The sequence below is a fragment of the Pinus tabuliformis genome, chromosome 2_1 (assembly GCF_031772625.1).
Source record: "Pinus tabuliformis cultivar Carrire ecotype Pingquan chromosome 2_1, CPIR1, whole genome shotgun sequence".
In the NCBI taxonomy this organism is placed as follows: Eukaryota; Viridiplantae; Streptophyta; class Pinopsida; order Pinales; family Pinaceae; genus Pinus; species Pinus tabuliformis.
Window position 1 is genome coordinate 86,493,585 of NC_142299.1, and position 72,089 is coordinate 86,565,673.

Here is a 72,089-nt window from a genome sequence, read left to right on the forward strand (position 1 = left end):
GAAGAGACATGGCGACTAAAGAGCAGAGCAACTTGGTTAAGAGCTGGTGACGAAAATACCAAGTTATTTCGACAGTACGCCAAAGGAAGGTGAAATATCAACACTATCTGGGCTCTAAGGGACCAAAATGGAAGAGAAGCCAACACCTTCGCATAGCTAGCAGATTTAGGGGTTCGACACTTCTTGAATATCTATAAGAACCCTAGAGTAGCAAACATAGCAGAAATACTCCAAGTTGCTGAAGCAATCCCTCTTTATGTCGAAGAAGAAGAAAAGGAGTCATTGAACTTGCCCATCACAATAGGGGAGTTGGAGGCCACCCTCAAAAGCCTGGGCAAAGACAAGAGTCCTGGACTGGATGGCTAGCCCATTGAATTCTATATCACTTTCTTTGAGCTCATTGGCCAAGACCTTCTGCCAGCCTTTGAAGGCTGTCGAATCTCAGGGAAAATGTCCGAAGCCTTCAACTCCACCTTCATAGCCCTCATTCCCAAAGTGGACAACCCACAATCCTTTGATGATTACAGACCTATCTACCTTTGTAACTGTATCTACAAGATCATCTCCAAAATAATCGCTCTCCGTATCAAACCCATTCTATCCAGGATGATCTCTAAGGAATAATTCACTTTCCTTAAACACCGCCACATCTAGGAGGTTATAGGAATTGCTCATGAATTGCTCCATTCCATAAAAATCACCTCAAAAAAAAACATCCATCCTTAAAATAGACTTGTCCAAAGCTTTTGACAAAGTAAACTGGACCTACCTATAGCTCATGCTCACACACATTGGTTTCCCCCACAAATTCATCAAGTGGATGGGGGGCTGCTTCATGGTGGTTTCTTTCAGTGTACTGATCAATGGTTCAGCTTCAAATTTCTTCCATGCAAAAAGGGGTGTCAGACAAGGCTGCCCTCTCTCCCCATTTCTTTTCCTTCTGATAATGGAAGGACTCAGCAGACTCATAACATCAGCAAGGAACAATGGCACTCTGGGAGGAGTGGAAATCAATGACAGGACCACCATTTCTCACCTTCTCTTTGTTGATGATATTCTAATTTTTCTAGATGGATCCTATAGGGATACCTCTAGTTTCAAGGCAATCTTAACTCTCTTTTGTAAAGCTACAGGAATAGAGCCGAACTATACAAAATCAACAATCATATTCAGCTCCTGCCTACGAAATGAACAAAGATTCGACTCCCAACATTTCAGCTTTGTGAGACAAGAGCTGGAAGATGGCCTAAAATACCTTGGATTCAGACTCAAGCCAAATGGATACCACATTGCAGACTGGGCATGGATGATAGCTAAGATTGAATCCTGTATCAACATCTAGCAACAGAGGTGGCTCTCTAGGGCAGGGAGACTCACCCTCATCAAATCAGTCCTCAAGGCCATACCGGTATATTGGATGTCTCTGACTTGGATCCCTAAAGGCATCCATCGCAGAATCAAATAGATCTGTTGCAGATTCCTTTGGAAGGGACATACAACCAGCAAAACTTTCGCTTGGGTCAAGTGGGAGAGGATAAAAAACCAAAGAAATGGGGAGGCTGGGGATTAAAGGAACCCCATGACTTTGCCAAGGCTTTGGGAGCAAAATTGGCCTGGAAAATTATCACCACTAATAGCCTCTAGAATGAAGTGATTTACAACAAGTACATCTATCGACAATCAACCACAGAATGGCTTCGTAGTACATATCACCACCATGTGGGGGTCTCTAATATCTGTAAGGCAGTGACACACCCTATCAATATCATCAAAACAGGACTGGCCTGGAAGGTGGGGAAGGGCTCACAAATCAGAATTGGGGCTGATGCCTGGGAAGGTAGTGGGAATGCCCACATATTACCATAGGAAATGAGATAGGAACTCAGCGTGGTCGGATACACACTCCTTGCTCACATCAAAGAGGAGGGGCAGGCTGAGACTCCCTACAGATAATGGCGGGCCTTTGAAAATCTAGGCATCAGAGAAAGATGGAGTATGGACTGGTCTTGTTTTGTGGGAGGCTTGGAAGAGGCAAATATCAAGATTACAACAAGAGAAGATAGGCTAATCTGGGCAAAGGCACCCAACGACAACTACACCACCAAAGCAGGGTTTGCAGCCATCATGGAAGCTCATGAAATCAGTCCACAATGCTGGTAGTGGAGATCTATATGGAAGATGAAAGCTCCCCACAAAGCGAGACTCCTCCTCTGGTCTATCCTTTTAAACAAAATCCCTTCATACCTCAACCTGACAGAAATAAAGCATTCACAGTCCTTCAATATGCAACCTCTGCAATATGGTGACGGAGGACACCGACCATCTATTTCTCCACTACCCTATCTCGGTGGATTTCTAGAACAAAATTATCACAGGACTAAATGTTCCTTGTAGATGGACTGACAATAACATAAAAGAGGCATGTGAAATATTGGTCTAATAATCCTACAAATTTTGTTAATGTTTACATTATCTAAAAATATTGAGAAATATTGGTCTAATATAAAATTCATGATTTCCATTATTCAAATTCCCCACTTACCTTCTCAAATTGAATATTAGGTAGGATATGGTCTCCTTCCATGATTTCAAAATATATGTATTCATTTCACATTACCCAATGTACCCTCACATTTACTAAGGAGAAGACATGGTCCTCTCCATGTAATTACATCTCACATTCCCCAATGTACCCTCACATTTACTTGGGAGAAGACATAGTCCTCTCCATCTTATTATCAAAATATATATATATATATATATATATATATATATATATATATTCATTTCACATTCCCCAATGTACCCTCACATTTACTTGGGAGAAGACATAGTCCTCTCCATTTAATTATCAATATATATATATTCACCTCACATTCCCAAATGTACTTTTCAGATTTACTTGGGAGAAGACATGATCCTTTCCCATTAAATTCTCAATTTTATATTCATGTCACATTTCCAAATGTACCCCTAGCTTACTTGGAAGAAGAGAAGTCAATTGTAAGGATGGAAGAGAAGTTAATGACATTAATGAGAGGTGGTTGAGATGGAGAAGGGAAGGAGGGTATAAAAAGGGAAGGGGGAAGGAAGAAAAGGGGGTTGGAGTCTTGCTTAGGATTGTGGGGGTTGGTTGTGATTGTTTGGCCTTGTCACCTTGGAAACCTGTGGAGGTTTCTTGGGTTTGAGAGGAGGAAAGTATCATTATCTAGTTTTGCACATTCTTCTTGAGGACACACTATATCTGGTTGGACTTGGGCACGGAGGGCTAGGGAACCTGTGGAGGTTTCCTGGACTAAGAATTTATTTCCTAGTTGGCTGGGAGGTAAATCCGGTTGGGTCGGTGAGAAGGAGCGTTCAACAGGAGCTATAAGACAAAGGTATCATCATCAACCGCCGGAACAGGTATTTTCCATGGACCACTCTTGTTAAGTTGATATCAATGGAATGCTCACCTTAATTTATGTTGCTTATGATAAAGTGATAAGATGTTAAATGTTTAAATCTATGTAAGAAGGTCAGCAAGTTCTTTTTTTTTTACTTTTAAAACAATAGGAAAATAGATCTGTTAGTGTATAATAGATTGAGACTCTAATAATAGGAATCAGGCCCCTACACTTGGTATCAGAGCCAGGTTCAAACACTGAGACCTATGAACCAATCCACTTCTATAATTTTTAGGTTGATGTTGGATTTTACTTAAAAAAAAAAAAAACCTGTAAAAACAGCTCGGTTTCGCACAAATTTATTTGAAGTCCATAGGATTGCGGAATTTTCGTGCCGTCCGTTAAAGCTTTCGGTTATTTTTTTAATGAAAGTCCAGTTGTTTTCTTTGTTTCCGTTGTTTCATTACCAAGATGCCTTATATATGTCTGGAAGCAGAGTTGGGAAGGGTGGCTGTCAAATTCTGGATTAATGTGTTTCAATTATACCCCATTTCTTTGCCAGCATAGGCTCAATGCCGATTGTTTCGATTCACTGGCGTCCAGAAACATTCGTTTAAGCACAATTGTAGGTTCTTTGCTATGGATCACTTGATTTATTCCTTAAATCTGTTTTGACTGTAAACTGGTACATTATCTGGTCGCCTCTACCTTTGACGACGATACTGCATCTATCATTGAAATTTCTACATGAATACATCAGGAGTTCATTGTTTTCTATTTTTTTAAATTTCCCATCAAACCCAGTTCCAAGAGTTCGAGTTTAACAATTTATTACTCGAATCTTCCTTCTCTCTCCTGTGCGTTTTAACTGTTGTATTTTTCTATCCTCAAACAAACCAACCCGTGTTTTTGTCTAATATCATATGTTTATAGATCGGAGTCCCCATTTTTACCAAATTATGCATCAAAATCTTTATTCGAATGTTTTTTTTGACTCAATTTACTTATACCTAGCCTGGTTTTAATCAACGCGTTTGTCCGTTGCCCCTGGTTTCAGAGAGTGTTGCTACTAGATTTGACTATTTTATTCAATTGTTCTTCTTCGAGACGCCATAAAAGCTTTAACTGGAAACACGTTATAGTGAATTTCATGGAGTCCGTTGCCCCTCGTTTCATACAGTGCTGCTACTAGATTTGACTATGTTATTGAATTTTTCTTCTTCGAGATCCCATAGAAGTTTTAACTGGAAGCATGTTACAGTCAGTTTCGGCGAGAACCATACACGTTCAAGTTTTCTTCGGCTTCGCGGGCTCAATAGAGGAACTTTTAAAACCGCATGTAGACTTGAAACGTGACGATGTCTTATTCAAGTCCCGTCTGAGTATTTGCCTTTTATACTTTCTCACCTTAATTATAATCTTGTTTGTTACTTTGCGGAGTGTTTCTTAATTCAAGTCCAACCTAAGCTTTTGCGCATATATATTTCCACCTTAAGCTAGTGTGTTGTTTTGAGGGTCTTTCTTTTTTCCCCTCTTTTGTCATAGTTTTTCTTTTTTAATATATATTCTCACCTTACTTGTAATGTTTTGTTGGTTACTGTGGCCTCCCTTCACATTTCAACTAATTAACTACACTACACTGTGCTTATGGGAGTAACTAACACTGTTTTTAGTTTGTTTTCCACGAGTGTGAATTACATATTTTTTTATATTACATTCATTTTATTATTCAAGAGTATTATTTTGTTAATATTTTGTTTTACACGAGTCTAAAAAACATACTTATTCAGCTTGAGAGGCTCCATAGATGAATTTTTTTAAACGGTTATTATAACATTTTAAACACGACGATGTCTGGTTCAAGTTCAATCTTAGTTTTACTCTATAGATTTTGTTGTCAATTTCACCTTACCTTTTAAGATTCATTGCTTAATCTGCAAAGCTTTTTTGGAATTTTAATCACATACAAATCATTTTTCTCGTAGGCTGCACGTGCCTCTCCTCATTTTGAACCAATTTCCTACAACACAGGGCATCCATGATTATCCTTGCGGGTGGTACTAATTGTTTGCTTGATATTCCTTTCATTTTATTATTCAGCATCGGTAATTTGTTTTAATGTTTTGTTTTACCACACGCCTAAAAATACGTACTTTTCTTACTCTTCCGTCTTCATCCTGCATGTAAATGACCATATATTGTCCACTGCCATACAGAGAACATGTAAATTTTGTTTTGCGTAGCAATTAGTGTATCCTTGCAATTGTTGGAGCATGCATCTGTATATTAACTTTGTACAACAATTCTGAAAGCATGTGCGATTCCAATTACTTCTGGGCAACTTGTTTGATCCAAATTCAATTCAATCCAAATTTACATTTTGCCTGCAAAGCTTGCACAGAACTTCCGCTAATTATGAATTTCTTCTTCAGTGGATATCATTGATTGTAGCTTACAGGAAGTCCTGGGCTTTATTCGTCAGCGTTCCTACGGATTCATCGGAGCACTATTTGTTTCCGCGATACCGTTGTGCTGTACCCTTCTAAAAGTTTCACTGTTCTCCATGCTTCCCCTCTTGAATTTTTTGTTCATTGTAAGCTCCTACTGTCATTCGATCATTATTTATTTTAACTATATGTCAACTGTTATCTCTTAATTAATGGGAACAATATGTGTTCTAAGCTTGTGGAAAAATGTCCTTACGGGTGGAATTAACTCTTGTTAACGCACTAATCAAAGGGCCAATTTATTATGGAGTTTCAAGATTCTTTTTTTCACCAGCGTAGAACATATATTGTTTTCTATGGGGCGTTTACCTCTATGAATTTATGACTTCAAGTTGTTAAGCTGTTAGACGTATTACAGGACACATTTTCCACAGCAAAACAAGTACCCAATTCTTCTGCGTTAGGAATAGTCTACCCTTGAAATTCTTGGAGCGTGCAAATGGATATCATCTTAACTTTGTCAGTCGCTATTCTTAGAGGTTACCCGATTTCAAATTTCTTCTCTACAGAACTCTTTAATCCAACCTGAGTTTACTATATTGCATGAAATGTTTTCCTCTAATTAATGGATTTCAGCTTCAGTGGATATTTAGTAAAGTTGTCTGGAAAATCCGCGTGGAACTTCCCCTGATTATTGAATTCTAACTTCAATGGATGTGGATTACTGTAGCTTACATGGTAGTTGGAGTTGGCTCAGTGGATGTGAAGCCTGGGCTGTTAGTGCTAGCATTCCTATGGATTCCTTCCACGATACTTGTACCCTCTCTAAAATGCTCACTGCTCTCCATGATTTGCCTCATAATTTGTTGTTCTATCACAAAGCTCCTAATATCATTAACCGTTTTTAGTACAGCTATATGTTGAGTACATGGTTGGCTTCTGAAATGTGTCCCTTTTGGGTTTTCTTTAATAGTAAAATAGTCCTTTCGGATGATAACCGTGACTTTGCGAAACAGCTCTTCAAAAGGATCTTCTGATTGATTTCTCATTTTCACCTTTTTCATAGATTAACTTCGAACATCTGCACTCAATTCATAAAACTGCAAAATTGCTAATAAACCTAAGTCACTGACATGGCAGCGACATATTAAGGGCAGAAGCAGTTAGTCTAGGTGCTTGAGTCCTTACTGTTCACAACCCTTAATCACAACCTAGGTCAGGAGGGCAACCCATATCAGTATCTCTCATATATTTTCCAGGAAATATGGATATTAGGAGAGATTTGTATCGTCAGTTCATCCAAAAATTCTGTGAAATATAATCCTACAGTTAGTAAATTTGTTACAGTCAAAGGTGGATTACATCTTATTCACCTTAGCAATGAAAGGATCTTTTTCCTGAGAACCGAGTAAAAAGGTTGGGCAACTAATGATTACAGAGCGAGGTCCCCTAACAGAACCACCCAACAGTGACTAGAGGTCTAGATGACTTCACAGGAATTTAGCCTGTTTAGGTGGCAGTGTTGTGAACTCAACCAGGAATGAAGGTATGGCTATTCTCAATTTCCAGACTACTCAAGCTTTCAAAATGATTCCATCACAATTGAAGGTCTGCCTCTGACATGAATTCAATTTCGTGACAGCCATATAGCATGCCAAAGGTTCCCTCTCTAATTTAGAATCAAAGTAAAAAGTTTAAACATATGTGGCTGTCAAGGTTTAAACTTTAAACCTCTTGAAAATGTCATGGTATAAACCCATTGTAGTTTTCATGACACCAACTTAGTTTCAAAAAAAAATCTGAAATCTAATTACCATAGCTTTACACTATCAATTAATATTTTATCCATAACAATATCAGGGAAAATTCACCCTATAAAATCAAGAACAAGACTGAAATGGAACCTGCAATGTCTTCATAATTTTCTGAGTGCTCTTATGGTATTTTTGCTTTAGATCCTGGGTTTTAAAGTCACCTTTATGATGCTTTTATGTTAGTACTCTGACTTACTTTCATAAGGGAGAAGGTGCTATGATTAATTTCTTAATCAAACTGATTGATCTTCCTAATATGACAATTTTAATATGAGAATGCTAAAAATACAATTGATCATTTTCCCACATAAGAGAAATAATTCCTATGCCATACCAGCAAAGAAATTGTTACAATTAGAACCAGAACTCAAAATCTGCAGGTGCTCACAAATAAGCACAAAAGCATCCACTAGCAAATAAAGAAGGGACCTTCTGGATCTAAGGAACAAAAAAGCAAAATCTCAAAAGAAAGAGAATGTAAAAAGCTATTTAGTGTCAACAACAGCTTGCCTAGACAGTCTGTCTGCCCCTTGAAAATTTAATGTGGTAGGTGACCAAACCAACGCAGGAGCATAGCCATATGCATTTGGAGTGGCTCAACCAATTCTCATAAAAATGGAAGCTGATCTGCCCAAGTGCATGTGATTATTTCTAGCATGTTCTCATGCATACAAGCCTTTGTTAGCGTGATAAACTAAATGTCGGTCAAATAATGCATTTGACGAAGTGTTGAAATTTCGGCATAGGTTGATTACAGATCTCCTTCATTTTGGATGGCAATTGCAATAATGTACATGAGTATGAATGCATACCAAATGTCAGCCCAAGGAGTTGATGGCTTTATGAATCAATCCTTCTCTTCCAAACTTTTCTTCGCAAAATAGTATCTAAATGCAATAATGTTGATCAATTGTAAATTCAACAGTGTTGATCCATTGTAAAAACGGCCAAGGTAACTTGTTTCTCCAACACCACAACTCTGTGCCTACTCTACTGTGCCATTAAAATCAATGTGCTCTAATAGGCAGCACTTTACCCCAGAAAATCTGATAGCCGGCTTCAATCTGCATACTCTCTGTACGCAACCTAAAGTTGTTAAGATTCTTTCATCTTGAGCATAGTTTGAATTGGCTAGTTGAGGCCCAAATTCAAGGTTACAGCCTTGCAGACTCAATGCTTTCTGGGTAAAGTGTTTGCCAACAACATTGCATCAGATCAGTGCTTCAAACCCAGAATATCAGCAATAGTGCAGATCACTATCACTTGGCAGAATAAAATGACAGAGCAGTCTTGAGCCTCTAAACTTTACTAACTCAAAATCAAAATCGTGGCCTAACTCGTTTCCATAACTGGCGAAATGGTTTTTAGTATCTGCTGGTTTATTTGTAATTAAAATTTCATATCATAGTATTTATCATCAGTTGTGATCTCTGTTTTAGAAACAGGTTTCAATTTTGTAGCTTGTTGGTAATAGGATGGAGATGTAGTCACAATTACTATGATGTTGTTTCCTAATGGCGGAAAAACTATTGTCTGACCCATATCCATTAGTCAGACATGCTCATGAAGATGTATAGTGTGGTAGCAAGTTCTGGTTTAATTGTCATGATCATCAATGGATACAGTGGTCATGGCAAAAAAAAAAAATTGGCCCAGAAACTTGCAGAAAGCATCACTTTAGACAAACGGAATTCAGAAGCTTATTCTTCAATGGACTTTATTTCCCTGCGTGGTCTGTGTCTGTTTATGACTACCTGCATAAATATCAGGTTACTGTATTTTAATCTTTTGTTGATGTCCATCCTCTGCCTCCGGAACGTCAATAATGTATGTTCTACTTATGGTGTTGTAGGGTGTTGTTCTCTACAGCCTGCTTGATCTGTATTGGTGTATGGTTTTGGACCCTTTACCTGATCTTCGTCGTATGCTTCAGAGCCTCTGATGATTTACTTTACACTGATGTCTGTGTAGATCCTTTCCCTCTTTCATCTGCTTATCCTTGCAGGTTATTGTTTCTGAGCCTTTAACTGAGATCCATCCATTGCTTCGGGGACAATGATGATGTACATTCTTCTCGATATGTAGATTGTTGCCATCTGCAATCTTCTTATCCTTATCAGGTTATAGTTTATGAGCCATTTTTTTGATATCCTTATCCTTTTGATGTGCAGTCCAATCACGAGTTTGTAACTTTGTGGAACGTTGCCCTCTGCAATATGCTTATCCTTTGCTGAAGAACTGCCGAGATTTAGAGTGGGAGCACAGTTCTATCCTTTTTCCTTGGCCTGTTATCAAGCTCAGGGGGCCACATTTGTTCCTCTTTATAGTCCCTTTTTGCAACTTTCTGACATGAGGGATATCAGTGATCATTCATATAGATAGTTCATTGCCTCCTTTTATGTTTAAGATTAAATCATATTGCAGTAGCGACTGTAAAGTGTGCCTTGTTAATGAAAGGGATTCAGACACAAACAATTTTCTAGTTTTCTAGAGCAGGAAGAAACTTAATATGCAAAATAGCACTCGGAAACTTGCACGTGATAGACCATAAAAGCTAAATAAAGAACCTGAGTACAGCCAAAGCTACATACAAATTGGATGGATATGTAGAGATTCATTGCCAAGCATTTTACTCTAGGCAACATTATTAGCTGATATAGTGTTTGGCCTCCCTAGTTAACGGATGGGACTTCATTCTGTTTCTGCTGTCAGGTCTATGTTGCTAGTAATAGTCCATGACAGAAAATAAATTGTTTCTTTGGGGCCCAATCGTGCTTTCCAGACTCTAGAGTCTCTCGGTTCTTCTTTCTCTAAGGGAATTGGAGCTAAAAGTAGTTCAATTTCTACTGAACTCTGTTAAGTGTTACTATCTATAAGAGCTTGCTCGCATTCTTGCAATTTTGAATATTATTGATTTTTATTGATTGTTTTTGACAAATTCTAGTTCAAACCTCCATCACCATGGGAGCAGTTGTCTTCCAGTTAATTAATCTCATCATTGGACAGTTCTTGCATGGTGACAATATCCTTACAAGATTATATTTATCTTCAAGTTGTTCTCCAAACAACCATCTTCAAGTGATTAACTGTCTTCATGTCATGAAAATAATTTGCTCTTTTGTTGGCTAGACTGAAACGACTACAGTTAGGGGATATCACCTAGGCTTGGACACATCTTCGGATCCGAGGAGTCTCCTGTAAATGGTATGTTATATTGACCCAATCATCTAAGGCCGATCTTCAAAGAAGTTAGGGAGTCTTTTATAGTTTTTCCAGCTTCTTTACATTTAAAGGCTCCCATATATAGCATGACTCGTTGACCCAACGCGCTTAGGCTCATCTCCAAAGAAGCTAGGAGTCCTTTGTGATTATCCCAGCGTCATTACATTTGAAGATTGTTTCCCTCGTACCTTCATGGCTTCAAAAGTGAGAAAGAGGCTTTATATTAAAACAGATCTTCAACATACTTCTACTACAAGTTGGTTCTATGTTGATGTTATGCCTGCATCAAATACTTTTTACAAACAGAGCTAGATTCTCCCTTTGACTAATAATAATAATAATAATAATAATAATAATAAAGGTCATGGCCAAGCCAAACACGAAATTGGTTTATGAGACCCCTTGTTTCTGGAACAAGGGATCCACCTCCTTGCAGTGATTTGACTACTAAAGTCTGTGGAGGTTTACCTTCTCTACTCCCCTCTAGATTTGAATCTATGACCTCTTACAAGGAAATACATGTTCTTAACCATTAAGCCCACCAAAGCCATTATAAGCTTTATCTTTGTACAAATTTTAATCTTAACATTGCATGCTTTCTGTAGATGAATGATTATAGAAATAAGCAGATGAGGTTGTTAAGCTTCTTGGAACCTATAAATGGAGACACCAGATCTGCAATATAGTGAGGATGTCACAACAAAGACCTAAATTTAGTTTATGGTTGTAATGCTCATGACTTCCGTTAACTAGCACGTGTCATTTAAATACCCTCTACTTTAAACATAGGGATATAGTATAGAGTGGTTTGAGTTACTACGAAGCCCAAAACATGCCAAGAGTTTTCCCTAAGTGATCTAGTACTATCCTTACCATTTGATAGTTTTTTTAAGGCATGGTTAATTGGTTAAAGTGTTCTTAATTGAATTGAACTTCTCCAAAAATCGATTTTCGCTAGAATGCATCAATCTAGCATGGTGAGATTCAATGTAATGGTTTCTTCTAATCCATACATATTAAGCCTAGTCTTGTAACTAAGTATGCTTTGTCATGTTGTTTGTTTATTAAGACAAAGAAATCTAGAAAGTAATCAAGAAATTAGTTAATAATGAATAGGCACAGGTAACAAGGAAAAACAATAAAACTAGCAGGCAAACAATCCAAAGAAAAAAGCGCTGACATGATGTAACCTAAGGTTGAGGAAAAGAGGATGCCAACAATTATTGCATGGTGCATAACAGATGGAGGCTTGACAAAGATGGTCTAGTGGGGTAGAATTTTCTAGTGAAAACATAGATTGAATACTATGGACTTGTGTAAGGCTTACTGTGATAGTTATTTTTAATGATCTTAAATTAAATGAGAATATCAATTCGTAGAGAATTTGGGATTTTACAATGGAAGCTTATTTAGTCAATAAAAGACCAGTGAAAATATTATGATACACTTTTACCCTTATTCTAGTGTTGAATAAAAATGTCTTGAAAAATATTGTGTCTCTAGTTTTGGATAAAAGGACCCTCAACTTTCTTCGCAACTTTTGTGGTCACTGGCCACTTATGAAAGGAGTAGGCATCTTTAGAAATGTGGTGTCATTTAGAGGGGAAATACCAATAGCAGCAAGGCAAAGGCAATTATTCCATTCGTTTAATTATTTCTCATTTGTCTAGTCATATTGTGAGCTGCAGTATATATCATGAAATTGTTTTGGTACTTGTAAACAATGATTAAATATATAATAAATTTGAACCTTTTGACATTTAGAGGACATTCTCTCAATTTACAAAAAAAATAAAGTATGAAAATCATGTTGGAAACAATTTTTGAAGTTTTGAGTCTTTTATTTTCAAGATTAACTAAATGGGTTTGGAAGATGAAAAACCATCAAATTGGAAGAGTGGGACTTTCATATTCACTAAGGTTTTGAAGAAATTATATGCATAAAACTTATACTAACACCTTCTAGTGGAATTGATAGTGCACTAATCCGTTGCTTGCCATTATTTTGGTTTGGTACCACCTTATAGGATATCTGGGTTCAAATGCTATTTTCCATGACGGATAGTTGAATCTATTTCAACTCTAATTGTTATTGAAGGGTTCCACAAGGATGTCACATGGGCATTTATGATGCCCCCTTTTAACGTAGATAGCCACCTATGTTAAAGTTCTATTTTGCAGTTCCATGTTGTTATTTATGAACATTATACACATTTGGTTGGACACGTGAAAATCAATTGATGGATTTGGTATTGATGATGGAAATGTTGGATGTATGACCAAATGTGTGACTTACTTGGTTACAATTTATCTAGTGCATGACTTGTCAGAGTTATTGTTGCATCGTATAGGCTTATATAGATATGATGACTTAGTGAAATTATGATTTATCTGATGTAAGATTTATTTCCAGTATGAACAACAAAAATTGACACGTGAACACTGGGCTTAATAAACATGATGTTTAAGATCATGTATCTATATCTATTTTGTGGTTGTATATATGCATGGATGAGAACTAAACTACAGGTTGGAAAGAACCGTATGATAACCAAGATCTACTATTCCATTGGGGAAGGTTGAGACGACCAATGAGGAAAGGTACGCTGTACATTGTTCTATTACATTTGGTATCTACTTGATATGCACTCTTATGACATGAGTAAAATGCAAATGACAGGTGGCAAGATGACCTGACTGGATTATTCGATGACAAGTCCAACCAACTCTGTAGTGTGGTTCGTGCTCTGAAGGAGGGGTGGAGGTATTTCCCACCGTGTATCCTCCGAAACCTAGAATCGTGGGGAGGACAGCTGAACGCTCCCCCTAGACGTGTGATGGCGATTGCCAGTTGCCTGTTGGGGAAGTTAGGTCGATGTATTCGACGCTCCACCATATCGGTTTTATTAGTGGTTAGTATGGTCGTTGCCACTGATAAAGCAGCGGAGGACGGATAGGGTGGGAATGGAAGTAGGCCAGGGTGGATAGGAGGATATAGACCAGTTGGAGACTCTTGATGGGAAGAAATGCCATTGTCGGACTTATCCAATTTTATTGCTATAACTCTCTCTGGTTGCTATGCTTTCAAACTCCTTGCATCATTCATTCTAACTTCGGGACGAAGTTCTCTGAAGGAGGGGTGTATGTAATGCCCCACTTAAATCTTATCCTACAAATTTTGTTAATGTTTACATTATCTAAAACTATTGAGAAATATTGGTCTAATATAAAATTCATGATTTCCATTATTCAAATTCCCCACTTACCTTCTCAAATTGAATATTAGGTAGGATATGGTCTCCTTCCATGATTTCAAAATATATGTATTCATTTCACATTACCCAATGTACCCTCACATTTACTAAGGAGAAGACATGGTCCTCTCCATGTAATTACATCTTACATTCCCCAATGTACCCTCACATTTACTTGGGAGAAGACATAGTCCTCTCCATCTTATTATCAATATATATATATATATATATATATATATATTTCACATTCCCCAATGTACCCTCACCTTTACTTGGGAGAAGACATAGTCCTCTCCATTTAATTATCAATATATATATATTCACCTCACATTCCCAAATGTACTTTTCATATTTACTTGGGAGAAGAAATGATCATTTCCCATTAAATTTTCAATTTTATATTCATGTCACATTTCCAAATGTACCCCTAGCTTACTTGGAAGAAGAGAAGTCAATTGTAAGGATGGAAGAGAAGTTAATGACATTAATGAGAGGTGTTTGAGATGGAGAAGGGAAGGAGGGTATAAAAAGGGAAGGGGGAAGGAAGAAAAGGGGGGTTGGAGTCTTGCTTAGGATTATGGGGGTTGGTTGTGATTGTTTGGCCTTGTCATGATTTTGGGAGACCTTGGAAACCTGTGGAGGTTTCTTGGGTATGAGAGGAGGAAAGTATCATTATCTAGTTTTTCACATTCTTCTTGAGGACACACTATATCTGGTTGGACTTGGGCACGGAGGGCTAGGGAACCTGTGGAGGTTTCCTGGTCTAGGAATTTATTTCCTAGTTGGCTGGGAGGTAAATCCGGTTGGGTCGGTGAGAAGGAGCGTTCAACAGGAGCTATAAGACAAAGGTATCATCATCAACCGCCGGAACAGGTATTTTCCATGGACCACTCTTGTTAAGTTGATATCAATGGAATGCTCACCTTAATTTATGTTGCTTATGATAAAGTGATAAGATGTTAAATGTTTAAATCTATGTAAGAAGGTCAGCAAGTTCTTTTTTTTTTTTTACTTTTAAAACAGTAGGAAAATAGATCTGTTAGTGTATAATAGATTAAGACTCTAATAATAGGAATCAGGGCCCTACAGGTTTGTAGCCATCATGGAAGCTCATGAAATCAGTCCACAATGCTGGTACTGGAGATCTATATGGAAGCTGAAAGCTCCCCACAAAGTGAGACTCCTCCTCTGGTCTATCCTTTTAAACAAAATCCCTTCAGACCTCAACCTGACAGAAACAGAGCATTCACAGGCCTTCAATATGCAACCTCTGCAATATGGTGACGGAGGACACCGACCATCTATTTCTCCACTACCCTATCTCAGTGGATTTCTAGAACAAAATTATCACAGGACTAAATGTTCCTTGTAGATGGACTGACAATAACATAAAAGAGGCATGGGAAATATGGTGGACCAAAACTGCCAACCAAAAACAAAAAAATATGCCTCCCATCATCTGCTAGGGCATCTGGATTATCAGGAACCACAAAATCTTCCAGGACAAGGACATTCTGGGAGCGGAAATATGCAACAACATCCTAGCCATCTACAATTCTATCCCCAAAGACCAAGCACCGTGACCTCCTTGGACAATAATCCTAGAAACTATAAACAAGGGCCAGACTTGGGCTTATTTTGATGGCTCAGCCAACCTTAGGGATGTGGCGGTGGTGCAGTCCTTCACCTATCAGAGTCAGTGAACTATAAAATAAAAGTGGGACTAGGGAGAGGCACAAACAACTTCGTTGAACTAAATACTCTCATACATCTACTCCTCTTTGCCAAGGAAAAACACTGCCAAAATATACAAATCTTTGGGGACTCACAGCTCATCATAAATTGGCTAAATGGGACCTATAACTGTCACGTGCACACACTCAGAGACCTGCTGCAAGAAGCTATTGTTTTAAAATCATAGTTTGAGTCCTTTGTTTGCTCTCATATTTAGAGGGAAAGGAATGAAGTCGCTGATCTTCTTTCCGAAGAGGTCACGCAGCTGATTAGAGGACAGTGGATAATCCAGGAATATAGGGACGGAGAATTTTTCCAGATCTACCATAGGCCTTACATTGACGAGGTGGCACATCTACAGGACTGATCGATACGATCATCCTAGAATATGTTTCACTGCTACTCCTGTTTTTGTTTATTTTGTTTATTTCCACAAAACTATGCAAAAAATAGAAATGTTTTTATTTTTTATCCTTCAAGTTTAATGAAGGAATATGTAAATATTTATGCTCAAACAACAAACTGCAACAAAATTGTTCCACCACCTGACAGTAGTGAAAGAATTACACAAATGTTGGCATAAAACTTGTAATTTTCTTAAAAAATTAATGGAAATTACGCTCTTTTGTTGGAAAAAAAATAAGAAGTGAAAAATGTGGTGGTTCTTTCATCATGATCCAAAAAGAATGTTGGACTAGGATAAGGATGACAAGCAAGAAAGTGAAGAAAAGAGAAATGAGTCTAATATTCGAGTCATGCAAATGGAATGACTCATGGGCTTAAGAAAGTGGTCATGGACAGCAAAGTGCTAGGTGAGCTATAAACTGGGGTAATACATGTGGGTGAAGCTCTATCAATCAACATGAACATTTACCATGTGTGTGTGGAGGATGATGGAAAATGTGGCTGAGATGGTGGACCTTAAGGTTGATTTCAAAGAAATTATGTCAATATATGCATAGTTTCTGAGGAAACCTATCATGCTTAGTGAAGAGCGATACCTTAACTATCAATTGGTTCTAAGGGACTGAGTTCATTGTGTAAGTTTCCAATAACCTACAACTCTGAATCCAATAACCCAAGTGAAACATTGTTACATAAAAACATGTATACTAGAAATACTGAAAAGGATGTATCCAAAAAAACATAAAGGTGTGCTTGATGGATACTCTAAATGTGAAATGGTCTTGAAAAAACTTTTGATGAATTGAAAGGAGTATACCATGGTGTAGATGAAGATGCTCTGATCTCAATTCTACTAATGGTTTTGTGAAAGGAGCTGGTAGGCTCTTATACGGATCTCTGGAAGAATGGAAAAAATGAAAAATATAACGGCCACCTCATTTTTACTTGTTAATGTAGATCTTGGTGTGGAGTCCATCATTCACTTCTTATCATTTTAGTTAGCTAGAGCACCCTTTCTTCGAGCGAGGAGAGCTAGGTTAGTCATCATAAAACCCCCTTTGTCAATTCAATAGTTCTAGGCTAGGTAGGTCATACAAGGTGGCATGTATGCTTTGTTTAGCATAAAAAACTTAGACCCTCATGGGTGACTGGCGGATAGTCACATGAGGCCACGTGGGTGAGGGAAAAATAGTCATGATGAGTTCATGACTAAAGAAGAAATAGTCACGACCATGGTGCAACTATTAGGGAAATAGGCACGAGAACCCCTATGAGGGGGCCTCGTGGAATAACATCCAACGGTTGTGACAAGGATGGTTCTGTGGTGAGAGAAGGAATAAAAGGATCTTCACGGGGTGGTTACTACCCATTCTTAGGCACAAACCACACTGGCTGGCTAGGGGTTAGTAAATTTTCTTAATAACCCCCTTTTAAGATCCCAGAGGATTTCCTACGCTTTGTGATTGGTAGATAGTATCCTATGAGGAAGGTATTCGATATTCGTGGGACTGATCTTGCATTCACCACATAGGTGGATGTATAATTTTTGACCGGATTAGTACCTCGGGCCTATATTGTTTGAGTGTACTGGCCAATTTTGTGGCGTTATTCCCTTTGAAAGAGGTGGCATTAGAATATAGTCCATTCTAGACCTGGTGACATGAGAAACAATGGTGATTATCATCTGTTTTTGTGGGACTTGGAACCGACACTATATCACTCGGGTTTATTTAGCAGTGTTGGATCAGGTATGAGTAGGTACCTTCTTCTATTGGGATATTTTTGTGCATCGTAAGATAATCATGCAATTGTCACAGTTGGTGCAATGTGAGGTCCACAACTTCCGCTTCGGGATACTTCGTAGAATATTGTATGAGTGGGTGGTGATGTTGTGTGTTGTCATACATGTGGACCTTGCTACACTGAGGGATCCATGGATCTTGTAGTGAGCTCCTTTGATGCCCCATGGTGGTGGAGGAGAGGTGCATCGGTATTAGACTGACATCATGTAGGGTTGGTTCATGTCCAACCCTCAATTGATTATGGAGTTCTCATATACAGGAATGGACTTTAGGGGTGATCCTAACATGGGGATTCCCCTAGGCAATGCTTGGGGACCCTTAGTTTCGTGAGCACATGTATTTATATTCTTTTACATTTTTTCATTTATGTGATACTTATGATGTTCCTTTCACTGACTTTGGATATGTTTCCTTTGAAGATATGGTTCCTCGTGGGCACCCCCAGGGTAGACTGGTAGGTCTAGATGGTGACCACATGCAGCCTCGAGTGGAAGATGTTGTAGCCGAGCAGCGACGACGTCGGGAGGGGGTCACAAAGGAGAGAACAACGTAGAGGGCACGCTTGGAGATAGGTGCCCCCTCGAGATGGGAGAGAGCAACAAGCCTCTAGGCAAAGATCGAGAGATTGTGGGCCTATGCAGAGGTTTCCCAATGGAGGGATCTAGATGTGTGTAGTGATTCACTAAGCTTTTGCTTGGGTTGTGTTGGGAGGCCAACCTACTCCCTTTTATTTTGGAAAAATAATGGGCCCCTACTAGAAAATTTTACTATTTCAATTGTTTTGTTGTTTTAATTTGATTGGATTAGTATTGGTTTGACCTCTACATCATTATTTTTAATGAAATTTTTATTTATATGATGAATTCAATGTTTGCTTTTAATGGGTTTTACACCATATCGCTTATTCTTTCATTCATTGGTAAAGTAAGGATTATTTCCATTAACTATTATGATCAATTTTAATATATTATCTCTCATAATAGCAGGAAAATGCTAAATTTTAATGGTTGCTATAGAATTAGAGATTCTATAGTAGCCCTAGTTGAGTTTATAATGCTAATAGGATGTTTTTCACAAATTATCATCATGATGGATCTTATGTTAATCCTTTTCTTTCAATATAGTAATGTGTGAGCCTACATGTTTTAATGGTTGAATCAATGGTAATAACCTAAGGTATATGTCTTATATATTATATATTAGTGGCGATGTATAGTTTGAAAACATTTCATTTATATAATTTAAACAATTGATTTATGTCATGACCACCTTGGATATGTATTGATTTAGTAGTCCATTGATCTCAAATTAAATGATGGATTCTCGATGATTTGTTTCATTTAAAACTATGGATTCACACTTATGACAAACAATGGTTCTTGGGGTGATGTGTTATGTTGATCGGGTTATGTCAATTACTCATTGGCTGACTTGGATTACTAGTCTTGTGTGTCAACCTATGGAGCTTAAAACTATCATACAGACTGTCATTTTACATTGATTATGCATCTCCCATATCCCAAGGTCATTGTGTCTTAGACTCAAGATTGTACTTGTTAGTTATCGAATTGATTATTGGGGTTTTTCGAGAGGGTTCTCCAAATAATACCATTTTTTCCCCTTACCATTATGTCTTGAAGGTTCTACAACTTAGGGATTTGATGTCTGGTCTATTGCATTTTTTCGAACTCTGTTTCACTCATTTTGTTAGCCGTTTCTCCAAAGCATGTCTCTTGTAGTGCGAACTAAGGTCAATGGGGTAGAAATTGTTGAAGAATATGGTGAATCTTAGCCTTATTTTGAGATGCTAGCTGGTAGGATTTTCTATTGTTGTTTTGGGGACACAATATCGAGGTTGTTAAAGCCTTTTCCTCCTCTTTTAATGGGAAGAAGGCCCATGTGGGAAACCCGGAGATAAACATCAACCTGGAGTTTGTAGGAGCAACCACTCACCTTCCTCTCAAAGACGAATGTTGGTTTAAGAATTCCACTATTTGAGATGTTCCATGGAGAAAAATCCTTGCCAGCAAGGGCTTTGACTACCATGTCAAATATATGTATGTCTCACCTTTAAAGCCAAAATGGCATGAATTGCTGAACTTAATTTGTCAGTATATAATCTGTGAAGGGTAGTATAACTGAGTGTTTATGTATCATATAAAGCTTTTGATGGTTTTCCTAGGCTGAAATTTAAACTTTCCCTACTATTTGGTAAGAGCCTAATGAAAATGTCTCAGGGCAATCAATCAAACCGTAATAACCCTAAAAGGTCCTTGGTTCACCACGGTTTGATTTTCATACTAGTGAAGAATCAATTAGTTCAATTTCATGGAAATTGGGACTTCTTTCTAGCTTGTAATGGTTATGATAAGCCCTTGCCATTTATCTTTTTTTAGTCCTCTCATATGACAACCCTTGACCCCTTTCTTATTAGTTTATTTCCATCACCCAGTGATGACTTTTGATATGATGAGTGTGATGGATCCATCTAGGCACCAGATTCACCTCTTTCCGATGATAGCGAGGTTGAAGTCTCAAAAATATTAACCTTCCTTCATGTTACCAGAAGTATGGATTTGAAACCATCCACATGGTCTCCTTGGCCCAAAGCAAAGTCTACCCAATATGTATAAGAACAGAAAATTGGTTGATCAAACAAAAATGGATAGACCATGATAAAAAGAAAGAAAATTCAAAGGAGAATTGATCGAACTAGAATAACTAGGCACAAAAGTCCCCCTGTAGAATACTTCTTTGTTGATTTGGAAGTTAATTATGAATCGTCACCAAAAAAGAATAAGCCCAAATCCCATGGAACTCCTCCTTATCACGACGAGGCTATCTATTGTAATGACTATTCCCTGGATACTTCTCATTCCCAATATTTATTGGAAACAACAATAAATGGTTACTATTCCTCATTTGGAATATCAGATCAACCGATTATTCTATGAAATCAATCAACTAAGAGCCTCATTCCAGGCAAAGAACAAATCCAAATATCAAAAGTCACCCAGTGTTGAGGGTAAAACCTAGTCAAAGGACACCCACATTGTTATTAAATCTTCAAGACTCAAAGCAACTATTTCTTCAAAATTAGAAGGATTATATGAAAATAAATAATGAATTTTATTTATTTGTAAGTGTTAAGTTCCTTAGGTATGCTTTCGTTTTAGTTGTTTTTCTATTTTGAATAAAAGGCGACTACAAAATCAAAGATTTTGTAGCAGCCTCATTTTAGTATTATGTTCAAATCATGTAATTTTAGTTTTCATTTGTGACAGGTCTTCCACATATGCAAGATAGTGATCTTGAACTTCATGACCTAGGATACTCTTGACCAGAATGTGCCTATTCTTAGCTACATATGAAAAATTGATTTTCCAACGATTTTATTTCAACTTTGTCATTCAACCAAGAGGTCTGAAAAGCAACAATTTTCATTTATTTTCGTAATTGGCCATTAAAAAACAAATTTAGTATTATTTTGACATCTATAGGTTGATGGCCTGTACATATATACCATTGATTTTGATGAAAAAATGGGGGAAGCTTTGGACAAAGAAATATTAGTTACATTGTTACTGCAGAATACTATTAATATAAGTTTATTTACTTGGTTGTTTTGAGTCTGGTTCTCTCGTTTTTTTCATATTCCATGGTCCTGTTTAATATCTTGTCTATCTCCTATTATTTATCTTTCGAGAATTAGAGGATAAATGCCACTTGTTTGATGGTTTGATTCCTTAAGCAAACGACTGTCTATATTGCATTTCTTTGTTAATAGGCATTACTTCGATTTTTTTATTGTTTGATGTGATTAGTATCCTTCTCCAATGACTCGTGTCCTTTGAAGTAAACATAGTTAATTTATGTTTGTATATGAGAATAAGGAATTTGTATTTTACAGTTACCTTTTCTTTCATTACTTACATTAAGAATTAGTTTTAATTTAATTTGTAGTTGCATGTAGAAATAGAATTTGATTTCATTTATGAATACCTTTTGTAAATTTAATCAATAGTTCATCTTTATTTTTGAGCCAGTTACGTTATGTTCCGATATCTTTTACTTTTCTATACGTTATGCATTATAGCCTGATTTATGTATTATAGTACTAATTTTCTGATTCTATAACAAAATGTTTGTATTATATTTATAGCTTTAATTCTAATTTATAAATTAAATATATAAATTAGAATTACATCTCATATCATAGTTTATTTAAGGTGCAACTTACAACCCTTTTCCTTTAATAGTCATATCAAGTTTAGGCTATTTGATTTTCACCATTTCCTTTCATAGTTAAATTGATCATCAGGTTGTAGTTTTATTTTAACCACAAGTTAGTATAGATTAGTTTTGTATTAATATAAGATAAATATAGTTTAGATTAGGATTATTTTTCCTCCGATTCAATTTTTTTTAAAAGGAAAGTATCAAAGGCCAATGGAGCCTATAAACCCGTCAAGGGTGGCCACACCAAATAGCTTAGGCTATTGTAGAGCCTTGGTCTAGGCTATTCTTCCCTTGTTGACTAAGGCACACAATGCTCACGTCAACAAGTTTCCCAAGGAAAGATGGGTGATGCTAGGAGAGGATGTCATTGAGAGGAAGATGACACCTAATATGCTATGGTGCCCTATTCTCCGGCGGGTGGCAGTTGTGGCAGCCATGGCGCCACCCATTTTGGGGACAGGGCAAGGGGAGGCAGGAGGGTCTCTAGTAGATTTTGTTGGGAGTGATGAGCCTTGGGCTTAGATGTTTACTTGATGTACTAGGGGAAGCACCTATTATGAGGATTCTCCCCTCATTTTTGGTAGATGATTCATCTTTTTGGCGATTTCCAGTTGATGTACATAAAACTATATTTTTTTATGATATGTACGAGATATACCATTTTTTGCAGATCTTACGATGTGTCTTTATGTATGATGCATTTATACATGTGATGTATTTGCATTTTATTGATGTGATGGTTCATTTTTATGTGCTTCATGTCTCAATGATTAATTGTTTGTAATACTTCCCAGTTTATGATTTGATTAGTGATGTGGTCAACAACATGATTTTGACTTCTCGGTATATCTGAAAATGTGATATGATCAAAATCACACGCTAATTGTTGTGCATGTAGGTATTTCCAAAAAAGGAAATGGTCACAAATGTTGAAGGTTATGTTCAACTACGATATGACAAGATGGGAATCAAGGAAAAAATGTAAATGATTGATCCTTACTGGGAAGAATTATCCAAAAGGCCTATGACGACATCATATTCTACTTGATTGTTAGTGGCTAACCCAATACAAATTATATTCTGATGGAGAATCACATAATCAAGAGATTATATCACTCAGGCTACCGTGGCAATATTTTGTGACCATCGAGAAGCACCATCAACAAATCTGTGGTGGTAAGCTATCAAATGATCCATCTGCGACAAAAGATTAGAGTATAGTTTAGAGTAAATTGATGATGAGGTGATCATAACAATAAATTAGGGTACATATTTACATCATAAGGCCAAACATATGGCTATGGATGGAATTTTTGGAGATAGAGCTTGTTGACAGGGTCTTTGAGACAAGTCCCATCAGGCTCTGCTAAGATGTAGGCGACTTTAAAAAGGAAACGTTTAACATTGTATGGTCCTTTCCACAAGGTTTTAAATTGTCTAGGTCCCAATGCTTCCTTGGTGATGTCATACCAAAGTACTAGATCCCTCTTGTTAAATGAGAGAGGGGTGACATGGTGATTAAAGGAGGATTTGGTACACTTTTTATGGGCTTTGTTGTGCTAGAGGGATTCATGTCAACTTTCATCAACATGTTCCAACTAGACGATCCTTTGCTCTAATGGTGAAATTTCTAGGAAAAGGTTGATTTCCATGTATATGGTAGGGATCACACACTTGATAGGGAGTATGCCTTTGACTATGTAAACTAGGTGAAAACGAGTGAATCTCGTGGATGCCTTAAATGAGCTACGGTATGCCCATAGGGCTGAGAAAAGCATGCTATGCCAATTTTATTTGTGCTTGTTCACATATCCTATAATATTGTCTTAGAGACATTTCTTATATATTATACCTTTTTATCACTCCAAAAATGTTCACCTAGCCTTTTCTTACTAGGTTGTGTTAGCACTCTGTAAATTCCCTAGGTTGAAGGAGGAATTCTAGAGGTAAAAAAATGACCTAGGCTTATAAATCCTCCTCCTTGTAGGCGGGGGTTGTCCCAGCCCCAAAAAATCTTTATATATAAAGATTTTTGGGGTTGGGACAACCCCCTCCCACAAGGAGGAGGCTTTATAAGCCTAGGGAATTTCACAAACCACTTCTAGGTTAGAATCTAGCCCTTCTAATCTAGAGAGGGCTCTCTCACTTAGGTTATAAAAAGAAATATGGTTTTAGGCTAGGTAATAAGCTCAACAATGTTTGACTTTTTAAATTTTTGTTGATGGGAAAAGTGGTAGATCCATTGGGCATGGAGTCATCACAAATCTGAATTTGTCCAGTGAGATGATGTAAAAGAGAGGGTTCCTTCACAGGGGTAAGGTAGGCAGCTTTGGTGCGGGCTTAGATCAAATTTTTGAAGGATTTGAATGTAGAAAAGGTGAAAAACTAACACAATAGATCATCAAATCATGGATGAATTCTAAAGTGTTGCTTTAGCTGAAAACATTAATAACTTAGAAAACTAAAATAGAGGATTCATTAAAGATGAATTTTGAATTAATCATTTGGTTTTCCAAGCAAGAAGATGTACATAAAAGAGATGTAGAAACATAAATAACTTACAAGATTAAAAGAGCACAAAACCACCAAATTTTTTACTCATGAATCCCTGCAATTTTCTCCTATGTATTTCATTCATTCACTGGCAACAACCTTCAAACATACATTGCACAAAGTCTTATCCGCTAATTCCAAACAAAAACCTTCTTACAATGCTTTTTGATATATTTATACATCATCAAAGATTCGATCTCCTATCCCAAGTGGTCGAATTCATTGACCAAAACCAACTTTCAACTAAATTCATAAAAAACTAGTGCATATACTCAAAAATAGGAACAATTTTCCTAATAACCAATACAAGGCTAAAACATCACTAATTTGAAATATTGTCCAATAATTATTATACACACCCCCTAAGATAATTTTTCCACTTATTTACATAATCTAAACCACTACTAGAGATCAAAAATTCGAAATTTGAATTGAGAAGAGTTGATTGTCCAAATTCACATTGTATTAGGCAGACTCACAATGCATTGAGGTGGCTTCCATTCTTTGTATGGTTGCGGCCCCTATCTATAAAAAAGAAGCAAATGGGTATGCTCCAAATATCCCTGTGATGGTGATGGTCCTCTTGAACCATATTCAAAATTCCTATATACACCCCTTTGACATGTACTCCATTTTCGCAGTGCGTCAGTATGTTTTTGCAGCGCCTCCAAAACTGAAACACATGGTGACTTTCCCTTAATATGAAATGTTGGAAACACCAAAATGAGTGTTGGAATATTTATAAAAATCCCTTATGACAACAAAAACCTTTCAACTTCATTATCCCATACTTTTCAAAATTTGTATATGGAAAGCACAACAAGCCCTTCACTGTTGTTTTGTTACTGTTATCAAAATTTTACTTTTTTGATCTCCTAAGCGAAAAACAAAGTTTTAGAGTTGGGTTAGGGTTCCCTGCTAGAGATCCACCTTAGTACTAGCCTCTATAAGTAAGTCCAACTTACCTCTCTTCCTCTTCCTTCCATCTTCTTTGACTTCAGTGAGACTTCTTTTCACCAACCTGAGTCTTCTTTTGAGGACTAAGTTTTGTACATATAAATTCTTTACTTGCATATGCAGAGGCAAGTTCCACTTCAGTTTATCCTCAGCTTTATTAAGTACTCATAAAAAAATCTCTACTTCTCTAAACAAGGCCCACTTGTCCCAATGATATTTCTCTGCAAGTTGATCCACTTGATATTGTATCCCTTTAAGTTGTTCTAGTAGCTTCTCAAATTCCTTTTGTTCATAAAAAACCACAGGTTGAAATATCTCCTTTTCCTACATATGTACCTTAGCAGCAGACCTAGTCCTAGGTCTTCTAGAATGTTCAACTGGCTCCTTCAGCTCCTCTACATCAATGACCATTTTACCTTTTCCTTTGGAACCATGTGCCAATGTCTCCTTGGGTGACTCTCCTCTTTTGGGATAGATAGTCTCTTGAGACACTTTATGCCTAAGCTCCATATCCTCTTGCTGCAAGTAATCTATTGTCACATGGGCCTTGTCCAACTGATTTTTTGACTCCTCAATTTTCTGGTCCTTCTTATCAATTTCCACTTCTCTTTGTGCGCTCTCTGATTCCATGATTTGAATTGGTGATGATGGAGGATCCACAGGTACTCTCTTGGGTGCAACTCTAGTTCTCAACACCCTTACCACCCTTTCTACCTCAAGGGATGTCACCTTCTCTACCTTAGGGGAAAAATGTAGCTTCTTAGCACTTTTCTTACCAACCAAATTTCTTTTAGTCAGAGGTTTCATGACTGAGCTTGCTGCTGCAGGTGAAGCTTCTTTAATCACAACTAAGGGAGTGTTTTTCTTGGTCCTTTGATTGTTTGAAGATTGAGTTGCCCATCCCAAAAAAACCAAGAACTCCTGCCATGAATGCTCTTTCTTCTCAAGTTTCTTCATTACTAGCAATTTAGTTAATGAGAAATGGAACAAACTTGCCTCAACTTGACTTCCTTTAGTTTGAACCCTATCAGCCATTTTATAGAAAATCCTAAACAGATAATAGGGAAGAATCAAAGGATTCTTGCCAGTAAAATGCAATAGGAGCCTAATGTGATAGTGATACACCCTTTTGAATCTCCCCTCATATGTGAAGTACCTTTGGATGACCTCCAACTCTTTTCCATGATGATCCTGTAAATATCTCTTGGGAACAGATGAACTATACCCTTTCCTATGTTTTGGATTGAAGAAGCCCTTGAAAGAAACCAAATCAATATCCATCCCTTGAACCATTCCTCTCCACTCAAAGGTATCTTAGTAGCCTTAGCTATTGAATGAGCTGAGACAAGAAAAGTCATACTTCCCACTTTTTCTTGTACACTATCAAAACCCCTAGCAAATTCCTTTGTCAATTGCAAATGATATCATTAAATTCTCTCACAGAATCTCATGCACCCTTATTGTTCAAAATCCATCCTAATGGCTAGATCTGAATTAATGATTGTGATGTCTTGTGGTTCAAAATGCACAATGTCTCCCCCTTTGTGTTTTTTGTCTTTTGGTGTTGTCATCATTTCACTTTTACAACAATGGATAGTTTGAGTTTATGAACAAATTATTTGAGCAATAATAGAGGAGTTATGGATTTTAAATCTTATGACAGTATCTTTAAAACACAATCAAACAATTCTACCAAGAAACACAACCCCAGACTTCCTCAGGAAAACCCTATATGACCCAGAATTTCGTAGTCATTGGCAAAAGAGAAAACTAGGGACAGTCGTAGTGCATAAACCAAAAACGCAACACTAGAACATTTGACCTCTAAACACCTTTGAGCATAAACTTTTTAAGGGAAAAAATCTTTGTTAAAGTCTTTAAAATAAGGCAACTATTTTCACGCAGAGGCTCTCATAGTGAAAAGGCAAATTGGAAATGAGAAAGAAGGAAAATGTATCACTATGTGGATTCACAGCAAGTTGGGATGAAAGCGCAGCACTGAGAAAGAAAAAATGCAACGAAATGCATAAAATAAGTGACAACAATTTTGTTCCTTTTACAAGCTCTAGACGATTTGCGTTGGATTTTAAATGTGATATTTGATTTTTATCTTGCCTAAAATTCAAAAGGAAAACCAAATTTGCACCTATGAGAGGATTTGGATGGTAAAGCTGCGAGAAATTTAACCCTGTGTGGATTTGCAGTGCCCCAGTCTCCCTTTCGCAGTGAAAGAATCAATCCTCTTGAGCTTTCTGATGTCGATAAAGAAAAGTGGAGTGCTGAGATGTAATAATTCAAGTTCAAATGAACACTCTGAATGGCTTGGAGCAAGAGTGATCTTGCTAATTATGATTTAGGGAGAAACATCATGAATGCACAACGTTTTTCCTGGATTCACATCGCATTGGGAATTTAAACCACTGTCGTCTGACCATTATCCTTTGTTGATCTCACATGCTATCCTTTTGAAATAACATCCTAACCAACGTAAGGATGCCTCCAAAACTTTGGTCATGATCGTTGCATGATTTCTTTGATGAAAACACTATTACCAAACTAAGATGGCCTACTAACTCTGATTTAAGATAGGACTAAAACACTCACACTAACTAAAGACTTGTGACATGATTTTTGTACCTTTTTACAAGTGACCATAGACCTTTCATGATTTCCCTTTGTAAGGAAAAATATCACTTTAGACATGGGCCTCTTAATCAAAATGACAAGACTTACATGATACCCAATCTAGACCTATACCTTTTAAACAATAATAATCAGTTGATTCATGAATAGTATTTACAATTTTGGCCTTCGATACATAGAAAGACTAATAAGACTAAGGTTCCTAGACATAGGAAACTAACAGGTTGATTGAAATACACCATGTAGGATGAATTTACCATGGTAAAACCCACTTTCACCATAAGAAATAATTTAGTAAACCATTTTTCTTAAATGATTTCTCATTAAAATCCAAAAAAACCCAAGAGAATAATTAAATAAATCATTATTTATTTAATGTTCTCTAGAAATAATTATTAAATAATTATTTGATAATTATTTCTTATCAATTTTGACTTAATCACCTTGGAATAATTAAATAAATCATTACTTATTTATTATTCTGTATTTATTCCATATTTCCCTTTTGAGATAATTGTTAAATCATTATTTAATAGTTATTTCAAATTTGTATTTTTCTTAATTCTCACAAAGTGATTAATAAATTATTTTTATTTGTTAATTATTTCAACCACTTTCTAGATACAGATATTTTTCCATTTTGAATATCTTTTCCCTCTCAAAAAATATAATAAAATATCCACAATGGCTAGATTTTGAATTAGTAAATAATATTTTATTATTTTCTAATTCTCAATCTATTCCAATATGTTTTTATAAATAGAGGGTTTTTTCTCCATTCTTCACCATGACCATTTGTATCATCCCATTATTGTCTCATAGCATTTGAGCTCACACTTGAGTTCAAACATATTTTTTGTCCATTGCATACCACATATTGAGAGGGAGAAGCACATTGCTGAAGCACAAGGTCAAGAAGGACCCATCCTAGGGAGGGGGATCTATAGACTGTCGGTGGAAATAATATGAGAAGGAAAATTTTATAAATCATATCAAAGAAGATGTTAGAGCCTAGATTGACCTCAGGTTGAAAAAAAGGCAATCCTAGGATAACCACAAACCAAGCTTCACCTGGTAGTTAGCCCTACCAGGTTGGGAGAGGGCTCTCTCCTTGTGAATATCAGTCAAGATGACTGAATCAGATATGGATTTTAGGCTAGGTATAGTAGCTCTAGGGTTTTTGATTTATTTTTTTGGTTTTGTTGCTGGATCAAATGGAGCAGGCAGCTTTGGGTCTGGGAAATCAAGTCAAGATGCAGGGTGTTCTATGGGGCGAGGTAGGTAGGTGCTTTGGCACTTGAAATTTAGTGAGGTGAGTGGTCTAGACTGGTGAGGAGCTAAGGAGGGCATTCAAAGATCATGTATCCTTCTCAAACAGTAGAAAACATAAAAAACTGAATGGTTTCCCAAGGTAGAGCATTGTAAACAATGAATTCTACCTATTTATCTTGATATCATTCAGCTAGAAGTAATGAATTAGATTTTGGCACACATAAAGATGAGAAAAACTGATAACATAAGAAAAAACTATGCAAAAACACCATACCACAAGTATCCCATAAAAATAGCTGCAAATCCTGGTTTATTTCCTTGCCAAACTGCTGATAAAGGTGTACAATATAGCTCAGAGCATCCAAGAAAGTCCAACCTTTGCTAATGATAGAAAAAATACATAATATAGACATCAAACCACCTATGCTAGCCATCAGGGGTCGAAACCAAGAGAAAAGGGGTTGTTACAACCATTTCCAAACAAGGAACAAGAATATAGGCAGTGGAATAGCTTGCCTCTATAAGCATGGAAACTGATTCATTCACCCCCAAACCACCTCAAATTGATGAATCTACCCTCTAAGGTCATTTCACTATTAAATTTACATACCAAGGCATTAATTACAATCATAAAATCATCCATGAAGAGAGGAAAAATCAATTTGCAGTGAAAGTAGGCGAAAATTTGAATTTCTAGTAAATTGGCCAAAAGCGCAGCGCCACTGGCCAGATGCGCAGCGTCGCTTTCCACCCACTTTTGGAGGCCTTCCCCTTAGCCAAATTGAGCCCACGATAGCTCATTAGAAAGGGATTCTTGTCTAGTTTATGGAAAATCTTGAATTTTTGTAGTTGGAGGTCATTTGACCCCTCAAAACTGAAATCTCCCAAGGTTGCTTCTGTGTGTCCAAAAAGAGGCAGAGAGGTTATTTTTTGGTAGTTTTTTGGCCTTTTGGTGGGCCAGTTTTGCTCCAAATCTTCTGAAATTTTCTGGGTTTGATGCTCTCATCATGCGGAATCCAAATATATAAGCCTTTCCTCCAACAAGTGCTCCAGGGAAAAGCGCAGCGCCACCGCCAATTTCCTGTTTTCAAAATTTCAAAATTTGCAAAAGACAAAAAATCATCAAAACTTGCTCAGATTTGGCATGGGATGCCACCTTTAGTTGCTTTGATGGGCTAGTGAGGCTTCAGCTAAGATTTTCAACTTATCTTGCTCCTTTTTTCTCTTCAAGGCCTTCCTCAACCTAGCCTTAAGCTTCCTCATCCTTATGTTGCAGATTTTGTTGCGGGTCATGTAGTGGTAGGCCATGTGGCGAAGCATTTTCTTGTCTTTGTTGGCCTTCTCAATCAGCCCCTCAAGGTGTATATTAACCCTCTCAAGCCAAGTTTCCCTATCATTCTCAATCTCTTGTTCAATTGAAATCAAGTTGACATTTGCCTCCTTGGCCTTTTGCCTGTTTTCCTTGATCATTTGCAGCTCCATGAGGACTTGTTTGTCACTCAATTGTTTGTTTTCTTGCTCTAAATACCTGATGATGAACTTAGCTCTCTCTAAGTTATCTGACAAAGATTGTATTTTAGCCTCTTGTTCCTTTATGATCATGTCTTTGATAGTCTTTGGATCCTGAGTTTCCAAATCAATAATTTCAACTCCATGATGAGTGCAATGCTGTTGTGGCTCCTCATGATCAACAAGGTTTAAATCTCTTTCTTTCTCATCACTAAGATCCTTCTCTTGCACCTTTTCCTTTCCCTTACTTTTTCCCTTGCTTTGCTACTCAACCTGTACCTGTTTTGCTGAAGAAGAAGGCAAAGCCCCTTCCACACCTTGTGGGGATAGCATTTGCCTGTGGCCTGATGATGAAGGCAAGACCCCTTCCACACCTTGTGGACGTAATACTTGCCTAGCAGTTGCAAAACGTTTCCTGGTACCCCTCTTGTATGTCACAAACACTGGAACTCCAACAGTTTCAGTCTCTTTGACCTTTTCATGGCTTGAAGGTCCACCTTCTTCATGATGTATTGATGAAAAGATTTGTGGGCCTTTAAACATCTCATGAGAAATGAAAGTCTCCCATGGCATGTTAAGGTGGTTCAGCTGATGTAGAACAATAATTTTAATCAAAGAGTAATGGTAAATGCTATTCAACTGCTGGGGGTATGGCTTCCTCTTTACAATATGTGCCATCTTCTCAATGTTTCTGAACATGAAGTAAGGGATATTCATCATTTTTACTCTAGTGAAATGCATGAGAATTCTAGTGTGGTAGGCATACAACCGGGAGAACCTACCTTCACAAGTGAAGTACTTGATAATGATTCTCATCAATGGAGCATACTTGTCTTCCAAAAACTTGAAGGGGAATACTCTCTTCATTTTATCTTTGTATCTAGCCTTGATGTAAGGCTCATAGTACTCCTCATCAATATCCTGACCTTTGTTCCAATTTTCACCCACATTTGGAATGCCTGTAGCCTCTGAGATGACAGCTGGTGATATGGTGAATTTTATTCCAGCAAGGGTTACTTCATTATTGTGCAAATGTGTCACAAACAACCTTGCCAACTCATGATGAAATTTGACTCTTTCTATCATTTCACAAAAATCAAATCATGCCCGGTGTTTAAAGAAAGAAATGGCAAGTGGAAAGGCTTGCAACTCCCTCAAACTGGTGGGCTCCTCTCTGATAATCCTTCCTCCTTTATGAGGCTTCCTTTGTTGTATGTTTCTCTCCCTGGAACTGTCACTAAGGGTGTCTTCTTCAAACTCATACTCACTGTCTCCTTCCATTTCTTTTTGTGGCTGTGAACACTTGTGGTTAATGATGGGAAGGGTGGATGAAATAAAGATGAGTATGAAGAGATTTTTAGGGATGAGTAGGGTTTTAGGGAGAATGGGTAGCGTTTGGTGATGTGAATAGGGTTTGTAGGGTTTGGGGAGAGTGTAAGTGGGAATGGGGAAAATGTATGAGGGGAATGGGGTTTAGTTTAGGGAATAATGGAAATGATATGGTAAATAAAACAATGGAGAGATGAGGAAAACTAGGGTTTTACCCTAGAAGCTAGGGTTTTAATTTTAAAAATGCTAAATACCAAGCTTAGCAATCAAAACCCTAGATCATAAAATATGATGATTGTACTTACTTGTTTAGAGGAAGAAACTAAAGATTTGAGGTGAATTGGCAACTTGGTGAAGTTTTGGACTTGGCTAGGTAGATGCACAACGCCTCACACAGGTGTGCAACGCCTCTTAGATGTGTAGTGCCTATGCAAATTTACACTGGAAAACACTGCCAAGTGCGCAGCGCCGACCTCAGATGCACAACGCCAGTCAGAATTTCTCCAAAAACGCAGCGACTTCACTATTTTTCTCAATGACACTTAAACATCGCTTCTTAGCTCTCCTTTTGGCACTTTGACTTCAACATTAGCATAATGAAATGATCAATAGAGATATGGCTTTATATAGCTTTCACTTTTTGATTTTTGTTGTTGAAAACCCACTTTCATAATGTCTATTTGCTTTTTCCAATACTCTATTTTTTTATGCTTGGTCTTCTTGCTTTAATAGGTGGACTGATGCTCAATCTCTTTTGATTTTTTTAGTGGCAGGTACTTGGCAATATCACCGGGTGACCAGGAGCAGCATGGAACCATTTATTACATATGAGAAAAATAAAATTACATCAAATTTAAATATAAAATACAAATGCTCTGTTTTCACCTCAAAACTAGTTTTGAGGTGAGAACTTCATTAAGCTTACAAATTAACAAATTATGACTTTCTGATCATTATTTGACCTCCTCATGTCTTTGCTAACTATTATTAGCAATAATCACTGAATTTTGACCATGGTGAAAACCCTAAGACCTAATGAGACTGAAACCTTATGTAATTGATGAAATGAACTGAAAATGAGCATAAATCATTGACTAAAAGGTATGAAAGGAGGTCAGCAAGTACATATCATGAGGGAAAACTGAAATGAACCCTACCATTAGTAGATCCATGACCTAATGGAATGAAACCTCATCAGAATGGGACTCCTAGTATGAAATGCAAAAGAGTAAATTTTGATCATTGATGGCAGTGTGAAGACACTGGCACTAACATTGGCTCCAATGGGGATGGTAGCTCCTTGGAGGTGCCAAGAACCATAGACCTCTGGGAACATGTAGATTAGTGCCTCATCCATTGGGAAATATGGTCAAGATACTTCAAAAACTAAAATTGACACTATGAAAACTGACTCAAGATTCAAATTGACTCAAGACTCAAAGACTGAATTAAACACACTAACTCACAAATCACTCAACTTTATAGCCTTCACCTCGGGCCCCAAGCTGAAATGACTGTGTACCTTTCAAAACTTGCAATGAAAAGGAAAATGGTATATACAATGATCACTTCATGATTTCAAAAATCACCTTAGAAGAAGTAGCGCTTCAGGAGCCTACCATTTATTGGTCCTCCTGAACAATCTTGTCCATCCATTTCCTTTAGTAGGAATGCATTTTGTCCTCTGTATGCAGCAATCTTATAGGGTCCCTTCCATAAATTTTCAAACTTACCATGCTTGCCCTTATCTTCATTCCTAGCATCCCACCGCAACATTACATCCTCAAGCTGGAATTTATCTACTTTTGTTTTCCGGTCATAGATCTTTTTGATCTTCTCCTGTAATCTAAAAGTGTTTTGGAAAAATTCCTCCCTTGTCTACCGTAAATGGATCATCTGATTTATTCTTCGCTGAAAATCATCTTCCTCACTGCCAGCCTCCTGTAAAAGTTTCACAACCGGAACTGTAAGAGATATCGGAAAAACTGTGTCAATGCCGTAAACTAGTTCAAATGGAGACATACCTATGGAGTTCTTTTGGCTCACCCTGTCAGCCCACAAGGCATTAAATAAATTTTTGTGCCAACCTTTCTTATTTGTTTCCAGTAGCTTCTTGATGATGTTCACCAATGACTTATTGGATGATTCAGCCAAACCATTTCCCTGCGGATAATATGCTGTAGAATGACCCAAAGTAATATTATACTTGTTGCAAAAATCGATCATCTTCTTTGATTTGAATGCAGCTGCATCATCTGTGATGATTTTACCAGGACAACCGAAACGAGATAAAATATTTGATTCCAAAAATTGAATGATTACCGTATTTGTGGACTGTCTAGTGGGAATTGCTTCAATCCACTTGGTGAAGTACTTGGTTGCTGTTAGGATCCATTTGTACTGTGCTGATGATGTTGGATGGATTTCCCCGATAAAATGGAGTCCCGACTACTGAAATGGTGCATTGACTTCAACCGGTTTCAAAGGAAGAGGCAATAATTTTCTTTTACCTTGAAAGACCTGACATTCATGACAACTCATGACTGTTTTGTACACATCTACAAATAAGGTTGGCCAGTAATAGCCTGCTCTCAATATTTTGTTTGCTGTTGTCTTCTAAAACAAGTGACCACCACAATCACCCTTGTGAAAGTCACTCATCACCTGCTAGGCTTCATCTTCAATTAAACAGTTTAGCAAAACTCCTCCTGGATCCTTCCAATAAAGGGCATTATTCAAAATGCAGAATTTGGCAGCTTCAAGTTTGAGAGACCTACCTTTGTTCTTTGTCACCCCCGGAGGTGGCGAGAGGTGCTAAAGTACATACACGATATTTGAATACCATGGTGACTGAAGGAACATTTCAGACATTAGAATCAGAGATCTTTCTTCTGTTGGAAATAATACTGAGAAGGGGGGTGAATCAGTATTATCAAGTTCTTTTAATAAATCTTCCTTATTTATACTTCGAATTATTTTTGCATGTCAGTACCATAGAAATAATAAGCATGAACAAGAAGAACAGATAGTCACACCAAGGAACACCAGATATAAGGTGGAAACCCAATATGGGTGAAAACCACCTGCTGCAATATGTCTCTATCTTCTTTCAAATTAGAAACTCCTTTTACAATGGTTTTGTACTGGTGCAGTCCTTTACCAGTACGCAGGCTGCAACCTGCAGAGAGCTACAACTCTCTCTCGTTTTCCAGTCTCTCCTGGAAGGGAGCTACAACCCCCTACTTCTTTTCTTTCAAGGACCACTTTTCATAAATTTTCAAACTGGATCCATGAACATCAAATGATCATCAAGTACAAGTAAATCACCCAGTCAACTGTAGTAACCAGATCAATAGTAACAGTAAACTAAACCCAGAACACCTTATCAACAGAGAAAAGTCAGTCAAATAAATGCCTTAATACAGATACGCAGTTTTTCTTTCTCTGGCCTGCGTGGCTCCGCACTTCTCCTTCTGCTCCCCTGCGTATACCCGCAGAGAGCCTTTCGCTGCCCTGCGTACCCACACATTGTTTCTTCAATCACGCCGCGTACTGTTACTGTAGGCACGCACCCACAGATGCTATCGCGCTGCGTACTGCTACTGTAGCCACGCACTCACAGATGCTATCGCGCTGCGTACCTACGCACCTGCGGCTTCAGAAGCGCTGCGTACTTTCACTGTGCCTACGCACCTGAAGCTCTGTCGCGTTGCGTACCCACGCACTGCGCCTTCTTCTGCTCTGCGTACCCACACACTGCTCCTTCTTCTGCTCTACGTACTCATGCACTTGCACCATTAATCACCTGCGTACCTCTGGTTAGGGGCCGAATCGGCAGTCCCCCAGTGTGCCACAGATAGTCAGATGCCCAGATCTGATCATGCGCCCGAGAGATCACCCTTCATAGATTCACCTTCAACTTCACTTTTATATAGATCAAGCTTTTAAACCGATAACCCAATATTCAGATCTTAAGATATTCAATTTGCAAAGATACCTTAGACAAGTGATCTCCTTTGCTTTATATAGGCAAGCTCTTCCTAAAATCATGGATCAATACCATAGATAACCAATACAAGGGGCCCAAAAACATGGGGCTAAATAATAATAATAATATAAAACAATACCACGGGCCAAAACCATAGAATCAAGAACAGCGGGCTAAATACCACGGGCCAAACATTAGAAACCCCACGTGAACACGCTTCTCTGCCTTGAAGTAAGTGAACTGGGGGTATGCACCTTCTGAACAGGTAACCTGCGTGTGTGGCCGCAGTCCCTTCACGGCGTACCTGCGGGTATGCAACTTTTGAACTATTCTCCTGCGTACTTCTTAATTTTGAGAGCCTGATCAGAGCATTGCCACTTGAGGGTGTTGCCATCAAGTACAACATCTGTATCATAGAGCCATACCAGAATCATAATGCCAACAATCTCCCCCTTTGGACTTGATGGCAACCTCAAGATCCTCAACGTCATTCTCCCCCTTTGACATCAAGGGCAAAGGGTTATGCTCCCCCTAAGAACATGCTCCCCCTGACTATAAACCAGATCTGCAAATAAGAACCATAAGCCACCAAAACACCATAAATGACCATGAAAGAGATAGAGACATATTGCAGCAATATTCATACCAACATTCATGATCTCCTTCTGTACGTCGTCCATAATGCCAACAATGCATTATATGCTCCCCCTGAACCTGTGCCATTCAATCTTCAACCAATCCGCAACCCAGCACATGTACGCATATGCCTCAGATGAGCCTTGCGTACAACCAACCATCAGAAGAGATTCAACAAGATGATGCATCAACAACCCCCAGCTTTTCCCTGAGGTATTCAAAGGTCTCCCTGGGCAATGGTTTGGTGAGTATATCAGCAATTTGTTCCTTAGAAGGAACATACTCCAACTTGACCTTTTGTTCAAGTACTTGTTCCCGGAGAAAATGATGCTTGATCGGTATGTGCTTGGTCTTTGAATGCATGACTGGTTTCTTTGAAATGCTGATTGCACTTGTGTTATCACATAAGATGGAGATAGGTGGTGTACAAGTGATTTGAAAGTCCTGCAAGGTCTGCATCATCCAAAGGAGTTGAGTGCAGCAAGATGCAGCAACAACATATTCTGCTTCAGCTGTAGACAAGGCAATCGAACTCTGTTTCTTGCTGAACCAAGATACTAATCTGGAACCCATAAAGAACGCACCACCACTTGTGCTTTTCCTGTCATCCACGCTTCCTGCCCAATCTGCATCTGTATAAGCATGAAGTGTGAGATCTGTATCTCTAGGATACCATAAGCCATAATTTTGAGTCCCTTGAAGATATTTAAAGATTCTCTTCACTGCCTGAAGATGAGTTTCCTTCGGATTTGCTTGAAATCTTCCAACTATTCCCACTGCATGCATGATGTCTGGTCGGGTACCTGTCAAATAAAGTAGACTTCCAATCATAGATCTGTAGGTTGGTTGATGCACTGCTGCTGATTCATCATTTGCACTGAGGCTACATCCTGTGACCATGGGTGTACATACTGGTTTTGCATCTTCCATGCCATATTTCTTCAAAATCTGCTTGAGATACTTGGTTTGAGACACAAAGATCCCTCCTTCTTTTTGTTGGATTTGCAAACCAAGAAAATATGTCAGTTCTCCCAGCAAGGACATTTCGAATTCTTTCTGCATTACCAAGGCAAAGCTTTGAATCATAGCTTCTTCATTGCTCCCAAAGATAATGTCATCTACATACACAACAAGTATTAGCAATTTGTCGTTTTCAACTTTTATATAAAGATTGCTATCTACTGATCCTTTTGAAAAACCTTGTTGATGAAGATATTTGTCCAAGCGATAGTACCAAGCCCTTGGAGCTTGTTTGAGACCATAGAGAGCCTTTTTCAATCTGCATACAAGATTTGGATCATTTCCAAGAATGAAACCATCTGGCTGCTCAATGTATACTTCTTCTTCCAAGTCTCCATTCAGAAAGGCTGATTTCACGTCCATTTGAAATAATTTGAAGTTTTGAAAGCTTGAGAGAGCAAGGAACATTTGGATGGCCTCAAGTCTTGCAACAGGAGCAAAGGTTTCTTCAAAATCTATTCCTTCTTGCTGCGCATACCCTTTACAAACAAGTCTGGCCTTGTTTCTAATTACTTCTCCATTTTCATTCAATTTATTTTTGAAGACCCATTTTGTCCCTATAACATTCTTATCCTTTGGTCTAGGAACCAGCTCCCAAGTGTTGTTCTTTTCGATCTTCTCAAGTTCTTCATCCATTGCTTTGACCCAACATTCATCTTTGCATGCCTCTTTCACATTTTGTGGTTCAGTGGAAGAGAGTAATGCCAAATAGCTTGAAGCTTCTGCAACTGTTCTTCTTGTTTGTACACCTGCTTCTTTCTGCCCCAAAATATGAGATTCAGGATGATTCTTCTGAACATATCTAGATGGAGTCTTCTCTTCTATCCTTATCTGCTCCTCTGGTTCTTCTTGAGGTTCTTCTTCTTCATCATTCTATTTTTGAGGGTAGTCTTCATCTTCTTCGATATCTTCATGATTTACTTGCCTAGGAATGTATCCCTTCTCATCAACCACTACATCAATGCTGTCAACAATTCTTCCAAGTCTTTTATTGTAGCACTTGTATGCTTTGCTGTGTGGATAATAACCAAGAAGAATGCCTTCATCTGCTCTAGGTTCAAGTTTTCCAAGTTGCTCATCAGTATTCTTAATATAGCATTTGCTCCCAAAGATTTTGAAGCGCTTTACCGAAGGAGTCTCACCATACCAAAGCTCATGAGGAGTTTGAGTGTTGTTCACCCGGACATTTGTTTTGTTGAGAATAACAACCGCAGCATATGCAGCTTCACCCCAGAAAGTTGCGGGAGTTCCAGACTCATCAAGCATAGCACGAGCCATTTGTTGGACTGTTCTGTTCATTCTTTCCACTACTCCATTTTGCTGAGGAGTTCTAGCTGTAGAGAATTCTCTTCTTATCCCATGTTCTTCACAGAAATCGAAAAATTCATTTGAGGTAAACTCCCCACCTCTGTCGGATCTGAGGCACTTAATTTTGTATTCTGATTCATTTTCAACCAAGGCTTTAAAGGATTTGAATTTTTCGAATGCTTCATCTTTGTGCTTCATAAGTCCTAACCAGACAAACCTGGAGAAATCGTCAATGAATAATATCAAGTATTCTTCTCCTCGAGGTGTCCTTTTCCTGAATGGTCCACATACATCTGTATGAACAAGCTCAAGAGGCATGCTAGCTGATCCTTCCTTCTCTGGAAAGTTAGTTCTGGTTTTCTTTCCAAACTGACATAATTTGCATATGGTGTTGTCTGGAATCTTGATATCTGGAAGACCGCGAACCGCCTGATATTTGCATGCTTTCCTTATTTGTGAAAAGCTTAGATGCCCCAACCTCCGGTGCCACAACCAGTGTTCATCATCCTTGCTTAGATAGCATTGTTGTTGTCCTTCTTCAAATATGTATAGATTATTTGGAGTTCTTTTACCTTTGATCACCGTTTTACCTGTATCAAGATCACGAACAAGACATCCATTTGATCTAAATATCACCTCGGTTCCTTGATCACACATCTGGTTGACACTCAGAAGATTATGCTTCAATCCATCAACATACAAAACATTTCCAGCTTTGACCTTTTCTTTTAACTGAGCAGTGCCTTTTCCTTTTATAGCTACAGGAGTATCATTTCCAAAAGAAACTTTCTTTCCATTTTCTAAAGCAGAATATGATTCAAGTTTTTCTTTATCACCTGTCATGTGCTTCGAACATCCACTGTCAATGTACCATAGATTTTCCTGTCCCTCTGCATAAAATGCTATTCCACATCTTTCTGTTTGTGGTTCCTTTATTCTCCATGTTTTGGTGCTTGAGGCTTGTTCCTTTGTCTGCTGAAACCTGCTCCTGCATTCAGAATCTTCATGACCAAAGTTATTGCAAATAGAACATTCAATTTCATTTTCAAGAACCAAAAAGTTGTTATAGGTCCTTTTTGTAATCCCAGTCATACTTCTTTGTTTTTGAGTTTCTCTAGTCATGATCGTTTTATATGCAACACATTGAGCTGCTTTGTGACCAAAGTTATGGCAAGAGAAGCATTGTCCATTGAAGAGACTTCTGCGGTTATCAAATCTTCCAGCCAAACGATTGTAATTCATTCTTGAAGCAAATTGAGAGGATTTTACCTGTGGCTGGTTGTAGCTTTTGTTCATCCTTAAGATGGATTGCCCCTGGTTTACCTGATAGTCTTTGTTTGTAATTAGTCCCCGCTTTGCCTGGTGATCTCCATTGTGCTTTTGCTCATTCCTTCTTGCTGCATCAAGATAACTCTTTGAGGTGGATGCTTGAGAAGTTTCTCCATTATACCCCAGACCTGTCTTGTTTAGTGGAGAACGTTGTACATTGATGATCTCATCTAGAGTTTCAGATCCTTTGACAAACTTAAGATTAATAGCCTTTGTTTTCTCAATCTCTTTTCCAAGACCAACAATTTCACCTTCTAACTTTTCAAGATATTTTTCTTTTTCATCAATCTGAAATTGTAGAGTATCAATGATCATATTCTTTTCTTCTATACATGTCTTGAGTCTAGAAATTTCTTCATGAAAGCTATCCACATCTATAGCATCCATGTAATCATCATCTTCAAATGCCATTAAAAGTTTATAGTCATTACCTCGTTCATATTCATCACTATTTGATAGACCATCACTATCTTCATGAGTGTAGTAGCTTTTCTTATTTGCATTCTGTTTCTTGCTCCATCTAGCAGGTTCCTTTCCTTTGTCAATCTTATCCTTATGAGGACATTTCACAGCATAATGACCTACTCTTCCACAAGCAAAACATTTAAAAGGTAACTTACCTCTGAACCTTCCAGTACCCTGTTGAAGATTTCTGACAAAATTTGATTCTTCTTCTTCTTCTGGCACGTGACTTGCTTCATAGTAGTCTCCTTTGCCTGAAGCCTTGAAAGCAGCTTCTCTCCTGTCTGATGGGCCTCCCTTTCTCATTTCATAAGTAGTTAGAATTCCGTGTAGCTGAGACATAGTAAGAATTCGTAGATTTTCCTTTTCTTCTATTGCAGACACTTTAGATTCAAACTTGGGGGACAATGATCTTAAAACTTTTTCAACCACAATAGCCTCTTTTATTTCTTCACCCAAGTTTTTCATGCAATTAACAATCTCGTCTACCCGAAGGAAATAGTTAGCCACACTTTCATCATTATACATTCTGAGATTCTCATACTGAATCCTGAGGGTTTGAAGTTTAGCACGCTTTACCTGTTCATCTCCTTCGTAGCTCAGGACAATCTTGTCCCATATTTCCTTTGCGGATTTATATTGCATAACCTTTACGAATTCTGTTTGAGATAAGCATCCTAGTAGAGTATTGACTGCTTTAGAATTTGTTTCATATTTCTTCTTCTCGGCCGAATCTGTAGGAGTAGCTGAAGGAAAAGTGTAGCCTGTATCTATGATATCCCAAACTTCTGTACCAACAGATTGAAGATAGGAAGTAACTCTTACCTTCCAATAATTGAAGTTTGTCCCATCAAAGATTGGTGGCCTGATTGATGCTTCCCTCTCGTAGTTGCTCATGATGAATGATCTTCCTTCAAGCGATCAAGCTTCTCTGAAGGACCTGCTCTGATACCAATTGTTGGAAATAATACTGAGAGGGGGGGTGAATAAGTATTATCAAGTTATTTTAATAAATCTTCCTTATTTATACTTCGAATTATTTTTGCATGTCAGTACCATAGAAATAATAAGCATGAACAAGAAGAACAGATAGTCACACCAAGGAACACCAGATATAAGGTGGAAACCCAATGTGGGTGAAAACCACCTGCTGCAATATGTCTCTATCTTCTTTCAAATTAGAAACTCCTTTTACAATGGTTTTGTACTGGTGCAGTCCTTTACCAGTACGTAGGCTGCAACCTGCAGAGAGCTACAACTCTCTCTCGTTTTCCAGTCTCTCCTGGAAGGGAGCTACAACCCCCTACTTCTTTTCTTTCAAGGACCACTTTTCATAAATTTTCAAACTGGATCCATGAACATCAAATGATCATCAAGTACAAGTAAATCACCCAGTCAACTGCAGTAACCAGATCAATAGTAACAGTAAACTAAACCCAGAACACCTTATCAACAGAGAAAAGTCAGTCAAATAAATGCCTTAATACAGATACGCAGTTTTTCTTTCTCTGGCCTGCATGGCTCCACACTTCTCCTTCTGCTCCCCTGCATATACCCGTAGAGAGCCTTCCGCTGCCCTGCGTACCCACGCACTGTTTCTTCAATCACGCCGCGTACTGTTACTGTAGGCATGCACCCACAGATGCTATCGCGCCGCGTACTGCTACTGTAGGCACGCACTCACAGATGCTATTGCGCTGCGTACCTACGCACCTGTGGCTTCAGAAGCGCCGCGTACTTTCACTGTGCCTACGCACCTGAACCTCTGTCGCGCTGCGTACCCACGCACTGTGCCTTCTTCTACTCTGCGTACCCACGCACTGCTCCTTCTTCTGCTCTGCGTACTCATGCACTTGCACCGTTAATCACATGCGTACCTCTGGTTAGGGGCCGAATTGGCAGTCCCCCAGTGTGCCACAGATAGTCAGATGCCCAGATCTGATCATGCGCCTGAGAGATCACCCTTCATAGATTCACCTTCAACTTCACTTTTATATAGATCAAACTTTTAAACCGATAACCCAATATTCAGATCTTAAGATATTCAATTTGCAAAGATACCTTAGACAAGTGATCTCCTTTGCTTTATATAGGCAAGCTCTTCCTAAAATCATGGATCAATACCATAGATAACCAATACAAGGGGCCCAAAAACATGGGGCTCAATAATAATAATAATATAAAACAATACCACGGGCCAAAACCATAGAATCAAGAACGGCGGGCTAAATACCACGGGCCAAACATTAGAAACCCCACGTGAACACGCTTCTCTGCCTTGAAGTAAGTGAACTGGGGGTACTCACCTTCTGAACGGGTGACCTGCATGTGTGGCCGCAGTCCCTTCATGACGTACCTGCGGGTACGCAACTTTTCAACTATTCTCCTGCGTACTTCTTAATTTTGAGAGCCTGATCAGAGCATTGCCACTTGAGGGTGTTGCCATCAAGTACAACATCTGTATCATAGAGCCATACCAGAATCATAATGCCAACATCTTCTTCATCTTTGGGCATGGCTGCAATAAGATTTATATCTAAAGCATGCAGATTTGATTCCGCCATTAGCCTTGCCAGGCCTTGTCCTTTGATCAGCTTTGTAGGCTTGATCTCCAAGTCATATTCTAACATTGCTGCAATCCATTTTCCCCGCCTTCCTTCTGGATCGGTTTGTACCAACACATCCTTAACTGCTGCGTTAGGAATGTATGCTATGATGTGTGAGTGCAGAATATACACTCTGAATTCCTTCAAAGCTTTGACAAGAGCAAGAGCTTGTTTCTCAATTATGTTGTACCACAAAGCATCATCTCTAATGGTCTTGCTGAAAAATGCAATGGGATTTTCTAGCTGATCTCTCTTTTGCATTAAAATTGTTGCCATGGTGTGCTCAGATGCAAATGAGAATAAAATGAAATATTGTGTATAATCGGGACTAATCAAAACCAGGGCTATAGATAAAGCATATTTCACTAAATTAAATGACTTCACAGCATCTTCTGTCCATTTTACCACACTGTCCTTCTTTAACATATTAGTAATTTCTCTCAAATGCTCAGCTATATTGGGTACAAATCTACGTAAGAAATTCATCTTACCATTAAAAGTTTGTATCTCTTTTTTGTTCCTGGGAAAATCTATCTGCTGAATTGCTTCTACCCTTGAAGGATCAATGTGGATGCCTTCTTTTGAGATAATATGACCAAGCAACTTTCCTTCATCCGTAGCAAAGAGACTTTTCTTCGGATTGAGTAATATCCCAAATTTCCTACATTGCTAGAACACAATCCTCAAATGGTGAAGATGCTCATCATTTGAACCTGAAAACACTGTCAAATCATCTAAATATACAACTAGAAATACATCCTTTTCATTGGCAAAAGCGATGCCCATTGCACGCTGAAATGTGGCTCCAACATTTTTCAAACCAAATGGCATTTTAGCATAATGAAAAGTTCCCCAAGGGGTGGTAAATGCAGTCTTATCTCGGTCATCTTCATGCACTAGAATTTGATTATATCCTGAATATCCATCGAGTAGTGACATGCGCAATGCTCCAACCACTCTATGGAGGATATGATCCATCTTCGGCAGCGGGTAATTGTCCTTCAATGATACTTTATTTGGATTCCGGAAATCGATACACAATCTGATCTCCCCGGTCTTCTTTCTTATAGGAACAAGATTCAAAATTACCAGCCTTGTATAATCTGTTCACCTCTTTTTCAATGGAAGGCAGCAACTTGGGATTGATTCTTCTCAGCTTTTGTCTGAACGGCTTCTGATTTGGCTTGATGGGAATAGTGTGCTGAATTATGTCTTTATTATACACCTTCAGATCTGAATAATCCCAAGCAAACATATCAGCAAATTCAAATAACAATCTAACATGTTTAGACTTTACCTCAGGAGACAATGTCTTCGACAACTTCACAAACTTGGGCTTATCTGCTATTCCAAGATTAACATCTTCAACACCTTTGTCTGTAGGCACCAAATTTGGCTTTCTAGCCACATCATCCTGATTGAAAAGTTCTTCTAAAGGTATGAGACCTTTAGGAATAATGTTGTCCTTCATCTGCAATATTTCCATTTGATTCACTTCAATTTCTGGTTCATCAGTATCATAATCAACATCTATGGAAGCATCCTTGTAGTTTCCTTCATTCTGCAAAAAGGCATTGATCTCCTTATCATCCCAAAACACCTGCCAATACCTCAAATTGTCCGGAACAGCAGGGCGGTGCTTGACATGGATCTCAAACTTGTTGTTGGAGTTCATCGGAATCTTCAAATCACTTGCAGCAGCGGCAAGTGAATCTGCAATAAAATTTTGAGCACGAGGTACTACTGTCAAGGTATAATCTGGAAACATTCTTAAGATATCTAAAACTGCATTTCGGTAGGCTCTCATCCTTGGATGTTTAGCTTGATATTCTCCCTTGAATTGCTTGATTATCAGCTCCGAATCTCCATAGACTGATATCCTTTTTGCATTCAACTTTTTGAGAATTTTCAACCCTGCAATCAATGCTTCATACTTGGCTTCATTGTTAGAACAATCAAAGGCCAATTTGTATGAACAAATTATAACATTACTAGGGACTTTATTTGGCTGGAAAACAGGGCTGTGAATCCAAATCCCTATGCCGACACCATCCTTACCTACAGCTCCATCAAAATCCATGCTCCAAAGACCTGCCTCTTCTTCTAGATGTTGAAATTCTATTTCCTTCTCTTTCTCACTTTGACTGCTCTTTTCAATTTGCTGTTGTTCAGTACCTTTTTGTTGTTGCCGGTATGTGGACTGCTCAAAGGTACTTGCAATTTTGTGTCTTTCTTGATCAAGGACTGCTCTGAAATTTTCTGAAATCTCTGGAACATCTTCTACTTCAACTAACTGACTATCAACATCATTCAAACCACTATTTGAATATAATACAAATGACTCTAAATCTGTATGTACAACATTAATTGGATGATTAAGCGGTTTCTCCTTGCTTGTAATCATGTATTTCATTTTCTTCTCCCTGTATAATTTTCTCAATTGGCCAAACACAGGAATGGTAGCATAGGAGAAATCTAGTTGTAAAGTCCCTTTAAGCTTTGCACCCCACGATCTGGACAAAAGCATACCAAACCGTGGTGGAATGTCCACAACAACCACATCCATGAGAACATTCTTGGACAGGATTTGGTCTAAAGATACCACCAGGTCTTTGATAAGACCAATACAACGGACCCTACCAGAATCAAAAGAATACAGATCATGATATTTTCGAGTAATGTCAAGGCCCAGTTTCTGCATAATGGCTTTTGGCATCAGATTATGGGAAGCTCCGGAATCAAACATGGCATTGTGAAGGACATACTCGTGTAGTCTAAGGCTTATATAAAATGGAGGGACTTCACTATCCTCAGACTGACCTTCTAAGGCAGGGCCAAAAATGAGCTCAGGGTGATCATCTTCTACATTGACCATATTAGATAAAGGATCTATGTGCAAAATTTTGGACACCTGCTGTTTATAGCTGTTTTTCTTCATCAATTCAGTCAAAGGAATTGAAACTTTTAATTTAGCAATCTCATTTTCTAAACTAAAAGCGGAAAATTTATCTACCTCTTTGACTGAAATGTCCTTCTTTTCGACTTTTTCTTTTGCTGCACTTTGCTAATTGTTCTTCTCATTTGCAACACTATTTGCAGATGGTCCTTTGCTGGAAGTCGGATCAGTAGGCTCCTTCCCTTTCTTCTGAATGTTTGAGGAGTCATTTTTGGGCTGCCTTTCTTTTCTCTTTTGAACCAGACTGACTGGTACATCTCTGCTTCTCAATGAATATTGTTTCTGTTGTGCTGTCAATGCATTCATATATCCTCGTTGATAATAATCCGAATCATCCTCCAAAACTGCCTCATTTGCTAGTATGTAATCCTCATCCTTTTGAGCATCTGGAACCTCCGAATATTGTTCATCTTCCATGAGAAAGATGGGCAGACCATCAACAGTAAAGAAATGATTCGCCTCTAACACCGGATCATCATCATCCTCATCCTCTATTCCATGCACATAGTTTTCTTGCAAAGGAGTTCCGACCTGCTGCTGTTGTGCCCACTGATCTTGTGCCTTTTGCTCCCTTTGCTTAATCCTAACTTGAGGTTGCCGCTGTCCTCTAAAGTTGAGATTTCTGATCGTTGTTTCAGGCTTATCTGCAATTGTCAACCGATCAAACATCTTCTCAATTTTCCGGAGTATATTATCTGCCTTAACATCTGAGGAAGATGCTTCTTCCTTTATAGTCACCTTCTTCTCAGTTTTCATCCTTTCTCTTTTGGCCAGCAGATTTGCCTCTACACTCACAACGTTCTTCTGCATATCCTCAAGTGTAGTAGGATCTCTTTCGTGCAACTGATATGCCATATCAGCATCAAAACCGTCTAGAAATTTGATCAATGCTAACCCCATCGGTGGTTTAATGTCAGCTGGAATAGCATTATAAACTGCATTGAACCTTACACAGTAATCTTGTACACTTTCACCCACATTCCTTTTGATATTTTCATACTCAGATAGAATTTGGAGCGGGTTCTTCTTCACCTCCCATTGGTCCAGGAATTGTCTATGGAGAACCCACAAAGTATTAATAGAGGCTACTGGTAATGCTCGAAACCACTTTCGAACCTCACCTCCAAAACTCTGTACAAATAATCTCATGGACACATTTTCGGCATCTACCTCATGAAGGTCGAAAAAGTCATTCATCCTATCAACATGTTGTTGCGCTGTGATACTTTGAGTGGCATCAAAAAGAGGGATCTTACTTTGGTAATCAGCACGCATATCATTCAGATTTTGAGGCAGAACGAGAGGTGCATATCTGGCAGCCATGACTCGAGGTGGATTTGAAATAGGGGGATTTATGACAACAAGGGCAGTTGATGTAACAGAGGTGATGGGTGTTTGAGGGGTAATGATAGGCTGATGAGGGAGTAAAGGTATGAATGGAGATAACGGATGATTCTCTGAAATATGAGGAAATGACGATGAGGCAAAATATGTTGAAGCTGAGTCAGAGAGTTTAGGGATTCTATCAGTAGTGAGGGATGACTGAGGGGAGTTCTAAAGGTTTCAGTTACTTAGCAATTTGGCTCGTTGAACCTCAAGCTCTCTTTGGTGAATTCTAGGTCTGAGACTATGTCCAGCAATTCACTATCAGATGTGGTTCTAAACAGGGAGAGACCAAAATACTCATCAAAAGGGAGATCTTCAACGAACAACCACTCTACCGGGCATGAATGAGATCTGAAAACCGGTCTAAGACTTGGTGAACTTTCTTGTCTGAGTATCCGTGGAATGAGATTAGGATTTTCAAAAACAGGAGGAGGATCAGGATCGGGATTGGACCTGGTGTATCTTCTTGAAGCCAGTGTGTTAAGAGTTCTCAAGATTTTTATATTAATTTACAACTTTCCACTTTTCAGCCTAATGAATTCCAAACTTATCATCCAAAAGTTCAGAACTTCTTAATAGTACTGGGGTGATTTGTCTTTCTTCCCCAGTATGGTTGCTATTATGTTAGAGCCTAGATTGACCTCAGGCTGAAAAAAGGCAATCCTAGGATAACCACAAACCAAGCTTAACCTGGTAGCTAGCCCTACCAGGTTGGGAGAGGACTCTCTACTTGTGAATATCAGTCAAGATGACTGAATCAGATATGGATTTTAGGCTAGGTATAGTAGCTCTAGGGTTTTTCATTGATTTTGTTGGTTTTGTTACTGGATCAAATGGAGCAGGCAGCTTTGGGTCCGGGAAATCAAGTCGGGATGCAGGGTGTTATATGGGGTGAGGTAGGTAGGTGCTTTGGCACTTGAAATTGAGTGAGGTGAGAGGTCTAGACTGGTGAGGAGCTAAGGAGGGCATGCAAAGATCATGTATCCTTCTTGAATAAAACATGAAAAACTGAATGGTTTCCCAAGGCAGAGCACTGTAAACAATGAATTCTACCTATTTATCTTGATATCATTCAGCTAGAAGCAATGAATTAGATTGTGGCACACATAAATATGAGAAAAACTGATAACAGAAGAAAAAACTATGCAAAAACACCATACCACAAGTATCCCATAAAAATAGCTGCATATCCTGGTTTATTTCCTTGCCAAACTGCTAATAAAGGTGTACAATATAGCTCAGAGCATCCAAGAGAGTCCAACCTTTGCTAATGATAGAAAAAATACATAATATAGACATCAAACCACCTATGCTAGCCATCAAGGGTTGAAACCAATAGAAAAGGGGCTATTACAACCATTTCCAAATAGGGAACAGGAATATAGGCAGTGGAACAACTTGCCTCTATAAACATGGAAACTGATTCATTGACCCCCAAACCACCTCAAACTGATGAATCTACCCTCTAAGATCATTTCACTATTAAATTTACAAACCAAGGCATTAATTACAATCATAAAATCATCCATGAAGAGATGAAAAGTCAACTTGCAGTGAAAGTAGGCGAAAATTTGAATTTCTGGCAAACTGGCCAAAAGCGCAGCGCAACTGGCCAGATGCGTAGCGCTGCTTTCCACCCACGTTTGGAGGCCTTCCCCTTAGCCAAATTGAGCCCACGATAGTGCATTGGAAAGGTGTTACTATCTAGTTTATGGAACATCTTGAATTTTTGTATTTGGAGGTCATTTCCCCCCTCAAAACGGAAATCTCCCAAGGCTACTTCTGTGTGTCCAAAAAGAGGCAGAGAGGTCATTTTTTGGTATTTTTTGGCCTTTTTGGTGGGCTAGTTTTGTTCCAAATCTTCTGAAATTTTCTGGGTTTGATGCTCTCATCATGCTGAATCCAAATATATAAGCCTTTCCTCCAACAAGTTCTCCAAGAAAAAGCGCAGCGCCACCGATTTCCTGTTTTCAAAATTTCAAAATTTGAAAAAGACAAAAAATCATCAAAACTTGCCCAGATTTGGCATGGGACACCACCATTAGTTGCTTTGATGGGCTAGTGAGGATTCAGCCAATATTTTCAACTTATCTTGCTCCTTTTTTCTCTTCAAGGCCTTCCTCAACCTAGCCTTAAGCTTCCTCATCCTTATGTTGCAGATTTTGTTGCGGGTCATGTAGTGGTAGGCCATGTGGCGAAGCATCTTCTTGTCTCTGTTGGCCTTCTCAATTAGCCCCTCAAGGTGTATATTAACGCTCTCAAGCCAAGTTTCCCTATCATTCTCAATCTCTTGTTCAATTGAAGTCAACTTGACATTTGCCTCCTTGGCCTTTTGCCTGTTTTCCTTGATCATTTGCAGCTCCATGAGGACTTGTTTGTCACTCAATTGTTTGTTTTCTTGCTCTAAATACCTGATGATGAACTTAGCTCTCTCTAAGTTATCTAACAAAGATTGTATTTCAGCCTCTTTTTCCTTTATGATCATGTCTTTGACAGTCTTTGGATCCTGAGTTTCCAAATCAATAATGTCAACTTCATGATGAGTGAAATGTTGTTGTGGCTCCTCATGATCAACAAGGTTAAAATCTCTTTCTTGCTCATCACTAAGATCCTTCTCTTGCACCTTTTTCTTGCCCTTACTTTTTCCCTTGCTTTGCTGCTCAACATGTACCTGTTTTACTGAAGAAGAAGGCAAAGCTCCTTCCACACCTTGTGGAGATAGCATTTGCCTGTGGCCTGATGACAAAGGCAAGACCCCTTCCACACCTTGTGGAGGTAATACTCACCTAGCAGCTACAAAAAGTTTCATGGTACCCCTCTTGTATGTCACAAACACTGGCACTCCAACAGTTTCAGTCTCTTTGACCTTTTCATGGCTTGAAGGTCCACCTTCTTCATGATGTATTGATGAACAGATTTGTGGGCCGTTAAACATATCATGAGAAATGAAAGTCTCCCATGGCATGTTAAGGTGGTTCAGCTGATGTAGAACAATAAATTTAATCAAAGAGTAATGGTAAATGCTATTCAAATGCTGGGGGTATGGCTTCCTCTTTACAATATGTGCCATCTTCTCAATGTTTCTGAACATGAAATAAGGGATATTCATCATTTTTACTCTAGTGAAATGCATGAGAAGTCTAATGTGGTAGGCATACAACCGGGAGAACCTACCTTCACAAGTGAAGTACTTGATAATGATTCTCATCAATGGATCATAACTGTCTTCCAAAAACTTGAAGGGGAATACTCTCTTCATTTTATCTTTGTATCTAGCCTTGATGTAAGGCTCATAGTACTCCTCATCAATATCCTGACCTTTGTTCCAATTTTCACCCACATCTGGAATGTCTGTAGCCTCTGAGATGACAGCTGGTGATATGGTGAATTTTATTCCAGCAAGGGTTACTTCATTATTGTGCAAATGTGTCACAAACAACCTTGCCAACTCATGATGAAATTTGACTCTTTCTATCATTTCACAAAAATCAAAGCATGCTTGGTGTTTAAAGCAAGAAATGGCAAGTGGACAAGCTTGCAACTCCCTCAAATTGGTGGGCTCCTCTCTGATAATCCTTCCTCCTTTATGAGGCTTCCTTTGCTGTATGTTTCTCTCCCTGGAATAGTCACTAACAGTGTCTCCTTCAAACTCATACTCACTGTCTCCTTCCATTGCTTTTTGTGGCTGTGAACACTTGTGGTCAATGATGGGAAGGGTGGATGAAATAAAGATGAGTATGAAGAGACTTTAGGGATGAGTAGGGTTTTAGGGAGAATGGGTAGGGTTTGGTGATGTGAATAGGGTTTGTAGGGTTTGGGGAGAGTGTAAGTGGGAATGGGGTTTAGTTTAGGGAATAATAGAAAGGATATGGTAAATAAAACAACGGAGAGATGAGGAAAACTAGGGTTTTACCCTAGAAGCTAGGGTTTTAATTTTAAAAATGCTAAATACCAAGCTTAGCGATCAAAACCCTAGATCATAAAATATGATGATAGTACTTACTTGTTTAGAGGGAGAAACTGAAGATTTGAGGTGAATTGGCAACTTGGTGAAGTTTTGGGCTTGGCTGGGTAGATGCGCAGCGCCTCCCAAATGCGCAGTGCCTGTGTAAATTTACACTAGAAAACACTGCTAGGTGCGCAGCGCCTCCCAGATGCGAAGTGCCAATCAGAATTTCTCCAAAAACGCAGCGACTTCACTCTTTTGCTCAATGACACTTAAAAATCGCTTCTTGGCTCTCCTTTTGGCACTTTGACTTCAACATTAGCATAATGAAATGATCAATAGAGATATGGCTTTATATAGCTTTCACTTTTTGATTTTTGTTGTTGAAAACCCACTTTCATAATGTCTATTTGCTTTTTCCAGTACTCTGTTTTTTTATGCTTGGTCTTCTTGCTTTAATAGGTGGATTGATGCTCAAACTCTTTTGATTTTTTCAGTGGCAGGTACTTGGCAATATCACCAGGTGACCAGGAGCAACATGGAACCATTTATTACATATGGGAAAAATAAAATTACATCAAATTTAAATATAAAATACAAATGCTCTGTTTTCACCTCAAAATTAGTTTTGAGGTGAGAACTTCATTAAGCTTACAAATTAACAAATTATGACTTTCTGATCATTATTTGACCTCCTCATGTCTTTTCTGACCATTATTAGCAATAATCACTGAATTTTGACCATGGTGAAAACCCTAAGACCTAATGAGACTGAAACCTTATGTAATTGATGAAATGAAATGAAAATGAGCATAAATCTTTGATTGAAAGGTATGAAAGGAGGTCAACAAGTACATATCATGAGGGAAAACTGAAATGAACCCTACCATCAGTAGATCCATGACCTAATGGAATGCAACCTCATCAGAATGGGAATCCTAATATGAAATGCAAAAGAGTAAATTTTGATCACTGATGGCAGTGTGAAGACACTGACACTAACAGAAGACTTGGATAGACATGGGGCAGATTTGAAGGTGTCGCAGTTGAAGGATAATGTCATTCTGAGAGGGCTGGTACCACTTGAAAAACGTTTTGACCAAAATGATGTAGCTAAAAGGCAAAAGATGATGCCTACTGAGATAGGAGTAGAGGAATGTAGCATAGGTACAAAAGACAAGCCCAAAATGGTCAATTTGTCCAAAACTTTAAGCCCAGAAATGAAGCATAAATGTCTAGATCTTTTGACAAAAATCTCTGATGTTTTTGTGCATGGGTACAAAGATCTGAAGGTTTATGATAAAAGTATCATCCAACATCCAATTCCAATCAAAGAGGATCAAAAGCCATTTAAGCAGAATCTGTGGAGGATAAATCCTGTTTTGTTGCCTTTGATCGAAAAAGAGGTAAGAAGTGTATTTGATGTTGGAATTATATTACCTCTTAGATTTTCTAAGTGGTTGTCTAACTTAGTTCCAATTATAAAGAAAACAGGAGAAATCAGTCGATTTTAGAAATTTGAACAAGGTACCTCTCAGGGATAATTTTCCATTGCCCAAGATGGATCATATTCTTCAAAAAGTGGTGGGTTCAAGGAGGATGTCTTTGCTGAATGGTTTTTTAGAATACAACACGATTCTTGTGCATTTGGAAGATCAGGACAAGACTACATTTACCACACTGTGGGGTACCTTCAAGTATGCGAAAATGCCTTTCGGTTTGATGAATGCGGGAGCCACATTTCAGCGAGCTATGGATATAGCGTTTGCCAATGAGAAGGAAATATTTTTGGTAATATATCTTGATGACATCATTGTGTATTCATAGTATGATGAGGATCATTTGCAGCACCTAAGGGTTTTTTTTGAAAAATGAAGAAAATATGGCATCTCCCTAAATCCTACAAAGTCATTGTTTGGGTTGGAAGAATGTAAGTTGTTAGGAGATATCATTTATAAAGATGGCATTAGAATAGATCCTAGCAAAATTGAAGCAATTCAGAAAATGGACATGCCAGGAAATAAGAAGGAAATTCAGTGTTTTATTTGGAGAATAAAATTCTTACGTAGGTTCATCCCCAACTTAGCAGAGATTTTAAGAGAAATTACAAACATGTTGAAAAACAACAGCGAGGTTAAGTGGACTGAAGAAGAAAGAAATATTTCAATGAGGTAAAATCTACCTTGTCATATGCTCTTGTTCTTATTAGTTCAGATTACACTCAAGATTTCATTATTTTTTCATTTGCTTTGAAGTATAGTATGACAATTGTCCTAATGCAAAAGAACCAACAAGGTATAGAGTAGCCAATTGCATTTTTCAGTAGGAGTTCCAGAGATGCTACCCTTAAATACAAAATTATGGAAAAGAAGGCAATTTCCTTTGTGAAAGCCTTAAACGATTTCTGGGTGTACATTTTGCATTCACATATCATTGCCTATGTACCAAGCTCTGTTGTAAAAGACATACTCACTCAAAATGATCTGGAAGGTAGGAGAGGAAAGTGGATTGCTTTGATACTTGAACATGATGTGGAAATTAAACCCATGAAGCTAATTAAAGGCTAAGGACTAGCGAAGATGATGGCAGAATCAAATCTGCGTGCACTTGAGATTAATTTCTTGGTTGATCTGTCGGAAGAGGATAATTTAAGTTCATTTCAACAAGTATCGAAAAAATTTGTTGTTTCTCCATGGTATGCAGACATTTTGTATGTGTTGCAACATTTGCAAGCCCCTCCAGGTTTGACTAAGACTAAAGCTCGATTCATTAAATTGAAAGCTGTCAATTTTTATGTCATGGATCAATTTTTGTATTGGAAAGATCCCGGTGGTATGTAGCTAAACTGTTTACATGAAGATGAGGCGCATAAAACTATAGAGTTTCACAAAGGTGAATGTGGTAGACACTTCTTTTAGAAGACCATTGCTAACAAGACCTTAAGGGATGGATTTTATTGGCCAACATTGCTCTCTAATTCATATAAAAAGGTTGTAAGCTATCATGAATGTCAAGTTTTTGAAGGAAGGAAGAAAATTCTCCCACTGCCCCTAAAACCTATTATAATTGAGTCACCTTTTCAGCAGTGGGGACTTTATTTTATAGGTGAAATCCACCTGACCTTATCTATAAAACATAAGTGGATCTTAACCACAACCTATTATTTCACCAAGTGGATTGAACTAGTCCCAACTAGGTAGGCTATAGAAGCAGTTATCATTCAATTTTGGGAAAGCAATATCTTGTCTAGATTTGGCTGCCCTCAGAAAATTATTACAAACAATGCTGCTAATTTCAAATCAAGGAAGATGGTATATTTCTATCATAAGTATAACATTACCCTTGGTCAATTAATAGCCTATTACCCCCACAGAAATGGTTTGGCCAAGTCTTCCAACAAAAGTTTGGTCAACATCATCAAAAAGTTGCTGCAAGAAAACAAAATGAATTGGCATAAGAATTTAGTGAATGCATTGTGGGCTGACCGGGTAAGCACTATGAAATCAATAGGCATGTCCCCTTTCTAGTTAGTTTATGGAAAATATGTTTTCTTTCCTTCTTGATTAGGAGTTCCAGTGATGAATTATTGGGGGAGGCTGAAGTGGAACCCAACGATGTACAAAGGAGGATAAATCAAATGATCCAATTGCAGCAAACTATGGAAGAAGTTTTCAGAAATACTTAGGTGATACAAGACCGGATTAAGAAGATTTATGAGAAGAGGACTAAGGAAACTAATTTCCAGATTGAATAATTAGGGTTAAAATGGGATGCCAGGAATGAGGAGAAAGGAAATCACAGGAAGTTTGAGAATTTGTAGAAGGGGCCCTTCAAAATTGCTGCTTTCCACGAAAACAATGCCTACTTGCTCAAATATATGACATATGAACTACTTGGATTAGGGCCCTTCTAGCCGAGCTCGCTAATCAACTTCGTGCCAGTTGGGGCAGGGACTGACCAATGGAAAGATGTTGAAGCATTTTCTCACTCTAAACTCAACTGATCCATCACTCCGTTGTACATACCATTTTACTTTCAGTACTTCAAGTGTGTGTGGTTATCATTAGAACTTGAAGCCCGAGGAGAAGGCCCTGTTGACATGGCGAATTTTCGCTATACCAACAAGGGGAACTAACCCGATCGCAAGCTCCAATTAGGCCTGCTTTCGTTTGGAATGGCTAGTTCCAACGGTTTTAAGGGACCCCGTAAACTGTTCAATGAGTTGAAAGATTGCTTCTGGGAAAGAAGGCTTCAATTAAATCAACAAAATTAAAATAGCTAACCTATATGTATCAACTCCTATATAAGCTATTTCTAACTACTCTAGTTTATATCCTAACTATCCTAATCTATCCTGTAGAAGCATGATAAAGAGAGGTTAAACATCATATATGATTTCCAAGTCTAAATGAATCAATTACTGGTTCACACAAGACAAGGCTACATTGATTCTTAATTGCAATCCAATCATTCAGATAGGAATACACATTCCATTTTATGGAAGAAAAGCTTACAACTAATGTTTAACATAGTTTCGAATCAGCAACCTTTCATGATATAACCATGATGTTGAATCATATTCAAATAACCAGGCTTAACCATGAACTGTAAATTATCAATATGCAAAAATAAAACAAATATACATTTGCACTTATGCCAACAACAACATTATGATCAAAACACATACGAGAAGAGGAAAATCAATCTGAAACACAGGCCCCTCATTGAATCAAGTAGTCTCTCTTTATTCACAATAAATTAGAGCTGTTTTTTTCCAAACAAAAAGCCCCCGTCTCCTATCCAGAGGTACTACTTATGCAGTCCTGAATGACCCTCCGTCTTCCATGACCTTTCATTTCCCCTCTTTTCATTACATAGATTAGCATATACAGATGAGAACGGTTGGTGAAAGTGCTGACAAGCCGAGGTCACCTTTGGTGGAGAGTTCTACTTCCTGGTTGAACGAATGGATGGCTTTGGGAATAGAGAAGGAGTGCGTATCATTTCTTTGCACTTGTGTGGAATGGCTATCATTCTCTGTCATTTCCTGAAGGAAACCGAAGATGCTACGCTCCTCATCCCACATCTGGCATCCTTTGTGATGTATCTGGCAGTGATGACATCTTGATGGATCGGTGCAGTCATGAATGCTTCCACTGAACTGAAGGAGTGCCTCCATCATGTGCTAAGGTGGTCCGTCTTCCCTTTCATAGAGTGTGTTTTGCAATACTGACACTGGTGGAGTAGAGGTGTCATATTAACATAACTCACATTTATCCATTACTAGGTGTGCTCAGATTTTCCTGCAAAAATAATTTATATCAGCTATGACTGTGAGAAATATGGTAAACATGCCTACAAAAATGAATCTTGTGTTTATATCATCGAATGTGAAAGAATCCCCCCTTATTTTTAATTTATGCACTGATTAAGTCCCATGAATGTAAATCCGATTTACATGGAAAATCCTTGCAAAACACATAGCGGAATGCAAAACCCAGACTTGAAATACTATAGGCAGGAACCTATACCCTATCAGGTCTGCCATATCGCATCGCATCGCTTTAATGGGCTTTCCCTTTGAAAAACCATGATTATGGCATTTTATCGAATACATAGGAAAATACAGGAAAAACCCGCGTTTGGCCATACAACGGATTTCAGAAATTATGTATCGGAGCCTATAATCATCGGCAAGTCCATCGTATGGTGTCACACCTTATGCATGAGCGCTAGACCCCGTCGATAGTGATTTGCGGGGGAAGGGCGGACCGATAACATATATATTATGTTTAATCGGATCGCCGGGTCTGCCATATCGCATATTGCAATATGCACAGGCCTAGGGCTCCGTCGATTGCGATATGTGATTAGGCCGGACCCGATATATATATATATATATATATATATATATATATATATATATATATATATATATATATATATATATATATATATATATATCTATATATATATCTATATATCTATATATCTATATATATATATATATATAAATATATATATATATATATATATATATCTATATATATCTATATCTATCTATCTATATATATATATATATATATATATATATATATATATATATATATATATATATATATATATATATAGATATATATATATATAGATATATATATGTTATATTTAATAACACGATGGGTGCCCAATGTAAGGCTCCCTTTGAAAACCCCGACTTTAATGTTTTCTGGAAAACATAAGGATATACAGAAAACCCGCGTCTACTGTTAGGCTGGACCTGAAACGTTATATGCTAGGCTCTATAATTATCGGCGGGTCTGGGGTATCACGATGTGCCTTATATATAGGCCTCGGACCCCGTCAATTGCGATATGCGATCTGGTTTCTGGACTCGATAATGTATATATTGCGGCTAATGAATTTAATAACACGGTGGGTGCCCAATGTAAGGCTCCCTTTGAAAACCCCGACTTTAATGTTTTCTGGAAAACATAAGGATATACAGAAAACCCGCGTCTGTTGTTAGGCTGGACCTGAAACGTTATATGCTAGGCTCTATAATTATCGGCGGGTCTGGGGTATCACGATGTGCCTTATATATAGGCCTCGGACCCCGCCAATTGCGATATGCGATCTGGTTTCTGGACTCGATAATGTATATATTGCGGCTAATGAAGCCATCTAGTCCGGAAGGGAGCAATGCGTAATGTTAATTGCGATAGGCCAAAAAAGGGGTGATTTATGCATATTTTGGAGTATTTCCATTGTAAGGAATTATGATGGGAAAATGATGTGATAGAAGGTTTTGAGGGCTTAAAAGGTTCCAATGGGGGAACGAATGGAGGGCTAGGTTGGGTGATGAATGGACTGTGCAACAGGGATAAAAAGGGGGGGGCTTGACCATTAAGAACTGAAAATTTGGCTCAGAAATGAGTTAAAGTCTCTGGGACTAAACAAATCATTTAGAGAGGTAGAAGGCCAAATTTTAGGGGACCCATTCAGAATTGCTGCCAAGGCAAGTTTTGATAGGGTGGTAGTTGTGGCCACAACAAATGGCGAACCATTGGGCGGACCAGTTATCTCTGTTTCCAAATAGACCTCAAATCAATAAAACATCAGGGTGTTAAGATAAACTTGAAATGCAAACTGTACAAATGAAAAGGCATGGGTTCCACTTCAACATCAATTGCTTCAGGTGGGATGAAGACAAATAGCTTCTATTTACTGATAGGGTTTTGACAAGCATTCTCCAATGGTGATTTTATGGAATTTATTGACCTTCCTTTACCTGTTTCCTGCTTTCAAAAATCCTTTCGGGGCCATCACTGGTCTGTCAATACCTGTTTAGGTGTGTACCTCAGCTCTTTATTTCTCATCAAACTTGATGTAGATATGTCTATCTACACTTTATATGAGAATCTCATTGCTATATTTTCATTGATTGAATAGGGCACAGTCATGGATCATGCTATATTTTTAAACCACTTAAGAAAGGTTGGGCTTGCTATATCAACCGGTACTCTGAGCCCAACAACAGTCCTTACTCTAATTGGCTTCCCAAACAACCTGTCCTTCCAGATTGGCACAAGGAATTGATATTTCATTTTCTTTTAAATAAGTCCTTCTAGCTTCAGGCATAAGGACCAGAGCACAATTGGATTTTCCACATGGTATATGACAATGAGTTTAGCCCATGAAAGGATATTTACTTGTAGATAACAAGTATTGGACAATTTAGTGTGGTGGACGGAACCAATGGAGAATGACTGCAAACCTTACAGCTAAGTATAGGCTAGGTCTGAGTGGGATTTATTCAAAATGCAGCATCCCTCCATGCCAGTTCAGCTGTAATTACACATTTTTTTTTATAAAGATGCCCCTACATGCTTCAGATATCCAAGTTATCAACAGATCTTACCCAGTTCCCAACAGATGCCAATGAGTGATTTTGGTTTGAACTCCGCAGCTGATTTTCCAGTTCTCATGGGCTGATTGAAAATTTGTTTGATTTGCAAGGTAATGAAAGATTTAGAAACAGTAGAATCATCAGCATGTTAATGAGGAAGGGAAAGGCTGAAGGTGGTGAATGAGGGCAAATCTTAGAAAAGAAAGAAAAAAACAAGACGGGAAGACCGAAATTGTTTGGCTGAAAAGGACTGCAATTCTAAAACAGCAAGAAAATAAACTTTGCAGAAAAACAAAAGGAAAAGATAGAAGTGCAACTGAAATAACAACAAAGCTAAAATGACTTCTAACCTACTAAGGAGGTAACCACCGTGTGGTGGCTGTTATCACCCCAAGAAACTCACCTAGGTTGTAAATCAGTGATGCTCAGGAACATTACAAATTCAACAATTATGGTTGGATAAGATGATGGATAAATGGAGATATGCTGCACATTTAAGCTAGATAACCACTCCTACTATGACTATCCCCAGACATGGGTGAAGACCCCCAAACTACAAGGCTTTCAAATACCAACTACCCACATCTTAAGGTAAAGGTGATGATGGAGAAGACTAACTACACCAGCAGATGCACAGGACCCTGTGATGGGCAGCTGCAACAAGTTAGAAGATCTGTGAAACTATTGTTTAACACACAGGCAGGGTGACAGCTCCCTGATATCAAAACAATAGCAATCTGCAAGCAATTTCAATGAACCACTAAATTATAATACAGAGGTGGGATGACAGCCCCTCTGATATTAAAAATCCACAACACATCAAATAAATGCAAGCAGGCACAGCCTAGAACAAGAAAGAGAAGTGGAAAGTGAGCAGGTGACAGCAAAAGAAGCTTGTATTAGATGAAAATCCAGACCAGAAGCTGCAGGTCTCATAGTATTTACAGTCTCCAGAAGTTAAAGGCAACAACAAAGCTATCATTCATCAAACACTCATCAATCACACTACATCTGTTTTTTCAGTATATATGGTGTCTCATTACACAATCTCCCTGTTAGCTATGCGTGGAGGAGCCCATAAATGGTCACCAACCACATTTACATTCAGAAATGGGGCTGCTGATACAAATCTGGCTGTGCTGTAAATGGATTTGACCTCTCTGTTGCTCTGCAGTCCTCCTTTGAGCAGGTGGCATGAAATACCAATGAAACCATAACCATTGAATGCTCTGAACTCCCCAGAGGTGTCTTGCTTCCTCTTCTGCCATACTTCTAATTAATTTCTGCTGATGATCATTAAAAACGGCTCCATTATGACTATGCTGCTTTAAAATAGTGAAACGCTGCCCAAACTGTTCATTCCCGCCCATCATTGCTTCAATTTTGACTTTAAAAGGTTCGGGCATGGTTCAATCATCTATCGGGTCCGACTTTCGGGTCGCAATTCATATTAAAACAGGTCCATCCTTTGTTTTTTAATATCTCCTTATACACAGAAAATGCGCCCAAAACCATTGAAAATGGCTTAAGCGCGGATTTGAAATTTTATGAGAAATGATTCATATAATATCGGGTCCGAACTCCATCGCAATTGGCACCTGCCCAAGGCTTCCCTTTGTATTTTCTTTATACAAAGAAAATACACGAAAAACATTAAAAACACGAAGGGCGCGGACTTGAAATTTTATAAAATGGAGCGTTGTATGGCCATCGGGTCCGGCCCATCGCATCGGCACATAACTTATGTTAAAGCCCTGCCCCTTTGAAAGCGCCGATGCGATATCGGCGGTCACTGCGGACCCGATAATTTATCAAAAGAAATTAACACCGTCGTCGGGTCTGGCCCATCAGGGAATAATAAAGCCCAAACCTCTTTGTAAGTCCTCCATTGCAACTCGCCGATGCGATATCGGTGATCGCTCATCGGCGATGTCCTGTGCCCCAATTTTTGGTGAAGCGCCGATATTCCTGCGGACCCGATAATCCATCAAAAAGAATTCATACCGCCATCGGGTCCAGCCCATCGGCGATCTCAAAACATAAAAGCTCTGATTTCTTTGATATTGTCGATATTGCTACGGACCCGATAATCTATCAAAAAGAATTCATACCGCCGTCGGGTTCGGCCCATCGGCGATCACCCATATATATGCAAAAGGCCATGATCCATTGGAAACGCCGATAGTGATACGCCGATGCGATATCGGCGATCGCTCATCGCGCAATAATAAAGCCCCTTTGTAAGTCCTCCATTGCAATACACCGATGCGATATCGGTGATCGCTCATCGGCGAAGTTTCATGTCGCTGTCGCTGCCTCCCCCGACTTGCGATATGCCGACGCGATCTGGACCGTTGATCGGCCAGATCCAACGGCTGAGATTAATGTGGATCCTTAAGCCTGTAATTTGATTTTTACATGGTTTTGGGGTATTTTCGCCTCCCGATAGTGTATTCTACCCTCCAAAGGGCTTTCCTCTTGCAAATGTTTTGATCGGTGGAAGACCTTTAGCCAAAATTTGAGGATTTCGACAGCATCAATGGTTCCTTTGGCATGATTATAAGTGTGTTTGCAGCCTTTGAGAGTGTTTGAATCCATTTTTGATGCTTTTGCACAGCAAAGCTAACATTGGCTCCTTCTGGGGATGAGATCCTCCCTGTGAGGTCTCAAGAACCTGCAGATCAATGCCTTTCCAGCAACTAACAGATTAGCCAAAATTCCTAGTGTTCCATTGGGCATGGAGTCTACTAGAGCTATACAAAAACTGATAAAAGCACAATATTTACAGCTTTTAAGGCCCAAAGACCTTAAATCACATAGTTTTTCAAAAACCGCCCATTAACTGGGCCATCAAAAACTGGTTCCCCTCCCATACTTTTCAGTATGAAGGTATTGTTCCCTTGAATCTGTGAAATGATGAAAGGGCCTGTCCAGAGAGCATCAAATTTCCCATGATTGCCTTTCTTTTCTTTAAATGCATCCCATTTCATAACCAAATCCCCAACCTGCAAGTTATTTCTTTTTGCCTTCTTGTCAAAGACTTCTTTGATCTTTTGCTGATGCGCTGTAGCTTTTTCAATCAGCTGCTCTCTGATCTGATACAATTCTGTTAAATCAGTGACTCTATTGCCCATATCATCTTCTTCATTCTGCGCTGTTTGGAGCAACTTTGCCACAGGGAGGGTGAGTTGGATTGGAAAAATAGCATCAGTACCATATACCAGCTTGAAAGGAGAGCAGCCTGTAGATCTTTTAATGGTCACTTTGTCTGCCCAAAGTGCATATTTGAGCTTGGCATCCCAATTCTTCTTATTATCCTCTAACAGCTTCTTAATAATCCTGATCAGACTTTTATTAGAGGATTCTGCTAGACCATTCCCTTGGGGGTAATAAGAGGTGGAATGAACAAGTTTAATGCCCATTAAATCACACATTTCCACCAACTCTTTTTCCTTGAAGGCTGCTGCATTATCTGTTATAAGCTTATGTGGGCAACCAAATCTGCTGAAAATGCTTTCTGATAAGAATTTCATGACCACATTATGATCAGCCTTCCTTGTTGGAATTGCTTCAATCCATTTTGTAAAATAATCAGTGGCAACTAATATCCACCTGTGCTGGCCACTGGAGTGTGGGTTGATTTCACCAATGAAATCCAAGCCCCACTGCTGAAAAGGTCCTTTTGCAATTATTAGCTTTAGAGGCAGGGATTTCAACTGCTGCTTACCTTCAAATCTTTGGCACCTGTCACAAGATTTAACAAAAGCAAATGAATCAGAAAATAAAGAGGGCCAATAGTACCCAGCTCTGAGAATCTTTTGGGCTGTAGTCCTCCAATAATGATGTCCTCCACACATGTTGTTATGGAATTGTTGCATAACTTCTATTGATTGTTCTTTGTCCAGGCATCTTAAAAGCACTCCAGATGGATCCCTCCAATAAAGCAAGCTATCATTTATGCAATATTTTGTTGCCTTGAGCTTTAACGTTCTTGCTTGACTTTGAGAAAAGTCTGAAGGAACTTCTAGCTTTAGCAGGAAATTAATTATTGCAGCATACCAGCTACATGAAGCTAGGTTCTCGGCCACTGACTGTCCTCCCTGCGTTTCAGTTGTTTCATGCTCTTCTATTTGATCATTTTCTGCTACATTGAACAAGAAATCAATGTCCAAAGACCTTCAGTTTTCTTTAGCCAACAATTTAGCAAGCCCCTGACCTCTTACCAGCTTGGTGGGCTTCAACTCTATGTTGAATTCTATCATTTTTGCAATCCATTTCGCTCTTTTTCCATCAGCATCAGGTTGCGTTAATACATCCTTTATTGCAGCAGAAGGCACATATGCAACTATTTTGGAATGCAAGATGTATACTCTGAAAGCTTTCAAAGATTTGATAAGAGCATAAGCCTGCTTTTCAATAATATCATACCTCAGTTCAGTATCCCTGAGATTCTTGCTAAAAAAGGCCATTGGATGCTCTTGACCTGCTTCATCTTGCTGCAACAGGACAACTGCAATGGTATCCTTGGAAGCAAATGAAAATAGGTGAAACTCCTTGCTATAATCAGGGCTTATTAAAGTAGGAGCTTCCACAATAGCCATCTTAATGGACTCAAAAGATTTTCTGGCCACATCAGTCCACTTTACCTCTGCTCCCTTCTTCAACATGGAGGTTATGTGCTTGACCAGCTCTGCAAAATTAGGAATGAACCTCCTTACAAAGTTAATTTTGCCAAGAAAAGACTGTATATCTTTCTTTGATCTCGGAAGAGTTAAGGCCTGAATTGCTTTGACTCTTTCTGTGTCAATTTGTACACCTGCAGCAGACACTACATGCCCCAACAGTTTGCCTTCTTCCAGAGCAAATTGGGATTTTTTGGGATTGAGTGAAATTCCAAATTTCCTGCACTTTAAAAACACCTTTTTTAAATGTTGTAGATGATCATGATGGCTTCCAGAATAAACAGTTATGTCATCAAGGTAAATTAGCAAAAATTTATCCTTTTCACCCACAAAAGAAATATCCATAGCACGTTGAAAGGTGGCTCCAGCATTCATCAGCCCAAATGGCATTTTGGCATACATGAACGTGCCCCAAGGAGTGGTAAATGTTGTCTTCTCTTGATCATCTGGATGCACAGCGATTTGATTAAAGCCTGAAAATCCATCTATAAAAGACATTACTTTGGCACCTGAGACTTGCTGCAGCAAATTCTCCATTTTTGGCAGGGGATAATTATCCTTTTTAGAGCATTTATTTAGATTCCTGAAATCAACGCATAGTCTGATTTCTCCATTCTTCTTCCTCACAACAACCAGATTGGCCACCCATTTAGAATATCTGAGAGGCACTATAATCTTAGCAGCCAACAACTTTTTAATTTCTTTCTCAACCAGAGGAAGGAGCATAGGATTCATTGGTCTCAGCTTCTGTTTGAAAGGAATAGTGTCTTTCTCAAGTGGAATTTTGTGCTGAATTATATTCCTGTCATATGTTTTTAGATCACTGTACTCCCAAGAAAACACATCAGCAAATTGCCTCATTAATTTGCAATATTCAACACTCTGATCAGCAGATAGATTAGTGGACAGATTTATGAATTTGGGCTGACTTGGACTTCCTATATCATGCTTGCAAACTGCAGATTGATCTTCTTTTTGGGCAGCTTTGTAAGGCACATCATTGTGGTCAAACAATCTCTCAAGAGGAATTAGACCCTTAGGGATATGGTTACTAGGAAGCTGGACTATGCTATTCTTGCCAATCTTATTTCTAAGCTGGGACTTGGGATCTTCTAACAAAGCATCATTATTTTGGTCAATTTGCATTTCAGAGAACTCATCAATGACTTGAAGGAACCTATTTAACTCATCATCATCATCAAAAACCTTCCAATGGTGGACATTATCAAGCAAGGAGGGTCTATACTTTATTTGTACCTCATAAACTAGTTTGGGAGGCGATGGAGGGATGAACAAACTAGCTAAAATAGCAAGGGAATCAGCAAGCTGATTTTGGGCTCTAGGAATATATGAAATGCAGAAAAAATCAAAGAAATATTTGACTCTCCATACCTCATCTCTGTAAGCTCTCAGCCTTGGATGCTTTGCTTGGAAAGTTTTATTTACTTGCTGAATTATCAGATCAGCATCTCCAAACACCTTCAGATTTTTTATTCCTCTACCTTTGGCTGCATGAAGGCCCAACATCAGTGCTTCATATTCTGCTATGTTGTTTGTCACCTGAAAAACCAGCTTTAGAGACAATTGCATTGTTTCTTGTTGTGGAGATACTAGCACCACCCCTGCTCTTGCAGTCTCCTTGGTACATGCTCCATCAAAGAACATCTCCCAAATCTGTCCTCCTGTATCATGCTCAGCCTGAGCTGCTGGTTTCCTGATCTGCAATGCAGCCTTCTGAGATTCTTCTATTTGGAGAATGCAAGCTCCAAAATCAGTGTCCACTGCATATATGGGATGGTTTGTAGGATTCTTCTCATCACTAATGATATATGCCAGCTGTGCTTCTCTATATAACCTCCTGCTTTCTCCTCCAAACACTGGAACAGTTGCATAAGATAGATCATTCTGCAATGTCCCACCTAGTCTCTTAATCCATCCTCTAGACAACAGCATACCAAACTTGGGAGGAACATCGGCCACCACTATATCCATCATCATACTTTTCATGGGCAACTGGGTTAAGGTAATGGCCATATCCTTAATTAATCCAAGACATTTTACCTTCCTTGAATCAAAAGAGAACAAATCATGATAAGGTCTAGTGATATCAAGGCCTAACTCTTCCATGACAGTTTTAGGCATTAGATTGTGGCTGGCCCCTATGTCTAGCAGGAAATTGTGGAGGATTTTATCGTGGATAGTTAATGAAACATAGAAAGATGGAGAACTATTATCAGCAGGTTCAATCATGGGGCTAAGCACAATAGTGTCGTGGCGGAAAAAGTCGTTTGTGCGGACACAGCTGACCTCCCTAGGAGTCTAGACTCTCTAGCGACAAACAAGACAAAATGGAGTGATCTTTCTCTAAATATACCTTTTACAACATGAAAACTTCGAGTGTTTAGGCTTACCTTATTCCAAAACGCTGTTGTTGTAGTCCGTCCTTGGCGATCCGGATGAGCTCCTCCTTCATGTCAATTCCTGCAACCACAAACAATCAAACAATTACCAAGCACTTGTATTTCATATAATAAGACATATATTCAACATGCAGACCAAGGAACACATGAAATAACTCATTAACACAAGCTATTGAGAAAAATAAACCAGTTTGTATTAATAACGAAACAAAGAAACTCTTACAACCTGACCTTGGTGTTGTGCAAGTTCCTCCCAGGGTCCATCAAGGGTTTTCCTCTACTTTGACAAAGCTCACCCACTTCCAAGTAGAATCAAGCAAAGACAATCTCTCCTCACAAGGCTCTAAATGGGAGTCCTAATTCCTGCAGCGTTTACCCAAAGAAAATGTATAGCTCTAACCTCCCCTCCCTCTGGCTCAATGTCTTTATTTATAGTGCTGTAAAGAGGTTATTCAGGTCCACTATCAATGGGATAATCCCCCTCTTTGGGTGGGATAGCTCCCTTATTGATGGGATAAGTTCCCCCTTAATAGAGATACATGAACCAACTAGAGGCGCATCCATTTCATCAAACCGACCTCTAGAAGGTTCTAGAAGTAACCACAAGTAACTTTTTTAAGATGAAACTCGCGCATTTTTCCTTTTACAGAAGGACGCACCTGTCCCTTAACATACAGAGCGTCCATGGACGCAGCTTTTGTGAACATGGTGAGCGTCCCCGCAGGTAAGGCTAGAGAGAACCTGCGACCCCAGAGATAAACATATTTTTTACAAGACTTTCTCTCTTCTTTTAGTTTGAGATGGATAGCAGAGGCATAAGACTTGCCTAAGAGGGTAGCATGACTGTTGATTTGAGCCATACTAATTGTAAGTGGTCATGGTGACATTTTTTAGTGTAACAGATTGCCCCCTAAAGTGCGAAGCCTGGAATAGATTAGGGTTTTGTAATTCTAGGAAGGGTGAAGCGCTTTATCATTTCAAGGATTGCCTTGTGGATGACCTGGTTGGAACCTGCAATTTTCAACACAAAATACATTTATAAGATTATATCATCACTGAGGTAGGCATTCCCATACTCAGATTCAAAACTTTAACTAATGGACTAACTATTCTGATACAGGAATGATCTTGCAGTACATCATTTTTATAGACTTTTGTAGACACAGTATGGACGCAACCATCTGTTTATGATTAGTCTACATAGACAATGAATACAAACTCCTCGCAGCCTGGATGGTAGAAACTAGATCCAGGGTCTTCACTTCTACTTCCCGAATTGGTACGATTCTAACCATGTGATTAAATGATTTGATGTCGAACATGTTAGAAACCACTTGATTACCAGTCGATGATGTAAACTGTTAACAAGCGTGAGAGAGACCACCAGTAATGTCAATGGTTCTCAAAGTACCAAGCACAACCCGTGAAATGTGAATAGATGTTTTGATGTCGAACACTTCACGGAATCCTTTGATCGAAAGTCAATGATGTAAACTGACGTCAAAGGCGAGAAACCTGCCATTGATGCATGCAGACTTCAAGGTACTGTCGATTCCTAAGTCATCTTTCTAGATAATGTGTCGATGTCGATAGAAAGCGACCCGTTGCAGGCAAGCCTGCAACACGAAATCATTGTTCAAGTTGAAGAAATGTTGCTGTAAGGACTGACTCAGGGATGGTCAAATGGATGACAAGTATTTTGCAGATGAAAGTTTTGCTTGCAGACCTCTTGAACACATAACGACACGACAGATGGCTTGGTGACGAATAACTCAAAGTTAATCCCCGGAACCAGGTTAAAGACTTTCAAAGTGGTTTGGTCAACTGTGAGGTAAAAGATTTCCCAACCCAGGTGAATGAAAAGTGTCGTGTTCAAGAGCGGTAATAAAGTTTCTTTTGAGACAAAAGGTAACAAATAGGCTCATTCTTCTCTCTTTTCCCCCACCATTTCTGGCAAGTACCTCTTTATTTTTAACAAGCTTGAGGAGGATAACATATGCTTGATTATAAGCTCATCCTTCGGACGAGTCCAACCTAGTTTAAATTCGAACCCTAGGAAGGAGTGGTTCGTTCCTGTTTGTAATTGAACAGGTCCTTTACTGTAAAAGTTTAACGAGCCCAGTATAGGAGAAACTCGGCGTTTTTCAATTTTAGAGAGTCTGAAAAACTTAAGGAAACTCCACGTTGAACTTTTTCGTAAATTTGTGTCCCTCAAGCCCGAAAAAGTATAAAATAATACCTGGGGGAACCGCTTGATCTTGCGACCAAGGAGTACTTTCATAATAGTGTCGTCGACCTGAAAAGTAAAAAGCGATCAAGGACACGTCGTTTTATTTCCTTATCGAGTTTGAAACGACAAAAACCCGGCAATCTTTTCCTGATTTTACGGTCAGAAAAGAGCTAAAAGGGGACCGTCTTTTAATTCCGTTTTAACGAGTGTAAAAGAAACGCTCGGCGATCTTTTCATGTTTTAGGAGTCAGAAAAGGGCTTAAAAGATGACTCTGATATTTTTATTTGTGAAAAATGACAATTTCCCTCGAAATCCCTTTGTCCTGCACAAAAGCAACACATTACTCATACCTGTTTAAAATAGGCAAAAATACATCGAAAAACATCTTTTCATGGTAAAAAATGAACTAATTCATCCAAAAAACCTATAAAAAGACCTTTTACCATGTCATTTTTACCGTTTGACTTTGGAGGTTGAAAAAGGAGCTTTTGACAAGAAACTTCCCGTGGTCGCTGCGGAAAATCTGACCGTCGGAATCGAACGCCGTCTCATCCAGGTATTTTACACATCCTACTCTGCATTTCTATCCGTTTAGAAATAATTTTTAGGTCTTAGTTTCATTTTTTGGGGGGGTTTTGGTTTTGGAATGCGCCTCTCGGCGGACGCAGGTGCCCTTCGGGTGACCTGCGTCCCCCGACTTTTTCTCATACGGGGAAACGGTCGGAAGACGCGGCCCGCCTTCAGGCCAGCCGCGTCCGGGCGCCCTGTGCTACAAAGCCAGGGTGCGTCTTCCGAGAAGTGCGCATTTCAAAACCCCAACTCCCTCAAAAACCTACCAAAAATCCTCAAATCAATTTCTAATTGCTATTTTTGATATGCAGGGCATTAATCATGTTAGACTGGAGAGAAAGAGAGCATGTAGAGGAAGATGAAGCTGCAATAAATCATCAACCTTCTCTGGATGCCCTAAGAGCATGCGGATTATACAAATATTGGACCATACCGGGCATGAGGGGCCAGGTAAGATTCTTGGAATGGCTGGTTGAGCGATGGAACGTTCAAGAACAATGCTTTTACATAGGAGGGCACCAGCTCGAGATAGAGCCCTCGGATGTATACTTTCTCACTGGCTTGCCAAACAGAGGTGAGCAACTCAATCTTGCGGGGACTAGGCCGGGTGGCCAATCCCTTGATAGTCTCCGCGAGGATTGGTGCACACGTGGGGCTCACCATTCAAAAGGCATAGAGATAAAACACATCACTCTGCCTGAACTCAAAGTCATAGCGTTCACGGTTACCAGAATTTGCGGCGCGGCCGCTTTACACATTGCTTCCGGATCCCAAATGCGGATGGCAATTGACTGTTACCAAGGCACCATTTTCAACTGGTGTGAAGCTGTGTCGGCTCATATGAAGAGCCAACTGACCAAGGCAAAGAACGGACGACTAAAGACTTTTGGATATGGGCCTATAGTCGTGAGCTTTGCCTTGGAGAGAGTTCCAATGCTGATCCCTCAGCAACTCACTGTTGATATCTTGGGTCCTCGGGAGCCAAAGCTGATACGATGGGTTGCGGTGATGGCCCGGCATCCTGACGAGGGTGCGGCAGTGGTTCGATTCTCAGATAGTTACTTTCACTGGTTAGAGGACCAGGTTTTTGTGATACAGGACTTTCCGTATGCCGGAATGGATTTCAGAGGTGATCCGGACATGGTTCTTCCACAGGGAGAACAATGGGACGACAGAGGTACTTTTATTTTCACAAGTTTTCTAATTATGTATTTTTTATTTTTCATATATATCGTCTCAAAACTAACAGTAAAACTTTCAAAATGCAGATGTTGGTCCACAGCGTCCAGCCAACCTCCGGCCTTTTGATAGACTACATCCAGCTGCACCGGTACCGGCCCCACAGGACGCGGCAGCAGAAGTACTAGCTGAGTTGGAGCATGATCTAGAGCGTCTCACGGCAGATATACCTGAGACTACTATGGATGACATTCCTATCAGGCTTCAGCGTTTCGTAGTCGCGGTCCCTGGACCGTTTAGGAGATTTTTGCGTAAGGTAGCCCGCGCAGTGGTGTCATACAGAGAGCACCACCAGTGATTGACTAGTCACTTTTGTAGTCACATGTGACATTTTTGACTTTTTGTACTATCATTTTGCCGATCATAAGGTGTTTTCAACCTATGATCGAAGACGATGTATATATTTTGACACACTTCTATCTATATATATCACTATTACCGGCTTATCTTGTTTAACATGTATGATGAAATGTTTTTAAATTTACTTGCATGATTATTGTAAATGTCTGTCCAACACTCGAGAAGCAATTGCATCTGCTAATGTATTCAAAGACCTTGGAATATGTTGATATTCAATGTAATCAAATTCACGTTCCAAGAGACGCACTCTCAAAAACAACCTTAATAACACAGGATTTCTAATGGCATAAACTCTATTAAGCTGTAATACAACAAGTTCAGAATCTAACCTCACTATCAAACGTCGAATTCCAAATGAAATAGATTCGGATAATAATTCAACCACTGCACTGTATTCTGCAATGTTATTCGTTGTTTGACCGAGGCTTACCCCATGCATAGAAACTAACTCGTCAGAGGGCGAATAGATAACCCAAGC